Consider the following 72,089-nt stretch of genomic DNA (forward strand, 5'->3'; position numbering starts at 1 on the left):
TTTGGATGAAGCATGTACTGGAAGGCTTCAAAATCCCTGTATCTAAACTGGTAAGTATATTCTGTGATAACACAAGTGCTATCAATATTTCAAGGAATCCGGTTTTACATTCTAGAACCAAGCATTTTGAGCTTAAGTATCATTTCTTGAGGGAAAAGGTTCAGAATAAAGAGATTGCACTGGAACATGTTTCCAATAAGGAGCAGTTAGCAGACATATTCACCAAGCCTCCTCCAAAGACTACATTTGTGCATTTAAGAGGTGTATTGGGGGTACTGCCCCTTCAGGAGGTGAACTAAAAGTATTTGTTCCACATCAGTCAGGTATTGTATAGTCAAATTTTTATTGATTGATGTGTTGAAGGATGCTACTCCTCAGGGGGAGCAGCATAATGTCATAGGGTTGCTTGTGCCTCCACTTTTGCATTGTTGTCAAAGGGGGAGAAGGAGTGAAGCGGAAAAGATATCTGCAGCAAATGGGGGAGAAGATGTGAAGCGGAGAGATATCTTTGTATATTGCCATCAATGCCAAATGGGGAGATTGTTGGCAACATAATGATATTGTATGTTGTCATTGATGTCAATATGTGATATGAAGTGAACCAGCATATGTGATATGTGAGAAGAGAGAACCGACATATGTGTGAACCAGTATATATGCCAAAGTGAAGTGGTATATTTGTTCAAGCTGAACCGGCACATGGAAGCATCATGTGACTACCGATTGATAGATAGTTTCCACTTCAGGATTTCCAGTTGGAGTACCTCAAGCCTGTGTGACTCAATTGGTGATCTATGTGTGATAAGTTACCAGTATAATGAAGAACAGGTCGTGTTTCCACGTAAGCTCTGTGCGCATGAAGGATCTTGCATGAAGAAGACTATTCCTATCTACCTCGGGAATGTGCAAAGTTTGTCAAACGGTGATAACGCGTGAAGGGGTTATCAACTGCCATGAAATCGGTGGATAATGGACGATGGAGAATGTCTTGAGATTTGTTGTATTTAATGCAGTATGATTCAACGGTCAGGATTGAACCTCTTGAATTGCTTAACCTAACAAGTTTAGGGTTTAGGGTTTTTGCTACCAACCTGTATGTTTCCTATAAGGTCGGTGTTGTGTTTCTTTCTAAGGTTGTTGGAAAAAGTTGTGAGTGTGTATCCAAGGGAAGTGATACGTGATTCTTGCCAGACCAAAGGAGAGAAAGAGATACCTGCAAAGTGAATGTGCAGAAGGTGAAGAGGAGCCAAAATGGATCTACATTAGCATTGAGTGCTGTTACCAAATCATTGTAATTCCTGTTGATCTCTAACCACTTGGACAGTTGTGAAATCCCTTAACAGGGTAGCCTTAACTGGCTTGATACAAATCCCTTAACAGGGTAGCTTTAACCGGCTTGATTCAAACCCCTTAACCGAGTAACTTGAAGTTAATGAGTTTTGGGAAGCTATAGAGCTCTGGAGATCCTTTAGCTATTGAGTTCTTGAAATCCTCTAACCGGGTTTAACCCTTAACCGGGTATTGTAGCCATCCCTTAACTGAGTGATCCCTAGCAGGATCGGTTCCTAGCAGAACATATTGTAATGTCTTTAACCGGACAAGGTTCCTAACAGAGCGGACTTCAAAAGAGTTCAAAAGCAGATTGTGGGTATTCATCCCCACCGTGGTTTTTCCCAGTTGGGTTTCCACGTGAAAAATATGTGTGTCATGTGTGATGTTTTTGTCTTGTGATGTTTTGTTATTACCTGTTGAGCATATGATTGTTCTGTGTTTTATGCCTGTCCATAAAACATATTGAATTAACAGTTGTGAAGATCAGATGATAGTTTACCTATTCATGCATGAGGGTGTAATGGTACTATAGTATTAGGCTAAGAGGAAAGCTTAGTGAGTGACCGGTTTATGATTGTTTTAGTTACTCTGGGTCTTACTAGTTGCCCTTTGTTTCATCTAGTATCACTACTTGCTAGTCATTTGGAGTATTTGCTGTCAAACCGGTTTTGGACTGTATTTTTGTTTGTACTAATTCACTCCCCCCCCCCTCTCAGTACCAGTTTGGTACTATTGGTTCATAATTGAGTTATCATAAAGAACTATCATATCCATTTGTCAAGCCACTAAGAGTTGATTGCAATGAATTATGAGGTTATAGACTTTTTGATGTAGTTGTTTCCCCTTGCTTAAGTGATGATTCTAAGCATTCAAAATTATCTTATGTATAATCCTAAGCACATTTGATCTTCATATTGATAGAAATTCTCTGAAGACTCCCTTGAATCCCTAAAGAGACATGAAAATATACCACATATCATAAAAAAATGTGCAATTAAAACTAAAATAATTTTCTATCTCTATCTCTTAAAATCAAATTGGACACACCTATCCTTTTCTTAAAATATCCTGTTGTGTCTCAAACCTCAATTGATGGGAGTCAATCTACATCTATCCAAGGGAAACTCTAAGTTCATTAGACCAATGGATTTGAAATTTAAGAACATCCACATGCTAAAGCAACAACCAAAATAACCTTAAAATTTTGAATAAAATGTAAAGCTTACAAGAAATAGACATAACGAACTCAAGAATGTACCTTAGATAACTTAGCTGAAAATGCACAAATAGATTCTTGAAAATATTGTGAAGAGTTCAGAAAAATACATAATTTTCTTTTTAAATCAGTAAAAAAAAGACCTTGATTTACACAAGTTATAGCTTTTGAAAACTCACCTCCAAGAAGTGAATTGAGAGCAATGGTTAATATTTTAGGGGAGGACCATGCAACTAGTTTCTGCACATAACAAGCCACTAACCTGAAACTAGCATATATACCTTAAATTTTAATTTTATCTATATAAAATACGCCACGAGATATCCTTCTTGAGGTGCCTATTTTAACTTTAGGGTGTAAAATTCATTAAAAATAGGCGCCTCAAGAAGGATATCTCTCAGCGTATTTTATATAGATTAAATTAAAATTTAAGGTATACATGCTAGTGGCAGTCGCGTGGAGCAACATGGAAAACATAAAATAAATCAACATATAATTATATAATATCTTTTTTATTAAAATAAAATATATTATAATAATTTATTATACTATTACGCAGAGATATATGAAATTATTTGTATCTATTATGACTATTTTTTATAATATATATGTGTTGAATGTTCAAAGCAAATACTAAAATTTACAGTTAGGGTTATGATGATATAAAACTTTAATTAATTGCAAGTATTATGGTTATGGTTAGCATTAGGGTTAAGGTTAGTGTTATGGTCAGGGTTAAGGTTTGCATATTGTTTGAGTTAGGTTTATGATTAGGGTTAGGGTTTATGGTTAGGGTTATGATAATGGCTAGGGTTTATATAATGGTTAGGGTTAGCATCAACATTAGGGTTTGGTTTTGGTTCAAGATTATGGTTAGGGTTTAGTTTTAGAATTAGGATTCTAGTTAGGGTTAGGGTTAGGGTTATAGTTTAATATTAGTATTAACTTTATGGTTAGGGTTAGGGTTTATTGTCAAGGTTACAATTATGTTTAGCGTTTACATCAAAGTTAGGGTTAGGGTAAGCATAATTACAGTCAGGGTTAGGGTTAGAATTATAATTGGGGGTATGGTTAGGATTATGATTTGGTTTATGGTTATGTTTTAGATTAGGGTTAAAGTTAGTATTATGGTCAGGGTTAAGGTTCATATCATGGTTAGGGTTATGATTAGGGTTAGGGTTATGGTCATGGTTAGGGTGTATATCATGGTTAGGGTTAGCATGAAGGTTAGAGTTTTCTTTTGGTTTAGGATTATGGTGAGGGTTAGGGTTTATGCTTACGATTAGGATTATGGTTAGGGTTAAGGTTTAGTGTTAAGGTTAAGTTTATGGTTAGGTTTTAGTGTCGGGTTTACAATTACGTTTAGGGTTTACATCAAAATTAAGGTTAGAATTGGAGTTATGGTCCAATTACATTAAGATTAGGATTAAATTAGTATTAAAGTTCAATTAGGATTAGGATTTGGGTCAAATTAAGGTTAGGAATGGATGAGGATTAAAGTTCAATTTGGGTTAGGGTTAAGTTTAGGGTAGGATTATTATTAGGGTTAGGGTTTAGGATTAGGGTTAGATTAGCAATATAATTAGGGTTAGGGTTGGGATTATGATTAGGGTTATGGTTTGGGGTTATGGTTTCGCTTATTGTCTATATCATGGTTGGGTTAAGGTTAGGTTTAGGATTATATTTAGGCTTAGGGTCATCCACACAAGTCGGTGCATGTTCGACAATATAAAGGTAGGGCTCTAAACTCAACATAGGGTCATAGTTAGGATAATGGCCAAGGTTAGGGTTTACATCATAGCTAGGGTTAGGGTTAGGGTTATGGTCATGATTAACATCATGGTTAGGGTTAGGTTTAGGCTTAGGATTATGATTTACATCATGATTAGGGTTAGGGTGAGGATTATAGTTAGGGTCAAGGTTTAAGATTAAGGATAGGGTTAGGGTTATGGCTTGAGTTAGGGTTATGGTTAGGATTAGTTTTTAGGGTTAAGAATAAGGATTATTGTTAGGGTTAGGTTCTAGGGTTAGGGTAATGGTTTACATCATGGTTGGGGTTGGAGTTAGGGTTAGGTTACAGTTAGGCTTAGGGTTATAGTTATGGTTAGGACTACATATGGATAGGGTTAAAGTTTACATCATGGTTAGGGTTAGGGTTAAGGGTTAGTTTTAGAACTAATGTTAGTGTTTATATCATGTTTAGGATCAGGGTTAGGATTATTGCTTGGGTTAGGGTTTAAGGTTTAGGTTATAGTTAGGTTTAGGGTTATAATTATGGTTATGGTTAGGGTTAGCATACACATCATGGTTAGGATTATGGATACGATTAGTTGTAGGGTTATTTTAAGGGAAATGGCTATCCAACCCTTAGGATGCACCAAGATATCAATACCCTTCATATATCATTAATACAGTGTAATAGATGTTTGTTGCATCGTAAGGGTTGTATAGCCAAATGTTCCCTATTTTTAGGGTTAGGGTTTAAGGTTATGATTAGGTTACGTTAGGGTTGGGATTAGGTGATGGGGTTCACCTAGCTTGCTCACACTTCACCTAGTTGGTGTTGCTCAATTCCACCAGCTCTCTAGGCCTAGCTATGCTCTAAGACCTCCAAGTCCTTCTCAATCTCTTCTAGGGCTTGCTTCTTGTCAATTTCAAGGTGTTTGCTTCAAGTGTTTTCACTAGGAACCCTACCAATTCACAATGTTTCCCATGTGCTCATTAAGGTTGTCTTGGCTTCAACTTGTCAATTTCACCTCCTACTGTTGTGAGTTGATGCAGAGGTGTGGAGGTGGCTTATAACATGTTTTGAATACCTTTTGGGTCCTTTTGAGGTTTGCAACAATTAGCTTTCTTACTGATTTCAATATTTTTCCTAGAAAAGGGCTACAAGGAATGAGCCCCAATTAGGCCTCCAAAATATAGTTTTCTAGGGCTTGGGGGAAAACAGTCCAAAAGACCTTGCAACCTTCAAAGATACACCTAAAATAAATTGATTTTTGTGGTTTTGGTTCCTTATCCCACCGTACAATGCCCTAACCCAAAAATGAGGCCTTCTAACCGGCAATGACTGGTCAAGTTTGTGTTTGAGAAACAAATTGTCTTGTCAAGGCTTCCCCTTGCATTGGAAACTTTGTACTAACTTCATGGCCCCTCCAAAAGGTTAGATCGTGATTTGGAATTCACCCTTGCACTTTGCACACCAAATTCACCCTGTCTTCTCTGGTTGGGTTGCTCTCGGACTCGCCTAGAACAAGGTGACAGTCATATTAAATCTCATCTCCATCACTTGTCCCTACATATGTACACTATACAAGTGATTTCCTTCCATTTCCTAATAGGCTGTGATGGTAGCACAGAGGGAATTCATGGGGAAACCATTTTACACAAAAGAGCTATTTACAAGCCAAAACTGGTTGTTTGTAAACAAATAAGAAAACACCAACACACACTACCTAGAAAGCTTGAAATGAAACTAACAACTCTAAAACACACCAAAGAAACTCAATCCATTACTAGATCAATGGATACAATCCATTTGTATACAAAATATGAGCAAAATAAGCCAAAATGATGTCAAACAGTTTGAAAATGAGTAGTTTCAGATTGTTGAACTTACAAAAACAATATGGTTCTTATAGTATTTCCCATGTGTGGAGGCATTCTAGGGCATTGGGATATCCCTAACTCCATCGCTGAGCAATTTAGGACAAAAATTGTCATGAAAACTTTTTGCAACTTTGCACTTTTTGCACTTCTTGATTTTCTAAACCATGAAACCTATTCTAAGTCATTACTCATGAATTTTAAAACATTCCTAAGACCATTTTAACCCTCCCTAATTCTTATACCAAGTTTTACCACTTTTGACCATCAAGAAGGTCAATTTCCTACTCAAACTACTACCTATGCACAAAATGCAAACCTAAGAAGAACTAACTCATTATAGGCCTACATTTTACTTACCACACTCACTCTTGGACCCTACTAGAGTCCTTATTGAGCATCTAACTTGGCTAAGGTCAGTACAAGCCAAAATTGAGAAAAGACTAATAGCCTAGGTCCTAGGTGCTCTTGCACCATTAGGATTATGATTAGGGTAATGGTTTAGAATTATAGTTAGGAGTATAGTAAAGGTTTTGGTTTACATCATGGTTGGAGTTAGGGTTAGGTTCAATGTTAGGATTATAGTTAGGGTTATGGTTTACATCATGATTAGGGTTAGGGTTAAGGGCTAGTGTTAGGATTAATGTTAGTGTTTACATCACAGTTAGGCTTAGGGTTATGGTTAAGATTTACATCATGATTAGGGCTATTGATAGGATTATGGATAGGGTTAAGATCTAGGAGTATGGTTAGGTTTAAGGTTCAAATCATGGTTAGGGTTAGCATTATGGTTTGGGATAGGGTTTAGGATTAGGAATACAATCATAGTTAGGGTTTACATCATTGTTGGGATTGTTAGGATTCCCACAGATACTGAGAGGGGGGGGCTGAATCAGTATCTGACCGGTTAATAGATTTTCTTGATTTAAAACATGTAGAGCATATTAATACTGTATACCGCTAAACAGAAAATAATGTAATAAACAGAGATAAAAGCAACCACATAAAAAACACACCATAACACAATAGTTTAATGAGGAAACCCGGTGTGGGAAAAACCTCGGTGGGATTTGTGACCCACAATATTCACTTACTGGCCAATAAGAGAATATTACTGCTACAAGAGGGGCCTGCACATGCAAGAAGGCCAAGTGCCTAGAGCTCATTGCTCAATTACAAAATGGGAAGTCTCATTGACTTACAAAATGGATTATATAAATCCAACATCTTGTACTGCTTCAAAATAGCATCTACTATGCCAGATCCAATACCGGTTTATAGCTCTGCTTCTTACATAAACCCTTATCCTATAATTCGCATAATAGGTCTGCCTTATTTCACCTAATTACATTACTCCATGCATACATAATTGTTCTACAATGATCTCTTATATATATGAGTCATTTTACAATTTTCCAAGTTAGCTTACAATGATTTTACAATAATAAACAAAATAAATTACAATCAAAGTTCCTATCAGCTTCTGTGCCAATATGCTTCCTTTCACTGCCGGTGCCGGTGGTCTATGTGCCGGTGTAGAATCTGACTTTGCTGGTGCCGGTGGATTGCCTTGTCGGTGTCATAGGATTGTAAGATTGCCATCAATGACAAAACCTTCAATCACCTACAATGTCTCATTGGAGTGTGCATTTGCCAACAATCTCCCCCTTTGGCATTGATGGTAACACTCATGAGAAAAATTCAAAAGTGTAACCAAAAATTGAAGTTCCGAAAATTGTTACCAAAAATGTGTACCAAAAGAATATGTGAACTCCCCTTGAGCAGATGAGTCTTTGCTGATTATTTTTCTCATACCACTACTCCCCCTTTGGTATCAATGACAAAGGTTGTCAAAGTGTCAATAAAGTGTGGTTTCCTGCTTCACCCTTGTAACCGGTTGGTTACAATCTAAAAAAGATCCACCAAAACTAAATTCAGGCTTCCAAGAAACTTTTTTCTATCTTTTATTGTTGCCTCTGTCCTCTGAACTATACCGATGAGGTGTTGCATTTGCTCTGCCGGTGTTTTTTGTCCTTGAACCAAAGCATCAGATATCTCTTTCCTTAGAGTGGCGAGGTAGTCTAGTTTTGGACTTATTCTCCATTTAAGATCCTTAGCCTTACCCTTTATTCTTTCCTTTTCTCTTTCCAGCTTTAATAGTTCTTCCTCAAAACCTATTATCTTCTGCTCAAAAATTGATAATGAATCAGATGAATTAATAAAATTGTTAGCTAGTTGATTTATTTCCTCCTGTATCTTGTTGATCTTTTTGTCTATGTCAACTGTCAAAAAGTTAGAGTTACAAGTATCTCTGTATAAAGTTTTGAATTCCTTTAATGTGCTACATAATTTTGGTAGAAGTGTGTCAAACTGCCTTGTACACTTCTTTATTTGTTCCTCAAAGAATTTGTATTTTTCTTTTTCTAACCTCTCCTTGAATGCTTCCTCTTTTATTTGTTCAACTGTCACAGTGTTGTCAGTAATATACTTAGACAAAGTGTCAAGTTGACTCAAAGAATCTTTATTGTCTACATTACATTTTGGAGCTATCATCTTCAAAATTGGAATTGTGTCATCTATAAGCTTATATGCTTGTGAGCTACAATCTGTTATTTTCTTTATAGAATCCAAAAGAACTTCTGTTACATTAGTTGATTTGAATCCTGCAGTTGAAGTGCCAACACTCTGAATTCCGTCGGTGGGAGCAATATCCTTGCTTATGGTGAACTTTGGTAGGTTAGTCTATGTTTCCATTTCTTTAAGCAAAGGTTTGTCTTGCTCAGCTGATGCCGGTGGTACTGACTCTGTGTGAACCTGTTGCTCAGCCTGTTGTTCTTCTTGTTGCTTAGTGTTACGAACTGTCGGTTTACCTTCTGTGTTATCAGTTACCGGTGGCTCACTAGCCATATCTATCTTACCAGTTGTGTCCTTATCTACCACAATGTTAACTTTCTGAGTATCAATGTCTACTATGTATAATACCTCAAAATTTAGATTTGTGTCCTCTTGTGGTACATCCATACTCTCATTTGTTGGTTGATCTTCAGTAGTTACTACCGATGGAGTATCTTGAGATGGTGGGGAAAGATTATCTGTTATTTTAATGCTCGGAGGTCCACCAACTTTGCCTTTTCCTTTATCCTTGTCTTTCTGATACACTTTGATAGGTTTAGGATTTCTATACTCTTCTTGTTTTTCTTTCTCTACAAGGAATATATCCCATCCATTTGCAGTTTCCTCTGCAACCTCATTCACTCTACCAACCATTAGTGCTACATGCCGATGTGCAGTTGAGAATATTGTCTGGTTAGCCTCTAAGATCATATCATCTATCTCCTTTGGTGAGTTAACAGGATAAACAACAAGTAGTTTCTCAATTTTTATTTTCTTGCCAAGCTCTACAACAGCTTGCCTTCTAGCTTCAAGTCTCTTAAACGGTTCTGCTGGTAATTCATCTACAACTTGCATCAAAAATTTCTTATAGATATCCAAGTGTAGAATTACACTGTTTTCAACTTTCTCCTTGTCATCAACTAATAATGAATCATATAATTTGTTGATGTTTTTCAACTGTCCATCCTCTGTTATTTCATCTAAGAGTCTGTCAATTGGAGCAATATTTTGTTGAGTCCTTTTCTTTGGTGTTAACTTTTTCTTTTTAGGAGTTATCTTCTTAGCCGGGGGCCTTACTGCCAGTTTCTTTTGTCTGGTTCTTTTAGGCAAGAGTGTAGATATCGGTGAAGGTTGTCTTTTCCTCACAACTCTTTTAAATGCAACTGGCATATCACTTTTCGAAGAAGTTGCTACCGGTGAAAGGTGAGTTTCTGGCTGGAGTGCTTCTAACTCATCTTTAGTGATACCGGTTTGTTTAAGTACATCTTCTTTGATAGCCTTAGCCTGCCTTGATCCTCTTCTCACTATTGCTTCTACCTTCTTTACTCTTTTCTTTGATTGAATTTGATTCTCAATGGTCTCAGCACTACCAAATACCTCTTCCTTAGGTTCGTTGGGTGCTTCCAGAAGGGCTTTTGCATATGTTTCAATTATATGATCATCAGTTTCATAACCCATCTCAGTAACCTAAATTGTTCTTGGGATAACTACTTCCATCCAAATCTCATCCTTCTTAATAACAAAGCATATTTCATCCTTATACTTATCTACAATTGTTTGTGATAATCTGACTCTAGTGTTCATCTGGGCCTTCAATGCTTGAAAGTATTCATTAATATTCTTTTCTCTGTTTTCACCCATGTTGTTTAGTAAATCAGATAGTTGTTTGCCTACCGGTATGTCAAAACCAAGATTCTTGTTACCTATACCGGGCACCTGTTTTGTTATATGTAGCATTAAATAGACAAGTAGATTACCAAATCTAAATGTCCCCTTTTTGTCCTTCTTGATCTTTCCAATATTGTCAATTAGTTCATCCTTCAGCCATTCACACACATCAATTTTTGCATTATCATTGATCATGTCATAAGCACTCTTTATGCATAAACTAGAAACTGAATTTAGCCTGTTTGTATGTGTTGTTTTGTAGCCTAGAATCATGCTGATGAATCTGACATTGATGTTGGTTACATCATTCACTCTTAAAGACCTCTTGTCGGATGTTGCACCTGTCAGGTTAGTCACTAGGTCATTTGAGACCTTCTTGGTCTTATCAGGTCTGTTATTGGTGGAGGGTAACCCTGTCACAGCCTTTACTACCTCTTTAGTTATTTTGTGAACTGAGTCCAACCAGAAAAATTCACCATGAACCATGCTTAAAACTATCCTTATAACATCCTTAGGGAATTCCGGAATACTGAGGATTTCAGTGAATCCTAGGGTTTCGACTATTTTGTGTTCAGGTTTCACATTATCGGAATCGTCACAAATTACAGTCTTATACATGTTCTTAATTTCCTCACCACCTAATTCTTCTATGTGACAATGAATGTACATTCTAGTGTCTTCTGCAAAAACTACTCCTTTGGGGATTTGAGAAAATGCACCAAAATTATCATCCTTCTTAGCTATTTCAAGAACTAACTGAAATATGGGCCTAGGGCATTTGATTACTTCAACTACGGTAGGGTTTGCTATGAATTCAGGTACAGAAGAAGATGCCATGATTATAAATACCTTTCTCTGTCTTAGGAATGATTGATTGTTGAATTGATTTGCTACTTTTCTCAAAATGTCTTTGCTTAGAATTCTCGTGCTCTTCGAATGTTTGAATACTCAGTGAAGTAGAATGGAGCCAAAAACACTGATTTATAATGTTAATTTCGCCAACCACCACATTTAATGCTTGTCGGTTAAGTAATTACTTAACTTATCTGCTAGTATAGAAGTAATTTCAACTTCTCACCATCAACCGAGGGAATAATAGCATGTTTCTCATTTGATTTACCAAACCCTCAAAGAAATTTTCCTTTTGTGCCGGTATGCTTCCTTTCACTGCCGGTGCCGGTGGTCTGTGTGTCGGTGTAGAATCTGACTTTGCTGGTGCCAGTGAATTGCCTTGCCAGTGTCATAGGATTGTAAGGTTGCCATCAATGACAAAACCTTCAATCACCTACAATGTCTCATTGGAGTGTGCATTTGCCAACAGGGATTAGGTTTAGTTTTATGGTCTAGGTTACAGTTAGGTTTAGGGTTATAATTATAGTTATTGTTATGGTTTAGATTTACATCTTGATTAGGGTTAGGATTAGTTGTAGGATTTGGGTTATAGTTAGGTTTAGGGTAATAATTATGGTTATTGTTAGGGTTTGGATTTACATCTTGATTAGAGTTAGGGTTAGCATGTTGGGGTTTTATAACAATTAGGGTTATGGGTTACATTAGCATAATGATTCAATTATGGTTGGGGTTCAATTAAGTTTAGATTAGGGATATGGTCAAGGTTAGGTTTGGTTTAGGGTTAAGATTAGTATATGATTAGGGTCTAGATTCAAGGTAGGGTTTATCTTAAAAAGGGTTAATTTTAGGTTTAGGTTATCATAAGGGTAAAATTATAGTTATGGGTATAGTTCAATTAGGATTATAACTAGGGTTGTAATTCAATGACATCAAGGTTAGAGTTAAATTGTATTAATGTTCAATTAATATTAGGATTTGGGATAGATTAGGGTTAGGATTAGATTAGGATTAGAGTTCAATTAGGTTTGGAGTTCAATTGGGGTTTGGGTTAAGTTTAACCATATTGTTTAATTATGATTATAACTCAATTAGGGTTAAGGTTAATTTTAGAGATAAGGTTCAAGTTTTATTTAGGGTTTAAATCCAAGGTTAGAATTAAGTTTAGGGTTAGGTTATGGTAGGTTTCAATATGGTAAGATTAGGTTTAGGGTAAAGGATATGCTACAATTATGGTTACTAATATAGGATAATGCTTGGGGTAAGGGTTGGGGTTCAATTAGAACTAGTGTTAGGTTTAGGGCTATGGTTCAATAAGGAATAAAGTTAGTATTATAATTTATTTAGGGTTTAATTAGGGTTAGTGTTAGTGTTAGGATTTAAAAAGGGTTAGGGTTTGAGAATAAAGCTTGGTGCCAAGGTTAGGATTATATAATAAAGCTCGATTTTAAGGTAGGGTTATTGTTTAATTAGGGTTCTATTAGCATAAATTTTAAATTAGGCTTAGGCTTCAATTAGGTCTAAATTAGCAATATTGTCAAGGTTATAAGTTGGATTATGGTAAGTTTTTAACTATAGTTAGAGCTAGTATTAGAGTTCAATTAGGGTTAGAATTAGGATTGAAATTCAATTAGGGTTAGGGTTTGGGCTAGAATTTAATTAGGATTAGGGTTTATTTAAGGTTAGGGTTCATATTAGGGTTGGGATTCAATTAGTGTTACATGAAGGTTTAAGTTTTATGTAGGTTTTAATTCTATGGTTAGAGCTATGCACATGTTTAGATTAAGGTTGGCATTTAATTAGAGATATTAGGGTTAAGGGTTAAAAGGTTATAGTTAATTAAAGTTATGATTCAATTAGATTAAGATTTGATTATGGAAAGGGTTTAATTATAATTATGGTTAGGATTAGAGTTAAATTAGGGCTATTATTGAATTACATTAAGGTTAGGGCTAAATTAGGTTTAGAGCTCAAATAAAGGTTTTATTATAGTTGGGGTTAGTATTAGATTTCAATTAGGGTTATAATTAGGCTTATGATTCAATTATATGAGGGGTAGGGTTAAGTGAGAATTAAAATTTAATTAGGCTTAGGGTTTGGGTTTCAATTGAATTAAGATTAGGGTTTATTTTAGGGTTTTCAAATGTTGGCAATGTTTAATTCCAAGGTTATAGTCAAGTTTCGGGTTAGGTTATGGTCAATTTTCAACTAATATGGTAAGATTAGGTTTAGGGTTAAGGTTACGCTACAATAAGGGTTAGTATTGTAGTATAATTCTTTGTGTAAGGATAAGGGTTCAATTAGAATTAGTCAGGGTTAGGAATAGGGTTTAATGAAGTCAGATTCAGTTTTAGGGTTCAAGTAGGGTTAGGGTTCAATTTAGGATCAAGACTCAATTTTGTTAGATTAGTGTACAAGTTGTAGGTAGGGTTTAATTTTAGGGTTAGGGTTAAGCTTAAATTATGATAAGATTAGGTTTATGTTTAAGGTTATGTTACAATTAGGTTTACTATTGTTGGATAATGCATTCATAAAACTTATTATTATTTTCTTATGTAATATTAAAAAAAATCTTCATTATTATGTACTTATGATTTTTTTCAATATTTCATATTGTTGGCAAATGCACACTCCAATGAGAAATTGTTGGTGATTGAAGGTATTATTATTGATGGCAACCTTGCAATCCTATGGAACTGACACTGGTAGACTCTACACCGACAGATAGCTTACCAACAACGACAAAGATGATTACTGACACCCCAGCTGACATGATTTTGTTTATTGCATTTTGTATTTAATTGTAATATCTTTTTCTAAGCCAACAAGGTGAATTGTAATAGGAGTCATATAAGTATGAGATCTTATAGATCATTTGTGAAAGGGAAGTAAGTAAGATTAGGCAGATGCAAACATGCGAATATTAAGGCAGATTTTGGAGTAAGGTTTATGGTTATTTTGTGAGCTTAAACCGGTACTGAACCTGGCATAGAAGATGCTGAATCAAAGCAGTACATTATATTGGATTTGCATAATCCATTTTGTAAGTCAGTGAGACTTCCTTTTTGTAATTAAGCAGTGAGCTTCAGGCAGTTGGCCTTCCTGCATGTGCAGGCCCCTATTGTAAGTAATATTCATTTATTGGCCAGTGAGTGAATATTGTGGGTCACAAATCCCACCGAGGTTTTTCCCACATTGGGTTTCCTCATTAAAAATATTGTGTTATGGTGTGCTTATTGTTCTTATTTACTGCATTAATTCTGGTTTATCGGTACACTATTTTGGAATGCAATTTATTTAATAAGATAAGAAAATTTGTAAACTAGTTAGATATTGATTCACCCCACCCTCTTAGTATCTTTGGGAATCCTAACAATTGGTATCAGATCCCGGTCCTCTTTTTTCAAAAGCCTAACAACTTGAGGGAGATTCTGACACCGGTACAAATGGATAACTTGAGAAAGTAATTGGAAACAGCTCTTGCAGATTATGATGCAAAAAAGTTGAAGAATATCAAACTTGAAAATGATCTGAAGGCTGCACAGGAAATCATTCAAGGACTTCAAGGAAATCTTACTATTGCTAGAAGCAAAAGAAGAGAACTTCATGAGGAGATACAAAATGATGATGATGAAAAAGAAACTCTTAATGATCTTGTAAGCAAGTTGAAACAAGAGAATATGACCTTGAGGAATGAGATGCAAGATATGACTATGAGATTTTGTAAAGACATTGAAGACAAAAAGAAGAATGAAGATGACTTGGCTAGGAGAATCAATGATGCTAGAAAATAAAATCTAAGACTCGGTAATGAAAATGATATGTTGAAGATAGATCTGATTCACTTGGAACATGATAAAATTGAACTCATGAGACAGAAAGATTTCTTGGAAAATGAGTTGGCTACTGCAAATCAACATAAGGAGAAATTCAAGAAAAGTTCAAAAGAACTTGATGATATGCTGAAAAATTAGAAACCTAATGGAGACACTAATGGACTTGGCTTTGAAGTTGGTGAAAGCTCCGATACTGCAAACAATCATGATCACAGTAAACCGGTAAGACAACCTAATGCCTACAAATTTAATGGGAAATGCTTTAACTGTAACAAGTATGGTCATAGAGCAAATCAATGTAGATCTAGAAATTATTAGAACACTAATGCACCCACCGGTCAATGTTCTAAATGCAACAAAATTGGTCACAATTAAGAAAATTATAGAATGAATGTAAGATGCTATGTTTGTGGAAGATTTGGACACTTATCTAATCAATGCAGAATACATACCGGCATAGGATATGGAAAAGTTATTCAGAAAAATAATGTGACTTGTTATGCTTGTAACAAGATTGGACATATTGCAAAATTTTGTAGAAGTAAGGCATCACCGACAAATAACAAAGGACCCAGTTTGAAAGGTAAAGAGAAGGTTGATGAGGTAAAGCAAGAATTTTCAAAACAATGGATTAGAAAGACAGATCAGAATGTTGATGAGGCTATTCCTTCACTGGTAGAATAGAGTATCACTCCATCGGCAGGATATTCTTCATCTAACTGAAAAGAAATCCCTTGGGGGTATGACAACAAATTGAAAACATGCTAGTTTACCCTCAATTGATGGTAAGAAGATGAAATACTTCTTTATCGATAGATGAGTTAAGTTTTCACTTAACCGACAAGCATTTATTATGGTAGTTGAAGGAAATGACATTATAAAGCAAGTGTTTTTCACTCTTTTTCATTCACTGAGCATTCAAACTTCCTTAGAGCGCGAAAAACCCGAGCGAAGGCATCCACAACGAGAAGTGAAGCATATCATTCAAGCATTCAAACCTAAAGGTAGATTAAGGTATTTATACAATGGCTTCCTCCTCTGCACCTAAATTCATTGCAAACCCTACTATAATTGAAGTGGTTAAACGCCCTAGGCCCTATTTAAGATAATACCCAAAGTTGCGAAGCAGGATGATACCCTAGGAGCGTTTTCTAAAATACCCAAAGGAGTTGCTTATGCTGAAGACCCTAGGATATACATACATTGTCATATTGAGGAACTTGGTGCTGATGAGATTATGAACATGTATAGGACTGTAATTTGTGATGAAAATGGTAATGTGAAACCGGAACACAAGATAATTGAAACCCTAGGTTTTGTGGAAATACTTAGCATTCCTGATTTTCCCAAGGAAGTTATAAGAATTGTACTTAGAAGAGTTCATGGGGAATTCTTTTGGCTAGATTCCATCCATAAGATTACAAAATAAGTAGTTAGGGCAGTGACTGGCTTACCTTCCACCGGTGGCAGACCAGAAAAAGGAAAGAAGGTCTCTAATGACACTGTGATGACCCTAACTAGTGCAACCCATGATAGCAGATCCTTGAGAGTCAATGATGTGAAGGATATTAAAGTCAGATTCATTAGCATGATTCTAGGATACAAGACCACACATGCTAATAGATTAAACTCTGTTTCCAGTTTATGTATCAAGAGTGCTTATGACATGGTGAATAGTAATGCAAAAATTGACATATGTGAATGGCTAAAGGATGAACTAATTGACAATCTGAAGAAAATTAAAGGAGAAAATGAATAAAGAGAAAGAAAAATTATTTGATGAGACAATAAAGAAGTGCATGGAACACATTGACACCCTCCTATCAACACTGAACAAACATTAATGGAATTTAAGGAGTTGTGCAGAGACACATGTAAGACCAATATTTTGATAGTGGATATAGACAAGGAGATCAGCACGGTACAGACATAAATAAATGATATAGCTAACAATCTCATCGGTTCATCAAAACCCATATTAGTTATAGAGCTGGAGATAGCAAGTTTTGAGGAAAAACTTGAAAAATTGGAAAAGAAAAAGGGAAGAATACAATACAAGGCTAAGGAACTAAAATGTGGACTTGGTCTGAAACTTGATATCCACATCTCTTTGAGAAAAGAGATATCAGAGGCACTTGTTCCAAGACTGAAGACACAGGAAGAGAAAATGCACATCCTCACCAGTACAATACAAAGGACAAAGGCAGCATTAAAAGATAGTGAAAAGTTCACTAACAACTTAAATTTTGTACTGGCAGATCTATTTTAGATTGTAACCAACCAGTTACAGGGATCCAGCTGAGAACTACACTCAATCGACATTTTTGACAACCTTTGTCATTGATGCCAAAGGGGGAGTAGTAGGAATGAGAAAAATAATGGACAGAAGAGATCATCTGCTCAAGGGGAGCACACAATTTTTGGACTTCAAATTTTGGATACACTTTTGACTTTTTCTCATGAGTGTTGCCATCAATGCCAAAGGGGGAGATTGCTAGCAAATGCACACTCCAATGAGAAATTGTAGATGATTGAAGGTATTGTCATTGATGGCAACCTTACAATCCTATGGCACCGACACCAGCAGATAGCTTACCGGCAATGACAAAGATGATTACCGCTACCCCAGTTGATAGGATTTTGTATTTAATTGTAATATCTTTTTGTAAGCCGACAAGGCAAATTGTAATAGGACTCATATAAGTATGAGATCTTATAGATCATTTGTGAAAGGGAAGTAAGTAAGAATAGGTAGATGCGAACATGCGAATATTAAGGCAAAATTTGGAGTAAGGTTTATGGTTATTTTGTGAGCTTAAATTGGTACTGAACCCGATATAGAAAATGTTGAATCGAAGTAGTACATTATATTGGATTTGCATAATCCATTTTGTAAGTCAGTGAGACTTCCTTTTTGTAATTAAGCAGTGAGCTTTAGGCAGTTGGCCTTCCTGCATGTGCAAGCCCCTACTGTAAGTAATATTCATTTATTGGCTAGTGAGTGAATATTGTGGGTCACAAATCCCACCGAGGTTTTTCCCACACCGGGTTTCTTCGTTAAAAATATTGTGTTATGGTGTGCTTTCTATGTTGTGCTTATTGCTCTTATTTACTGCATTAATTCTAGTTTACTGGTACACTGTTTTGGAATGCAATTTGTTTAATAAGATAAGAAAATCTGTAAACCAGTTAGATACTGATTCACACCCCCCCCCCCCCCCAACCCCCCTGCCTCTCAGTATCTTTGGGAATCCTAACACATATTTTTATGAAATGAAATTCAAAAAAATAAAGACATTATAAAACATATTAAACTTTCTTATAATAAAAATAACCTTATAATGTAAATAATAACCTTATAGTATAAATTTAAAATATACACATTTTTCAAAACTTTAAATTTTCTTCATTGTAACATTTATTCTAGCCCTAAGCTTAATAAAATTAAACACTAACCCTAACTATAATTATACCAAAATCTTACTTAAATGCTATCAAACCCTAACCTAATTAAACCAAAATTTTAATTGAGGGTTTAACCTTTTCCAAAATAATTTGAAATATTTAATTAAATTTAAAAATAATATCTAAATAATAATAAAAAAATATATTATACGTTATTAATATTTGAACCTTTTAAAATTCTAAGTGTTTTACTTAAAAATTTGTAGAAAACTATTTAAATGGAACCAATTTTTTTAATTTAATACAAATAAATTTATTCAAACTCAATTAAGGGATAAATAAGATATAAATCATTTTGTTGATCTTTATAAATAAGATAAATAATATATGGTTAAAATTTAGAAACATAAAAAATCTTTTTGATGATGTTTCAAACTTGAAAACTAAAATGTAATTTTGATTGTTTTAATTTAGAAACATTATATTTTTAATATGAAACATATAAAATCATTTTGATATTTTGTAGATTGAAAATTAAGATTTTTTCCTTATTTTTTTTATCAAAATATTGCTTTTATTTTTAATATTAAAATTCTTTTCTTCATTTTCTATCAAAATATTAATTTTACTTTTATTATTCTCTCAAAAAAAATTCAAAGTATTTTATGAAACTAAGATGAATCTAGTAACAATTTACATAGATTATCTATATTTCATTCCCTAATCACTCAACTAACATTGAAAAAAAAATATGATCTAAATAAAGACATAAATAATTTGTTGATGATATCCCTAACAAGTTTTGATCTTCCTATATAACTATCATTGGCATATCTCAAATAAATTTTAAAGAACAAACAATAAAAAAAAATGCATAAATCAATCAAATTTATAAAAAGATTAATTTCTCATTCTGCACATGAAATTTTGGGGGAACTTCATATTAAATTTGCCATTACCCTCAGAATTCTTTAAACACCTTATTGACTACAAAAAAGAAATGAATAATCAATAATTACAAACATTACAAAAAGATATCACAAAATCTAAGAACTCCACAAAATATATATATATATATATATATATATATATATATATATATATATATATATATATATATATATATAACAAAATGGCAAAATCCTAACACTGTGAAAGGACAAAAATCACATATGAATAAATGGCTAAATTTTTCTTCTCTTTGTGCAGATCTTCCTACATGTATAATACTTATTCTAGTTATTCTTTCCTGTTGATCATAAATAAGATCCAGATTTTTCTATCTTACTAATTAATAAAATCTAAACATGGTTGCTCACAGTCTACATGCAACACTCATACAGGATATCAGAAATCAATGAAATAGACAGATAAAAGAGAATTTAAAATATAGACAGATTTGTCCAGTAAGGTAGAAGCCAAAATATTAAGTAACAATCGATTTAAAATAAACAAACTGCAAAAACCACAAATCTTAAAAAGAACAATGTTTAATAATAAAAACATAATTTAAAAATAAATAAAGAAACAACTGACTCAACTCAACTACTAATTGCATCAACATTTGTATTTTCTTAATTGCAATATCTAAATAGATATGAAAGGACTCAAATTATTCTCAGTGATGTAATAAGATAGGCTGCAATAGAATCCAATCCAATTGATGAAGATCTTGCAGTAAAGCACCATATCCCAATTGTATATTGCCATGAGTATCCATAGGTGCATATACATACTAGGAACATCATTTTAGGACCGTGAATTTATCATTCATAGTCCATTAAGTTGAATAAAAACTTTTAAAAAATTTAATAACATGTAAGGATTACAATCCACAATCTATCGCAGTTTTTCTAGAAGCTAATATACCCTGCTACAAATATACCCATAAGCAAGTCAGGTTTAAAGTCGATGAGTTTTGTTTGAACAATCCCCACACTAAGCATTTTTTGTCGTATAAACCGAACCATCCTCTGTTGAAACCTTTCACACCCGGTTGTGTATTTGATATCTCTAACAACTTGCACCATGTTCGTTTATATAACGAATTAAAAAATCATTGCTTGCATTTTCAAAAGGTAAGGAAGAGGCCAAACCTTGTTGAGCTTCAGATGTGGGTCAGAAAGAGATCCATTAGCAAAGTGGAGAAATTCCCGAGCTTTTGATTTGTTCTTGTGTGAATCTTTTGTCAGTAAAATTGTCACAAAAAACTAACAAAAAATGAGCAGATCTTGTTGGAAAAATATTACGAAATCTACCAGAGAAAATGTTTTTTAAAACAGAGATGAACTTCGTTTTAGATCGCAACATGCATCTTTTCCAATCCCATGCATTTTTAACTACCGCACTTTGCAAAGCACAAAAAAATCTCTCTCAAATGTGCTAATCTCCTCCATTGCTGCTATTCAAATGAGAAATACCGAAACCCACCATTTCTTTAAACACGTCGCATGAATCTCCACTTTCTATTGTTATATTTTGGGTTATGGGCACGAGCTGAAAGTAATTAAAATATAACAGTTGCAGAGTCCTCATTTATCAAATGTCAGTCTCTTTGAATTCTATGAAGGTTGTCGAATTCATGTGCTTGGTTTCTATGACTCTCTACAGTTACGAATGAAATCGCTGGCCTTTCACTACCATTTCAATTAATGGACGAAATTGTTATCATTATTGACACAAGATGACAAGACTCTTCGAATTCCATATGCTGCGAGCGTAACTGCCCTTTCTTTTTTGTTTCACGGATGTGTTGACATTGTATAGGATGCCTCTTGGCATAATCATATATGTTTATACATGCATGCAAAGATGAATATGTGAAATCACTTTCATTGAAAATATTGCACCAGGTGCATTGAAATAATTGCTCTAATAGTGCCAAAAAATTGATAGTGAACAAATTATCTTTGACACCTTAAACTAGATCTAAAAGAACACAGTTCATCCAAGTGAGAATGAAAACTGCACACGTAGTCAACAAACTACTAGATCTGAAACAAGAAATGGGCAAACTTCAATTGCAACTATGATTTTCAGATAAAAGAGCCTCACCGGCACTTCACCACATATGTGTCAAATGGCTAAAAATTTGGGATGCAGCTATTCTGGCTCCAAAATGTTATATTCGTACGTCGCGTTATATGATATTCGTGAAAATCACAATCGTTAATCGTGTTATCGATGATCAATAACACACGAATGTCATATAACACGACGTACAAATATAACATTTTAGAGACAAAATAGCTATAGCCAAAAACTTGCATCCATCTCAATACTTTGCCCAAAAAAACAACATAAATGTAGACTCTACTTATATATGTATAAAAAAACATAAATGTGAATTATATTTTTAGAATATTTAAAAGATATAAATCATTACATAATGTTGTTGAAAGATATGATATATAATAGAAACACAAATTTTAAATAATTGTGTTACGTACTTTTACTTTAACGATTACAAATTTGATAAATTTGATTTATGTTGTACTACTTTTTTGATATTATGTTATTGAACTAGTTACCTATAAAATACAATACATGTGAAATCAATCCATGTACTTAAATGTTATCTCATTATATTATTACAACATGAAGTGATATATGTGGAAAAAAATTCAAAATACATCAACACTATGATAGCTTTCCTTTAATTTTATTTTTGATATAATCATGTTGATTCTTCAGTAAATTTTTTTGGAGACTGCAAAGTATAATTTTGTTTTAGAAACTTACTTAATGATGGATGAACATATTTTAGCAAGATTAACAATGTGCAAGATTTTAATTTATTTATAAATAAAAAAATTTCTAGATGTAATAGGTGATAGTTCTTCATGATTTAGTATTAACCATGCCAATTGAAAAACTAATCATGATCAAATGTTACAAGTATTTATGGTTAGGCAATAAATCATGATGTTTAATGGATATTGAATGCGACAAATAAAATTAATAGTAGGCAATAGGTGATTTGGTAGGCCCAACTTCGTACATCAATCAACACATAAGAAAGTGTGTGCTATCACATGGTTCTACTATTCTCTCTCTCCATTATGATAGTCTTCATTGAACACATTTGTAAAGGGTAGGATCCCATCTCTAATGAGTCAGGGCATGGGGAAGCCCATTGGGCTTTGACCTTGGAAATAAAACACATGTATGATATCAATTTTTTGGGGGTCATTAGGGGCTTCACCAAAAGAAGACCTTTTATGAAAATGTAACTCAATCCATGTTCATGTGATTACTTGAACAATCAATTTACAAGTATGTATTAATTTTACACATTTTCAACACTACTTAAAATAATAATAATAAGTGGTAGATTTATTTGATGATAGATTGTATATATAGATAAATTAAATATATTGTGAACCAAAATTTATTTCATATTGAAATAAATATTACTTTTATTATTTAATCTTAATTGAGAAAGGAAAAAATATAATACAAAAAATTAATTGAATGTGATATATAGTCCTTCTATATGTTCATTTTGTAAACAGGTGTAGCAAATTCCTTATAAAATTAACATTTGAAAAAAACTAAAACTCAACTTAAACCAAAACTAAATGGCAATTATAGTACAAAAACCAGCTACCTAACTTGTCGTATAACTTACATTCAACTTCCCTATCATAGATTCATAGATAGTTGAATGATACTTGTGTCATTAAAATTTAAAAAATCATTATCAAAATTAGGACAAACTATGTAGTGGTAGTAGTTATTCTCTATACAAATTTGCATGTATAGTCATCAAATGTACATATATAATCATAATATGCATTCATATCATGTAGGATTGATCGAAAAAGTAAAAATATCATTTATTTTCAAATAAATATGAGTCACTACAAGTACATGCATTATTGATTTGTAGCATAATTTATTAATACATGTGCTAATTTAAAGTAGGTCATAGATTCAAATCATATTTAATTACATAATCATATATCAAAATATATACATTTTTTAACAAATAATTAAAATACACAATATATATTTCAACAATTCAAAAATATTTTAAATATTTGTCTAACAAGATAGACATACATATAATTTAACAATCAAAATCCAAATTTATATAATGAATAACTACCACCCTATCTAACTTCTCATTCATATATAAAGGATAGTAAAACACATGTGCATCCATCCTTGTCATAGTTATTTTTTAGATGCATCTACAATTTGCAAAGTACAAGTCTCCCAACTTATCTCTACCTTGTCAACATTTTAATCACTTTGGTGTAAAAGATAGAGAGATTTTTTTTCAAAACTCATAATTATCTGAATATTATGTGTTCTTATATTAAGGATAAGTTAATCAAATATAAAAATGAACAATATGCAATATATATATATATATATATATATATATATATATATATATATATATATATATTTCAATACTATTACAAAAGTATTTTTAAATATTTGTCTAACAAGGTAAACATACATATAATTTACAAATGATAATACAAATTTATATAGAATAACTACCATCCTTTCAAACTTTATATCCATCTCCCATATCTAAGAGATATTAAAATGCATGTGCATCCATCCTTATCAAGATTATTTTTTAAATGGATGTACAATTTGCAAAGTGCAAGTCTCCAAACTTATGTCTACATTGTTAAGATTTTACTCTCTTTGATGTGAAAGATAGTGAGCGCTTTTGTTTTAAATTCACAATTAATTAAATATTATGTGATTCTATAGAGGGAATTTTAGGAATCATATCAAAGAACAAGAGTGGAAACAATATTATAAAAATAATAGCAGCTCGTGACCAAATAGATAGTAAATGCATTATCTATTGTAATGGGGCTCTCATATATTCCTCTCCATTTTTCTTCGTATGGTACACTATGATCAGATTTCTAAGTCGTCTAGCCTTTTTATAGTGTGGTAGTGGTGAAATAATGAAGACAGTGATGGAAAGAGATGGAATAGAGTCTTAATCATAAACAAATGCAAGTCATAAGGAGTTAATGGTAGGGATTTGGAGTTTTTCCATCATATATGTAGAATTATGAAACATTTTCATATCTAATTTTGTTTTATAATTGCTTATATTTGTAAGATTTATATGACAATTAATCTAACACATTATTTTTTATTTATAATACAAAAATAAATTTAAAAATTATAACTCTTACACAAAATTAGATTTACTAAAAATCTTGATCAACTAGTAAGTTCTAACTCTTCATTTATTAGATGAGAGTCGCTTATGTTTGTTTGTTTCCTTAGTTCTAGTGTTAAAATAAATCTTTCATAACCACATAGAGATGCTTATAGTGCAAATATTGGGAGCTGCAAAAACTCAATGCAATTAACTCTCATGCTTACTCAAACCATGGGATGTCTACAGATTGTTTATAGTTGTTCAGGGAACACTGCACAAAAACATTTTTTATTACTAAATTTATACTTATTCACTTAGAGGAATGAGGACCGGATGGCCCCATCTCCTTACATAGTCTAGGACAGCAGAGAAGATCTTAAAACCCATGTTTGAGCCTTTGCCTCCATTAAGCTGATCTGCCTCCACCATGTTGTTGCCGTCGTGGAGGCAGAATTAAGAACTCATGTTCTCTATTCCACCTTAAATCCTGAGCTTCCCCACAGCTGATGTTATATGCCGTCATTACAACTTCTTGAGGCATTGCCTTGAGCACAGAGTCTTTTCCAACAAAGCTCGATCGAATTGGACTGCAGGAGAATCAAAATGATCAATAAAACTGATCCCACAATACTTTTTTCAGATCAAAACCATAGTACGATAAGAATCGAGCTCACCTGTGACTTGTTGTGAAGGTAATCCAGTCGAAGCCTTGGTCACCTGCTCTCTTCACAACTGCATAAAACTGAGGAATGACCATGAATTCACCTTCTCTTACGGTTGCATCGAACACTCTTCTTCCTCTGTTGTCCACCACCTGAACACGAGCATCTCCTCTTGTCACGTACATTATTGCATGGCATGCAAGCCATGACGGTGCAAACATTGCTCCCTGCATGCAACCCACCACGTACATGATTTCAATGGCTACAGACACCCATTTATAAACATCAATCAGTTCAAAAAGTAAAGTTTTGAGCTAGCTCTTACCGGGTGAAGAACGCCTCTCTCTGCAGCCAAGTTTAAGTGTGTGAGAGCATTGAGCTTAAAACGGTTCACTGTGTTCAGCCTCCCTCCATCTCTAATGAAGATTTCTGCATCATCTTGGTTGTCAGCATTGTGGCGCAGACGCATGTTGCAGAACAACTGTTGAAATCCACCGGGATTGAATCCCTCTCTTTCTTCTTCTTCGTGGAAGAATAGATTGGATTCCCAGAAGGAAATCGGAGGAGTCGCAGGATCTCTTCGTTGCCGACGCGGTTCATTCACCCTGACGATTAGGCCTCGTCCCTGGTTATTCTCTTGAATCCTCCTCACTGTTTCTCGTTCCACTCCCCATGCTTCTGCCAACGTGTTTTGATCAAACCCTGCAAGCATATTACCTCCCAATTTCTTTCCCTCTCCTAGTCTCTCTCTTCTCTCCCGTATTGCAGGTGATCCAGCCAAATAGAAGGGCTGTCTTCATCAATTCAAAAGTCAATATATCTATTCTTTCCAAAATTACAGAAAGTAAAGAACAGAGAACAAAGTGAATTGGGTAGGCAAGTTTGAGCAGAACATTTCTTGAGCTTTCAATAATTTGTTAGAATGATTTCAGATAAACCAATAAATCTTTAAGACTCATCTATGATCTGATTTCAGATGAATCCATTTATTTAGGTGATTCATCTGAAATCATACAATGTGATTTGTTTAGATGATTTGTTTAAAATTACATTAGTTTTTTTTTCAGTGAGACTCATCTATTAGTATGATTTCAGATTAATCAATTAAGCTTTGAAATCCATGTATAGTCTGATTTTAGATGAACCAACTTATTTGAGTGGCTCATCTGAAATCACACTAGTTTTTTTCAGTAAGATCGGTTTATTAGTATAATTTCAAATTAATCAACCAAACTTTGAAATCCGTGTCTACAGTGCCATTTCAGATGAACCAACTTGTTTAGGTGGTTCATTTAAAATCACACTAATTTTTTCCATAAAACCCATCTATTAATGTGATTTCAGATGAACCAAACTTTGAGACCCACCTATAATGTAGTTTTAGATTAACAAAACTAAACATATCAAAAAAAATTAGAATATGTTATTTAAGCCAAAATCTTACACGATAGCGCTTGTCAAGCTGGTTTTGATAGTTGGATGTATCAGCAATGGCTACAAGTCGAAGGGGTCTGTCACCATCATTGTACCACCAAAATGATGCTCCTGCAAAAATGGCTACCACATCTCCTCTCCTCACTCGCCTCACCTTCTGAGAGCTTTCGTCCCGGGCACATTCCTGCTCACGCCTGCTCCTCTCTTCTTCACTTCCCCTTTCTTCTTCCTCTCCTTCTCCTTCCTGTCCTGATCCTCTCCTCCTTCGTTGGCATTCATCTTGTCCTGCTCCAAAAGGAGGCCGCCTGAAAGTCTCAGGACACCCGGGGAAAACCACCCCCAGCCTACCCTCACCTGACCAATGAGCAGAAATAGGTGAGCAAATTAATCTATTTGACTACAATAATCATAAGAGAAAAGAATACTTTATTATATTGCTAATAGAAGGTCTAAACAGAAATATTTGATGAGCTAGAGTCTAAATATAGGGTCTTAATATAAATAAATAGCGGTTGGGTTTAAACATCATTTTCTAAATTTTGATTTTTTATTTGTTTATGTGGGTCGTTGAATATCATACAAACTTTTCTAATAAGATTCATATTAGAATGATCGTCCAAAATCCCACTAACTTTTCTAATAAGATTCATATTAGACTGATTTCAAACCGTCTAAATAGATCAAAACTTAAAATATACGGTTAAAATCAAAATATAAAGAACCAGTCTTGAAACTGAGCGTACCATATAAACACACAGACAATTAACTGTCAAGCACAGCTAACTTACCCTCTACTACATAAAACAGTCCAGGGGTATTATAGAATCTGGGCATGGAGAGACCATCGCTTTCAATTGTCTCCCTAATGAACTCAACACCAGCACAGTCCAATTGTTCATTGTCTTGTCTGGTGGAGAGCTCGAGAGTACCAGCCTCTGATCTGATCATTTCAGATGGCTGCTGAGCTCTTAAATGCCTCACTCTGCATGTCTGTTGCTGCTGCAGCTGCCTTCCATACTCTTCCCCTTGCTGTTGTTGCCCACTAATGACAACATTAGAAAATGACCAACTGCATGGAAGGCACAAAAGAAATAATAACAAGAAAGCTCTCATCTTTTCTTCTTCCTAGACTATGCTATGCTGAGTGAATGAATTTTAGCTCAGTGCTTTGGTGATTTATAGCATGGTGGAGGCGATAGAATTAAGAGTGTGGGTCATCTCCATGGACAAGTGGAGTCCAGTTTTAAGCTAAAACAAATCTGAGCCATGCACTGTGAATGGCAGGAAAATTGTAAAAGCAAGGTATGTGAGATGCGGCCACCTGCTCATGTTTGTCTTTGTCTTTGTCTTTTGCTTAAAGTTCAGGTATGAGAATTTGCCTTAGCTCCCCTCCGGTTTCTCTATTCCTTTGTCTTACAAGACAATAAAACATTAACACTAGTCACAATTTAAATAAATACCCTTAATTGACTAAATAGTGAATTTCCAAATCTTTAAACATGAACACACATAATGTGGGGAAGGGAAATCAAGTGTTCTCCTAAAAATTTCATGCCTTGTTTAGTTAATTGGGAGTGGACATGGTTTTTATTTAATTAAAGAAGTTAGAAGGTTACAATTAAATTTTTTTATTAGTTTTAATATTAGGAGGTATTTGAATTATGATAATTTATCGTTATATTGTATGTATATGTGTGAGTAGATATAGTTAATGTTTATTTTAAATATATCAAAACAATTTGTTATTATCGATTTCAATAAAGAGTTTAGGTTTTGTTAAGATTTGATCATTTTTTTGTGTTTATCATGTATATGCATTTAGAGTACACAACCTTGTTCTTTAGGCTATGTTATTGCTCATTTGATAGCCATATCAACTTCGTAAGCATTTGTTGATGCAATTGCAATATTAGAGTTATTCTAGATCATGGTTCCTATTATGCCTTACGCACACACCCCATTTTACTTTTTGCAAAGTGTGGACCCTCCTTTTTGTTTATGCTTTTGGTTTGGCTTTTGTTCTTCTAGTTTTCTTTTTCCTTCCCTTGGTCTTAGAGAGCATGCTTCAAAATGAAATGATGGCTTTGCTTCAAGTGCTCCAAGTTGAGGTTATAGGTTGTTTGTATCAATTAATTAGAGATAATTTTAAGTTTTTAGTATTTTGTGGACTTATTATAGACTACCAAACATCTAAACTTGTTGTCCCAATCTCTAGATGCCTTAGCGTTTCTTACAAAACCTTCCCTCTATTGGTCAAAATATTTGCATCCTTGAAAAAATGTTCATGTTACCTCTTGATGGACTACAAAATATTTTCCTTAATGATATTACCTGTGTACTCCTTCATTAATTTCTCATAGAGTTATATGGGTCTAAGGTAGAAAGTTTTTGTACACTTTTAATGAATTGTTGGACATCTAACATGTGTTGCCTATAGATTTGCTATCCACCTCCGCATACTTCCTCATTATCAATGTTAAATGGGTAAGCCCTTGATATTATGAACTTTAGTTGTGTGGAATTATGGAGTTCAAAGAGAGTAGCTTCTTTTCTCTTAGGACCTCATAATGTCTTGCTTTTTCACAAATTTTCCTCACTACTACTTATTTGTTAAGGTATGCTTGTAACATCAATTTTATAAGATCTCAATGTGTATCAACACTTTTCTTATCATGATATTATCTCCTAACATTTTATCTACTCCCACAAAGTCTTTAAGTCTATGAAATAAATTATTTTTTGTGTTTTTATGTGTAGTTTGGAAGGACTAGTTCCATTATCCAAATATCCTAATGTTTCTTGATTATTATTATTCTACAAATGACTCAAATTTCTAAACTAACCTTTTGAGACAAAATGAAAAATGTGGGATTTCAATCAAGAAGTGGAGATAAGTTTTTTATGGTGCAATGTCTAAACCTTGAGGGAACTTTCACATCATCCTCTCAAAATTGCTAAAAGTTAAAAATGATCAAAATATAAAAGTTTCCAAAATTATAGCGTTAAGTGGTTTGTCTTAAAATCCTAATGTTCACTTCTCCATCAAATTCTTGCAAGAGGAATTTCCATCATAAAAATTGAAATTGTGAACTAATACTATGGTTTCTTACATTGATAACTAATACTATGGTGTGTTCTCAAATAACATAAATAATTATAACATTAATGACCTAAGTGATTACCTTAATGCCCAAATCTAATTAATTTTATAATAACTCAAGTAATAATGTTTACCTCTCGATATTATTATTCCTATGCTCATTAGTATTTGTTAGTATTATGGATATGTTGCATTGGTTTTGTCATTGACGTCAACACTTATCAACACTTATCCTTCTGGAGATCTTTGGTTATGTTCACCGGCAAGTTCAGTGACTTATGCACAGTCATCGGTATTTGGTTCACCGGCACTGAGGATGACTTGTTATCATCTGGAGATCACTTGGTTATGTCGAAGACATGGTTTGGCCACTTGGTTTTGGAGATTTGGTTATTGGTCTAATCGGGTTTACATCTTTATTGTCAGCGGCAAATTGGTCTAGGTTATGGACTGACACGCGTTATCTAATCTAGATTAGCACGACATGTTATGGAGATGGTTCAATCAATTAATATAGTTGTTGAGCCGACATGATGCATCGCATCTTGACTTACTTGTAATATATTTTATTGTATTATTCTTAGTAAGCCGGCCTACACATTTGGTCTTAGGTTTTGGTATATATGTAAGATCTCAACTATGAGATTAACGTGGTGATATGTAATAAGGTATTATAAGGTTGTGATATTCAGTATATGCGAATATAAGCAGAGCTACTCACGCAAACATCATTTGAAGATTCAAGAAAGGTTTGAAGAAGACAATCAGAGCTTAATTGGTACTGAATTTAGCATTCGAGATGCTACTTTGAGCAGTACATTATCATTGGATTTAATCATCCAATTGTAGTCAGTGTGACTCCTATTTTGTGATTGAGCAGGGAGCTCTAGGCAACTGGATTTTTTGCATGTGCAAACCCCATTTTTAAACACTTACTATCTGCAGTAGTATCATCTGATTGTGGGTAAGGTTTCCCACTGTGGTTTTTCCCCTTACAAGGTTTCCACATACAAATCTTTGTGTTATGTGTTGTGGATGTTGTTTCTCTTTCTGTTTCATGCATTAAGTTTCACTAGTATTAATATTAACTGTTAATCTGCTTATCGACATCAAGTTTGGTTTATCGGTATTAAGTATCAAGTTTGGTTAAGTTGTATTTGGGTTGAAATTATTAGACAACTGATTCACCCCCCCCCCCCCCCTCTCAGTTGCCTCTGGGTCCTAACAATTGGTATCAGAGCCAAGTCCTCTTTTTTGCAGAAGTTTAACAACTTGAGGAGATTCTATGGAAACTAACTATTTCAGGAAGGACAGTCTGAAACTTGATGGAACTAACTATGGTATATGGAAGATTAGAATGGAGACATGTCTGAATTGCATTGGAAGAGACATATGAGATGTTACACAGAATGGTTATGTTGGTCCTACACCAGGTCAACCTAATCTACCTACTGTTATCACTGTTTAAAAAATGGGTATTCTTGTCCCATAATTGGCTAAGTCTATGAAAATTTTGAGTCCGGTATGGCCTTGTTACCTCTAATTGCTTTAGGTCCAAAGAGGGTTTAGGGTTTAAGTCTTAATCGCTCCAGGGTTTGAGAAAAACTCTCTCTTTCTAATTTTGTGTTACTTTATTCACTTAAAGAAGGGTCCATTTGTCGTGAGAAGTGTCCCCCCCCTTCTTATTTCTTCCTAGGTGGGTCTAGCAACGCATTATTTTTCTAAACTTTTCCTAAAGTTCTTAATTTTTAATCGGGTTTCCTAACCAGTGAGCAGGTTCCTTTTAATCTAAAGGCGTGCATGATTTCACAGCCCTAAGATGCCCGTGAGTTACCGTTCGCGAAGTGGTGAAAGGCGGAAGTGGGTCTAGCATCTAGGTTTTCACTAAAGATAAAGACCGATCAAGTTCTATTTGATCGGACGACTTGCACAATTTCACAAGATAAAGGTGACTGAGATTTAACCTTCACGAAATGGCGAAATGACATGGCAGCCACTTGGTCGATGTCATGGCAGAACGGATGGATTAGACCACTGATGAAAAGGCAAGTTGTCAGATACACGTGGTGGACCTGAAGTGGATCCCGTGGAAGTTGTTCAACGAATAAAATATTGACACGTTGGTTTCCTTTGCCAGTAGGTTGCCAAGTCAGATGGTGCTGAGTCAAAGGGCCCACTTCTACCAGTTAAGTTTGTTAAAGGGTAGGTATCTCAAGAAGGATCCTATGGTGGGCGCTATTTCGTAGCCCAAAGATGCAAGGTAGTTACCGTTCATGAAACAGCAAAAACCGCTAGCCTTAAATGCTTGGTGCACAGTTAGTGGGGTTAACCGCCAGTCACAGGATAGAATAAAGACTGATCAAGTTCCTTTTGATCAGATGACCCGTGCGGTTTCGCTGGGTGAATGTGCATGAAGTTTAGCTTTCATGAAATGGCGATAGACATCTAAGCCTGTCGCCTGATGAAAAATAGTCAATAAAGTAAAAGTTGTGCAAGTTTCGCTGGATCTAACGGTTGGCGTGATTTTGCTTGATGAAGAAGCACGGATTTTAGGCTTTGCAAAATGGCAAAACAAGAAAGTGATAGAAACACAGACATTTTGTGATCTGTTGGAGCGAAATTTTTGAATTCATTCGTGAATTCAATTCTAAGGTGATGGCCGAAGTATGTGGTGTTAATGCCGTAGTTAAGAACCCAATTACCGTATATACACTCACATCAATTGAATGTAGGCATCTTTTCGAAGATTTGTTGCGGAAAAGCTGGTGCAGAGCAGAGTTCTTCAGGCCGAAAACAAGTTTTCTTGTATCTTGCTTACCAGTTACTTGAAAGTTTGATTAAATTGTGGTTTTGTTCTATTAAAGAATTGCTGTGATTAGTAAATGAATTACTTGCATATCATTGAGATGGCACCCAGAAGGAACTTCACAGGGAAAGTTAATTACCAGGAGAGATAAATTTCTGATGATTTCCTGGAACAATTGTCTATGTCCACAAACGTAGCAGCTAAGGTTAAAGAATTAGTGCCCAAGGCTCCTCGCTTGAGAATAGGAGAAGGATTGTATGACAAGGGTAATTGGTTGAGAGACCCACAGATAGGGTTGTCTGGTTTGGGTTTATTCAAGGTTGGATTTGGCATGAGATACTCCCCAGCCCTAATGAACAGTATTTGGGAGTTGGATGTAGGTAAATTGGTGGTCTGTAGAGTGTTCATGGATGTGGATCTCCTAACTCAGATTGCACACAACTATGACCCAATTACCAAAAGTGTTAGGGATATAAATGGAGAAACGCTCATTGAAATAAATGATGATGAGTTCAGAAATGTGTTTGGGCTCAGTGAGGTGTCCAATTATTTGGAGCCCATTAATTTTAAATCATTGGCTCAGGTCTACAATGCACAGAGGAATCATCTTAGAAATGGGCCTCTTAAAGAATTATTTGTTAAAATAGGTGGATTGATTATTGTAGGACCTATTACCATGGAGCCTTTCTCCTTAAATTTGTTCACTCTTAGAGCCAAAGGATTATACTAGTCACTCTGCCAGATTTTTGGAGAGGATGCTAAAGTGAACATGCCAACTCATTACATGTTAATGATAGCTCAAATTTTAAATCCTCCTTTGGTAGTCACATTTGATTATGCCCCCTATATTACTGATGCAATCTATGTAGGCTTGATAGGGATAAAGAGTGGTAAGGTGGATAGGCCTTTTGGATGGTACTCCCTTCTCATCCATATGTTTCTATTCAAGGGTGGTGACTACTTTGCCAATGAAATGGATCTGGTGAAAGAAAAGGATGGGGAGAAAATGCCAGTTCAATTATGGAGCACAGTGATGTCATGGGACAAGGAAGATGCTAGCTACCTAAAGTTTAATAAGTGCTTTGCATCCAAGATCAAAATTCTTTTATGCTCAGAGAATCCAAGGATCCCTAAAGCTCTTTTGGATTTTCTTAGGCCAAAGGAGTTTGCTGAAGAAATCAAGATTGTCCACAATTGGGGTGACATGTATTTGTACCCTATTTCCATAGTTTTTAGAGTGTATGGTTTCAGAGGCACTCCATTTTTGTTGCCATATCAGGTCCCATTGAAAGTAGGAAATGCAGAAATCCTTAGACAGATTGGGAGTGTGCAAGAGGTAGAGCTATCCAATAGAGGAAAAGGGACAATTTTCCCTACAGTAACAATATCACATCAATTTGTGATTACTAAGGGTGGATGGAAGTGCTTTGAGGAATCCTTTCAACAATACCATTTGTCCACTACAGTGTCAAGGTTTTCTGACCCTGAAGATTTCTTTAATGGTATGTTTAGGAAAAGGGCAGTATGCAAAGGCAGACCTCACCAATTCCAATTCCCTGAAGACCTCATCAAAAATGAGTTTGATTTGGATGAGTAGGAGCTAAGGAAAGAAAAATGGGTGGCCTACAAGAAGGCTCTAGATTTTGTGCACCAATTTGACACCAGCTTTGAACCTTTGTCCAGTTTTCACCCCTTTGAGGAAAAAGCAAAATTCCTAATTCTTTGCTTTGAAGATGTAATGCAAACATTGAAGGAGAAGAGGGAAGCAATGATTAAAAACAACCCTGAGAAGGCAAGACTAGTTCTAGCTAGGTCTACATCTACTAAAGCAATCCCTCTTGGTGACTATGTATTGCATAGAAAATCCAAGTACAGTGTGTTAGTGCCAACAACAGGGGAGCCTTCTACTTCAAGAGGGAAGAGGAAAATACAAGATTTAATTGACATTCAGGACTCCCCAAAGAAGCAAAGGGTGGGAAAGGAAGTGCAATCTAATGAGCCCTTGTATTCCCCATCTCAATCCCCTATTCATATAGGAGATGAGAAGGTAGCAGCTGAGCAATTGTTGCAGTTAGGGAGTCTTGGGGAGATAGCCTATACCTATGATGAAATTAAGATGGAATGCCTCAAGAGCCAGAAGATGCTGAGATGAACATAACCACCAATGAGTTCAAAGGCCAGGAACTCGATCATGCCATTAAACAAGCTAGTGAGGAATTCTTAGCTGATAGCAACTTTGTTACCACAGGAGCTTTCATGCAATTTGTGTGGAAGCAGAATATTGATAAGTTTAATGCCAGATGTAGAAGAGAAAGAGTGAGTAGCCTCACAAGGATGCAACTGTGGTGGAGGAAGAAATAAAGCAAGAAATGGTCACTGAGTTTAAGACCATCACTCTTGAGCAAGGAATGGAGATGGTAGCAAAGGCTGGTGTAATCATCCTCCCTGAATGGGATATAGCAGATGCCTTGGTTTTAGAGGCAGTCAGGAAAGAGACAAAGCCTATGGGAGGAGTAACCTTCAGCAAGGACAATGTTGCCCTGGTCATGTGGTCTCTAAAGAGATGAAAATAAAAAGAAAAAGGATACCCCAAAGTCAAGCTACCTTGGAGGTATGATAGTGAAGAGAGTACAAAATACTGGAGTGGTGGAGGCTGCTAGCACAGTCTTAGAGACTGCAAAATTTAGTGTTGCAGTGGCAGAAAAGGAAGCAAAGGAAAGGGCAAATCTCCAAGCTAAGTTGGAGACAGTGTTAAAAGCTTACAATGATGCCTAAGGAGAGGTAATGAGCCAAGATAGCATCATTGCTGATTTGAAAAGCCAATTGGCAGGACAATACCATCGGGGTGAGTCCTCAACCTTGATGATTGCTTCTTCTCCTGCACAACCTCCATCTACTAGCCCTATCATTGAATTCCCACCTTCTCCTACACCTTCTAGTTCCCAATTAGTTGAGATCACTCCTCAGGAGTTGGAGAAGCTAAAATAGGCTCAAACCCTATTTGCAAATAAATATAGAGAGAGAGTGAGGGCCACAATTTTGAGTTTTGCTGACACTGTAGGATCATCATTGGTGTATAATAATATGAGTAAATTTTTGGATATGTGGAATGAGATCAATGGAGACAAGGTTGTTCTAATGCCTATTTTGGATAAGTGGAAGCCTAGGGAGGAGGACCTTGAACTTATATGTGTATCTTATGATGAGGCAGGGGCTGACCCCATTATCAAATCCACTTGTGACATGACAAAGGATTTGGCAAATTTAATAGAAGGAGTAGATAATGCAGAGAGGAAGATCAACTTGCATAAGAAAGAGTACACTGAGCAAGTATTTGAATTATTCTCAGGGGGTTTTGCTAGTCCAACTCAATTGAAGGACAAAAAAATATGGCTTAATGAATTAGGAGCCAACCTATCATTAAGGATAAAGGGAATCATTAATATAGATGATACTTCCCTATTTGTCAAAATGGTTGAGGAGATAGAGAAAATTAAATCACACCATGGTTTCCTAAATTCAGAGGTCAATAAAATTAGGAACTCTTGGAAGAGATTATCCAAGACAAAAGGGAAAGTTTTTAACTTCTCATGACCTGCTGATGACGTGTACCAGGAGTGGACAAGAAAGTATGTTGTGTTGGATGCAGAGGTTCAGGAAGAAGCCGCAGAATGACAACTGCGGGAAAGGGGTTGTTAGAAAGTGGAAAAGATTTGCTACTTCTTGTTCAAACAAGAAGTTTGTTGTAACAAACCTTTTGAAAAGGTTTGAAGCTTGTATGCATCCATACTATTATAAATGGATACCAGGACTAATTAGAAAGGATCACAAGAATTTGTAAAGAAACTCTGCATAAATCTATCTAGGTTTTTTCTAAGTTTACAGAGAATATTCTGAGTTTTGTAAGATTTTTTCAAAATGAATATCAATATACAGACCATAAATTTTCGAGCCTAGAATTTGTGTTGTCTTCTAGTGTGCTTTTAATAATTTACTAGTTTCATTTGGGTAATCTAGGGTTATTCAATTGAACATGGATTGTAATGCAGTCTTTATAGATATGTTTCTTAGCTTTCTTCTTTAGGAGAGGAATTAAATACGAAAGGAATATCTCTGTCAGTATGTTATTTTGTTGAAGACTTTGAATCTAATGAACATTGTCTAGTCTAATTAGGAAAGACTCTTATATATGTCAGGCATGTATGGGGTTGATAGAAGCCAAAGTGATGATATGTATGGAGATATTTGATTTGTGAAATCCTTGTTTAACTTAGATGACTTTGTAGCCCGAATAAGGCACTAGTATCAGTTGTAGCTCTCTTTCTACATTTCTTGAAGATCAACACTGAACATGAGCATAAGCTTTCTTTTATTATTTCAGTTTGTTTTTTAGGCGATAAGATTCACTAGTTTTGGACTGGTTTACTATGGATCTATTTTAAAAGTGTGAAATTATTCACAAAAGGTATACCCGCTTGAACTTTGGATAAGTTCAAAGTATAGAAGGTTCTTGAAACCTTGTCATATGTTACTTTGAGGTTCTTTTTCTTTGATCTCTCTATTTGCAGACAGAGTTATTATATTTCTTATAAGGGATAAGAGGGGAATCAGAATTTGAGAACAACACCTACATTGGCTAAGGATCAAGAGAATGATTGCAAAGCAAGATAAGCACTCTTGAGCACCTTGTCAGATCAACAAATCATGGGATTATTAGACCGATCTACTGCTAAAGCTATTTGGGATAAATTGGAAACATTGAATGAAGGAGATACCACTGTCAGAATTGCAAAACTGGAATGCTTCCGGGTCAGGTATGAAAATTTGAAAATGGAAGAAGATGAAAGAATTTTTGCTTTTATGGAAAGGGTTAATGAAATTATTTTGGGAATACAATGTTGTGGAAGTTCCCTGAGTGAAGATGAAATTTTTTCTAAAGTTTTAAGAGCATTTCCACCGGCATACAAAATGAAAGTAATTGCTATTAATGAGTTAAGAACCATGTCTAATACATCAGTGTCTAGAGATACCTTGGTTGGAAAACTTTCAACATTTGAACTTGAGGAATTTGGTCTTGTTGCTACAATTAAGACAGACTTAGCTTTCAAAGCATCATCATCTGCAACATCTTCATCATTAGCTGATAAATCTGATTGGAAAGCACTTTATGCAAGAGAACTTGAAGACATCAGGAGGGAAAATGAAGAACTTGAAGAGCTTGAAGCACTATTTGCAAGGAAAATGCCTAAAGGTCCTATTGGAAGTAAGTATGAAGGTAAAGCACCTTTTAAATGTTTTAACTATAATAAAATTGGTCATATGGCATCTATATATCCAGATAGACATGCAAGATTGAGAGAAGAAGCTAAAAGAACATATAAGCCTAACCCTGAATATCAGAGATACAGATTTAAGAAGAATAGAGACAAATCTTATTACTATGCTGATGAAGGAGTTACTGATGATTCTGATGAAGAAACAAGAGATAATGGATGGGCTTTTGTTGCAATAACAAAAGATCAACTGGCACCTACTCTTCCACTGGTAGAACAGGCCCTGGCAGCTAAAATTGAAGAAATGATGAATGGATTATAGATTCTGGATGTTCATATCATATGACTGGTGATAAAAGTAAATTCTTATCTTTTCAAGAAGACAATGGAGGTCTAGTAAGATTTGGAGATGACAAAGCTTGTTTGATCATAGGAAAAGGCACTATATCTTTTGATGGTAAGCACAATACTGACAATGTTTATTATGTTGAAGGTTTGAAGCATAATCTTTTGAGTGTTGGTCAATTAGTTGAAAAAGGATTTCAGTTACAATTCAAGAATGGTAAATGCAAAATTACGAATAGAACTAGTTTGGAAATTGCAACCGGTAATCAGACTAGAGGTAATATCTTTCATTTGAATAACAATGAAAAGACTTGCTTGATTGCACATATTGATGAAAGTTGGTTATGGCATAAAAGACTCTATCATGTAAGTTTTGATTGCATTGTGAAGATTAGTTCATCTAAGGCAGTAAGGGATTTACCTAAGATTGTAAAACCTCATAATCTGGTATATAAGGAACAAATGGGAACGCAAGTTAGAACAACTTTTAAGAGTATTTCTGAGAAAACCAATGATGTTCTTGATTTAATTCATACTGACTTATGTGGTCCGGCAAGAACAAGAAGTCTACAGAGAGATAGATACTTTATGCTAATCATTTATGATTATTCTAGAATGTGTTGGATTACCTTTCTCAGGGAGAAATCAGAAGCTTTTGGGAAATTCAAATTATTCAAAGCACTTGTAGAGAATTAAACCGGCAATAAAATCAAATGTTTAAGATCAGATCAAGGAGGTGAATTTACATCTAAGGAGTTCAATACATTTTGTGAAGTGAATGGAATCAGAAGACAACTATCAGCACCCCGAACACCTCAGCAAAATGAAGTTGTGGAAAGGAAGAATAGAACTATTCTAGATGTAGCTAGAAGTATGATATCCGAAGGAAATCTACCTCATGTGTATTGGAGAGAAGCAATGAATATAGTGGTTTACACTTTCAATAGAGTTCACATCAAAGGTGAAACCGGTAAGACATCCTATGAATTATGGTTTGGTAATATTCTTACTCTTAAGTACTTCAAAATATTTGGAAGCAAATGTTACATTAGGAGAGATGAGTATATTGGTAAATTCGATCCTAGAAGTGATGAAGGAATATTTCTTGGGTATTCATCTAAACGAAAAGCATATAGATGTTTTAATAAGAGATTGCAGAAAATCATTGAGAGTGCAAATGTGAAGATTGATGAACACTTCAGAAAAAATTCAAGGTCTATGGATTCTGAACCGACAGTTGAGATAATCACAAATGAACCTATACAGAGTGCACCGATACAGAATGTTGATTCAGTCACACCAACATCATCAGAGAACTCCACAATGACTAAAGAACAACAGCAAGTGAACACACCCAGGTATGTAAGATTGAATCACTTTGAAAGTTAGATAATTGGGAATAAGTATCAAGGAGTTATGACAAGAGGAAGACTAGCAAATGAAGAGGTATGTTTAATTTCTCAAATTGAACTGGCATCTGTCATTGAGGCATGTGAAATAAACATTGGATTAAGGCTATGGAAGATGAATTGGAACAAATTGAAAAGAACAATACATGGACATTAGTTCCCCAACCTATTAAAAAAATGTAATTGGAACTAAATGGGTATTCAAAAATAAACTTAATGAAGATGGTAAGGTAATCAGAAACAAAGCAAGATTAGTGTGTAAGGGATATTCACAGAAAGAGGGAATTGATTACAATGAAACCTTTGCACCGGTAGCTAGAATTGAGGTAGTTAGATTATTTCTTGCATTTGCAGCACACAGAAACTATGAAGTATATCAAATGGATGTTAAATGTGCATTTATGAATGGTGATCTTGAAGAGGAAGTTTATGATAGTTCTGATACTTAATATAAGTACAGATCCAATAGCCAACAAGATGAGAGGGGGGGGGTGAATCATACAAACTTAATCATCCATAAAAACATCAAATTCAACCTCAGTAACATATATCAATCATATAATCAAAAACTGTCAAACATGCAAATTCAAAAGCATATGAACAATATAAACCTCATAACACCAGATTTAATGTGGAAACCTAAATAGGGGAAAACCACTGTGGTATTTTGGACCCACTAAGAAATATACTCTTCTAGAGTATGCTCGATTAAAAGCAAGTCCTGTTAAAGATTACAAACACATTGCTAGATGTGACCCGGTTAAGGGATTTCTCTCAGATCTATTAGGATCTTCACTTTGTTAGAAGTGACCTTGTCAAAGGATTTCAAACACTCAATCAGAATGTCACCTTGTTAGAGGATTTACATATAAGACTGTTAAGTCCACTCGGTTAAGAGATTTCCTGTCACTTTCACAAAATAATAGTAATACAATCTATCTGCAACTTCACATCTAAAATGCTAAAGCAGATTCCTATTTGTTCAATACAATCTAGACATAGAACTAATCTTGTCTATCAGTTGGGCATCATTACTCTATTATTCTAATAGGTCTTCAAGCTTCTATGCTTGGTAATCACTATGTAGCATCCCTATGCATACACTTGCCCGCATACATTGTTTATCAATAGTTCCTTATTTATAAACAATCTTCTAACCGCTTAATCTCCTTGGTCACATTTCTCATGATCAATCATAGCCATCAGATCTTCAATCTTGTCCAGGTTCATTGTATCTTTCAATCTAAAAATGTTTACCCTACCTTGGAACTTGCACAATCACCTTGGAACTTGTGTTAGGGTAATGCGGTTCAATCTGAGCTGTAGATCTTCTTGCCGACTTTCCATTGCCTTAGATTCGTTTAACAAACTTCTTTTATGGCTTGCCAATCATTGATCCGCTCCAGCTCATCAACATCTTTCATTAAATATCACATGTAAACATTTAATGCATTCTGTTATAGCTCGGTTACAACTCGATGAATACTAAACTTCACTTGGTAGACATTCTGTCTTCATTAACTGACTATGATAACCTTAGGGTTTACCGACTAGGTTCCTTAGGGTTTACCGACTAGGTTCCTTAGGGTTTACCGACTAGGTTCTTTGCTTGATAACATAGTATAGTATTAACCTTTACATTTTACAACATATGTATGATGTTAAAACAATCTAAAACATCAAGATCTCATCATTGTCTGACTCGGTAGAGTTACCCATTGAATAACTTATCCCCTTATTCATCATATTCTTTCCTGTGTCTTTACCGACTTCTTTATAATCTTCATATCATATTTCTTAAGATATGGCAACATCATACTGAATTAGAAAATCAATTTCTTGACATCAATGACAAAATAATAATATCAAGATAGTAAAACATCTTTAATCAGTTATGTCCATAATCATCAACAACCTTCTCAATATCCTTGTAATATTGCCAACAGTTTACATTGAACAACCTGATGGATTTTCATTGACAAATGATAAAGATATGATTTGCAAATTAAGGAAAGCTTTATATGGATTGAAGCAAGCTCCTAGAGCTTGGTATGCTAGATTGGAAAAATGTCTTATGAAGCTTGGCTACACTAAAGGTAATGCTGATAGGAACTTATATTTCAAAGTGACTAATGAAGACATTTTGGTTATTGAAGTTTTTGTTGATGACATCATTTTTGGAGGAGAAGATGGATTGTGTAAAGACTTCTCTAACAAGATGTAGGAAGAATTTGAAATGTCTATGATTGGGGAGATAAAATTCTTTTTAGAATTGCAGATTTCACTAATAAAGGTATATTCTTATGTCAATCAAAGTATTTGAAGGAATTACTGAAGAAATTTGGTATGGAAAACTCTAAATCGGTAAGTACTCCTATGACTACAACTGATAAACTATCATTGAAGGATGATTCAGCTCCTGTTAATCCGACAAGATACAAATCTATGATTGGAGGTTTACTATATTTGACACAAACAAGACCTGATATAATGAATGCAGTATGTATTGTTTCAATATTTCAGAGTAATCCTAGAGAAAATCATGAATCAATAGTAAAAAGGATTTTCCAGTATTTACAAGGCACAACAAATCTTGGTTTATGGTATCCTAAAGATGAAAATTTTGAGTTATGTGCATACATCGATGCTAATTGGGCAGGAGATGTAGATGACAGAAAGAGTACCACCAACGAGGCATTCTTTCTTGGTAGCAAATTGATTTCACGGTTGAGCAAGAAACAGAGTTGTACATCATTATCAATAGCAGAATCAAAATGTGTTGCAGCTGCAACCAATTGTACTCAGGTATTATGGATTAAGCAAATGTTGAAGGACATAAAGGTAAAATGCAAAGAACCCATAATCAATACAATTTTCTGAAAGAGAATGCTGAAGAAAAAGAAGTGAGATTGGTTTATGTGAATACTAAAGAGCGGATTGTAGACATTCTTACTAAGCCTTTGCCTAAGGAAACTTTTGAATATCTCAGAGAGCAACTTGGGGTCATACCCTCACTGGTAGAGACTTAGATAGTTGATGCTTGGCATCAAAATGACAGAATTTATAGAGAAACCTTTTTTTGGCTTTGATGGAGGAGAGCTACTTCAAAGGGGGAGTAATTGGATAAGTTGGTATTTTGGTTCTATGAACTGGTTTTATCTGGTATTTGTATTGCTTTGGCATTTGATGTCAAAGGGGGAGAGATATCTATGGAAAAACATTAAAACATTATCCATTGGTGAAAGATTATTCATTGGGGGAGAGATTGTTACTCTCTACATTTGTATTTTAATTTCTAGTATTGATCTATTCTGGAGATTGTTGGTTTTTGGTTTATTGGCATTTTTGCTTTGGCACTTAGATGGTTTTTCCATCTTGTGTTGCCATCAATGCCAAAGGGGGAGATTGTTGGTATTATGGATATGCTACATTGGTTTTGTCATTGATGTCAACACTTATCAACACTTATCCTTCTGGAGATCTTTGGTTATGTTCACCGGCAAGTTCAGTGACTTATGCACAGTCACCGGTATTTGGTTCACCAGTAGGTTATATTGTTCACCGGCACTGAGGATGACTTGTTATCATCTAGAGATCACTTGGTTATGTCGAAGACATGGTTTGGACACTTGGTTTTGGAGATTTGGTTATTGGTCTAATCAAGTTGACATATTTGTTGTTACCAGCAAATTGGTCTAGGTTATGGACCGGCATGCGTTATCTATTCCAGATCAGCATGACACATTATGGAGATGTTTCAATCAATTAATATAGTTGTTGAGCTGACATGATGCATCACATCTTCACTTACTTGTAATAGATTTTATTGTATTATTCTTAGTAAGCCGGCCTACACATTTGGTCTTAGGTTTTGGTATATATGTAAGATCTCAACTATGAGATTAACATGGTGATATGTAATAAGGTATTATAAGGTTGTGATATTCGGTATATGTGAATATAAGTAGAGCTACTCATGCAGACATCATTTGAAGATTCAAGAAAGGTTTGAAGAAGACAATCGGAGCTTAACCGGTACTGAATCCAGCATTGGAGATGCTACTTTGAGCAGTACATTATCATTGGATTTAATCATCCAATTGTAGTCAGTGTGACTCCTATTTTGTGATTGAGCAGTGAGCTCTAGGCAGCTGGCTTTTCTGCATGTGCAAACCCCATTTGTAAACACTTACTATCTGCAGTCGTATCATCTGATTGTGGGTAAGGTTTCCCACTATGGTTTTTCCCCTTATAGGGTTTCCATGTATAAATCTCCATGTTATGTGTTGTGGATGTTGTTTCTCTTTTTGTTTCATGCATTAAGTTTCACCAGTATTAATATTAATTGTTAATCTGCTTACCGGCATCAAGTTTGGTTTACCGGTATTAAGTGTCAAGTTTGGTTAAGTTGTATTTGGGTTGAAATTATTAGACAACTGATTCAGCCCCCCCCCTCTCAGTTGCCTCTGGGTCCTAACAATATTATTAATGTTGGGTCTCTAATGCTGATGAATCATCTTATTTTAAGTCATCTGTCCATATAAAATCATGTATTCTTGTTGTAAGGTTGATCAAAATGAGCTATTGATGTATTGTCTTTGATGTCAACAAGCTTTGGTTGTCATTAGTAATTGGTTGTTGTACAATTGATGTTGACTTCACTATGCAATTGTGCTAAGAGATTAGCTACGCAAATATTCTATATTGTACATATATTCATGTAGTTTGGATATGTTGTTAAGTAGTGTTTAGAGCTGTTATATTATGGATTTGGAGCTCCGGATTTATGTGCTAAGGAAGTTACATTTACCATTATATTTGATAGTGTTTCCGTATGACATGTGCTCCACAATTCAATCCGCATAATGGTTTTTGGTATTGTGGTTTTGGAGCTAAGTTGTTAATGTCCTTAGCTTCATTCTATTTAGTTGGCACCTATTCTTAGGCTTTGGAAACATGGTTTCAAGGTTCAATGGTGTTTACTCTAGGTTTGGCCAACCTCGGGTGTTTACACTTCATATTTTTCCTTCGATGATTAGAATTGTTGTATAACTTGTTTGATGTTTATTTTGGTCTCAGTTAAGATACGTTGTGGTCCACTTTACATTCTTTTCCACCATGGGAATGTTTAGTGCCAACATAATTTGAGCTCTATTCAATTAAGATGCTTAGCCATTTTGGGGAGATTTTGCAAATGTGAGGATGATATAAATAAAGGACAATTTGATGAGGATTATAATAAAGAGGTATATGTGAAGAGAAAACAAATGTATGTTGTGAAAGAAAGTTAAATGTGATGGAGATGTGTGAAAGGGGATCTATCTCCCTAATTGTTTGATGAGTGTTGTTTGAGTTGGTGAAAAGTATTGAGCAATGTGAACTTTCATGTGTTAGCTACCTGAAGCGATGAGCCGAAGGTATCTACGGATCTTAAAATTGTAGAAGTTTATCAATGGTGGATTCTTTCTCTTCTTTTTTTTCTTCACTTCGACAATGAGCCCTTCATTAGTGAGCCTTTCTTTCCTTCTTTCTCTCAGGCAGTGACCTCTAGTAGTGAGCCTTTCTTTGTAAAAATCACCTTAACCGATGTCACCCTAATAGGTGTTCATGTATTGAGAATAGCATTCTTCATGGTTTTTCCCCTAATAGGGTTTTCCACATAGAATCTGGCATTTCATTGTGTATGGTGTGCTTTGGTTGTCATGTTCTTTCATGCTCATATCTTTCTGTGGATTAAGTGTTAAATTTAAGTTGTTGTGAGGGTATGTGCAAGATCATGAGGGGCCAAAAAGTGGTGATATGAAAAAAATTGTCTTCTCCACTCGCCTATAAATGCGAAAAATCCGTGTTGACTTTTTTCTTGGCTTGGATGTCAGTACATCTGGCCATGGCAAAAACCAACCAAATCGAAAATCTGATACTAATAAAATATTATATTATATATGATATAATATATAATATAATATATATAATATATTATATATGAATAATATATAATATAATATAATATAATATATTGTATTATATATTATATATTTTATATTATATAATATATATAATATATAATATATTATAATATACATTATATATTATATATTATATATACATATATATTCTATTATATATTATATATAATATATTCTGGGTAAGTGCACAAAGATGGTGGTCAAAAAGGGGGGTATAAGTGGACACTTTTTTTTTCTGAAATCAGGTGAACTTGAACTTGGAGACAAAAGTTGAAAGTCATCCACTCAAGATATGAAGATAATCAAAAAACAAATATTGTAGTAATCTGAATCTAGTTTCTAAACTACTAAACTTTTTCAAAATTGGATAAGATTAAGGGGGTCAAATCCTTCGTGTACGAAAAAAATAGACCCTGATTTTTTCTGAAAAACATAACATAGTGTCTAACGTGTGCATCAAAAAAGTCATAGTTAGATTTTGTATTTTGACAAATCCTTTGGCAGAAAAATATTTAAGAGTGAGCACTAAAAGATGTGTATTTTTTTTATATTTTTTATTAAGTATTGTTTTCTTTATGATTTTTCCAATCGAGCACATCCTGAAAAATTAGGTACCTATTTGTGCGCAAAGCATAAGTTGCACTAAACAAATCGAAAATATGGTTTTATTTTTTTAAAATTGTAAAGAATCAAGTGCACTACAATTATATATAAAGTTTTTTAAATTTGGATAAGTATATCAAAATTTATTAAAAAAATGGTGCACCTATGTCTGTGAGAACCATGGAGACACTAGTAAAAGAAATTCAATAATAATATGTTATTGTTGTTCAAATTTTTTTAAAATTATATGGTTAGAAAGCTCAAAAGATGGGTGAAAATATGGTGGCAATTTTAGAAATACCCACTTGATGAAGTGTAAACCTGATGATGACAAAGTCGATAAACCAAGTTGATAAAATAAAACACATCAAAAATGAGGGAAGTGGAGGGAAATCAAACTTCCAAACCATAGCTTTGTTATCTAGGCCTATTTCCAAGCCTAAACAGTCAAAAGCGCGTATGGGGTACTTATGGTATAAAATGCGCGTACGGGGTACTTATGGTGTAAGAAGCTCATATGCCTTATGTTTACTATAAACAGTGCGTACGCACTATGTTTACTATAAATAGCATGTACGTGCTACGTTTGTTTAAATTTTGTGTGTGTGTATAATATGATAATGTATATATAATATGTGTATTAACATATAATATATAATTTTTATATATAATATATAATATTTATATATATGTGTGTGTGTGTGTATATAATAATGTATATATATGTATATAATATTGTTACTCTAGTTGGTGGCACTGTGAAGAGGACTAGGGCTAGTGTCAAGAAAGTTGTGGCTGCTTCTGCAAAGGATCTCCCTAATATATATATGTATATATATGTATATATATATGTATATAATATTGTTACTCCAGTTGGTGGCGCTGCGAAGAGGACCAAGGCCAGTGTCAAGAAAGTTGTGGCTGCTTCTGCAAAGGATCTCCCTAATATCAGGAATAACATCAAAGAGCTTCATGAAATTAGCAACACCCTGGCAAATACCCTGGAAAAAATCAACTAGTTTCTCTCTTGGAGTCCGCCTGGCTTGCTGGATTTTTGGGGCTTTTTCTGGTTTTCTTTGGTTTTTTGTTGGCTTCTCGATGGTCTATTCCTTTTTGTATCTCTTTTCTTTTGCTAGTTAAGTTCTACTTGTAAAGGGTTTCGGGGCCCCTTCAAAACCTGCTTTTACCTGAATCAAAAATATATAATATATATTATTATATTAAGTATATATATACACATATAAGTGTATTGTCTCGCCCTCTCAAGCGCATACAAGGTGCGTCTCTCTCTCTCTCTCTCTCTCTCTCACCTTCTCCCTTCCACCATACCCCATCCCTCTCTCTCTTCTTCTCTCCCTCCCTCCCTCCATACCCCATTGCAACTGTGTCTGCACTTCTATAGAAGTAAGTGAATTTATTTCTTGTCTACAACTTCCTCTTTGATTTTCATCATGTATGCTCTCCTAAGAAAATTGACTGATGGATTTGTGTGTATATTGAATAGGAGGAAGAAGGGTCTAAAATTGAACCACAGGTGCATTACCGTGACAAACAAGGAAACCTGCAGCAATATTCTTCTCGAATGTGTTTTTAATGAGCAGGGTAGATGTGGAAAATAGTGTCAACAAAGCAAAATGATGAGTCAAACTACCTGCAATATGTTTTTCAGAAAGAAACAACTGATAGGAAGAGAAAGAGGGAGAGTAACACATATGATGTCATAGAGAATGATAGTGGTGGGTATGCGAGAGTTCCCATGCTGTTACACAATGCCTGTCACCTAAAGAAATTAAAGTTTGTTGTAAGCATGGCAGTGGTAGTATATGATGATCATCACTTGTCAAAAGGCTTGGAAGGGTATATACGCATGAAAGAAATTAAGTGTGTAATTCTTATAGTCACAATCGAGATCAGTCCTATAACCTTGCAAATTTAATAGCATCATATGTTTTAGAAAGGTAGTACTCTTAGGGTTACATCAAGCTCTTACACTTGCTTTTTAGCGAAGCCTCGTTGTTTGTTCGCTTGGAGTCTCTCTTATGCTGACAATGGTATAACTTAGCTATATCAAAACTAAACTACTGATGTTCTATTGTATGATGTTCTATTCATAACTTTAAATAATATATCATTTTATTAGCCCACCATATGACCCCTTAGGTGTCATTGTTGGCGTAAATAATTATTCATCTTGGATATTATTACACCTTACTTAAGTTTACTTAGGGAATGCATTTCATAGTTGTTTGGGTATGAGACACTTGGGTGTTTGTGCCACATTGGGATAGTGTGTGTAGGAGAATTTCCACCTTTTGTGGACTTATCTTGTTGTTACATTCCACATTCAATGGGTGATCCACCTCATGTGAAATATTATATTGTTTCTCCTACCTACCCACACCTATTTCCTACCTACCCTTGTTTCTTATTGAGCCACATGTCATGTTTGTGTGCTCACATATCCATATAGTCTTGTCTATATAAGCAGGCTCATATTCATTGTATGTAACACTTGATGATCCAGTTGATTAGTATTTTCATCTTGATAGAATACAATTTATTTCTATCATCTATTTTGTCTCTCTATTGTATTTTTCATCGAGCCCTTGATCTTGGAAAAATCTCACATGGTATCAAAGCCTATAGGGCTTCATTGATTTGTCTTGGAGAGGCATTTTTGGAGGCTTCAATTTTTGGATTTGGGGATCTTCATCTTTGGGGGGCATCATAGAGCGATTTGGACATCACGGTTGAATCCGGGAGGTTGTTTCCATGAATTTTGGCTATAAAGTTAGCCTATTTTGGTGAGAGAAAAAATTTCGCCAATTTTGTTATATTTGTATGGATTTCGAAAAAAAATTTAAAAATTATTTTCTGAAAAAAAAATTTGATTTTCTGCGAAAATCAATTTTCGGATATTTTTGAAAAAAATAAAAAATAAAAAATTTCGAAAAAGGCATAAGGGGATTTTTTTTTTTTAAATTAAAAAAAAAAGTTTTTGGGGGGTCCACAGACCCCCCCGTGTCCTGTCATACTGCAGGTTCTCTACTGCAGTTGCCATCGTGCATCGTCTCCCGCTGCCACTGTCCGGTCGGGGCCCCCAACTGCGTCCTTCTGGCAACTCCCTCAGCGTTTGCACCGGCCCCCTCGGCGTTGGCACCACCATCCGGCTGCTCTACCCGACCCTCCACCGCTGGCAGCCAGACTCCCTGCTGCTAGCACCGACATCTCCCACCGGAAGCCACCTCCCTACCCAGCAACGCGGACCACCAACCGACTCGTACACCACTGACAACAACCTCCCTTCCTAGCGGACTCCCTACCTCTGCCACATCAGCCACCGACACGGGTCCCATGGCCAACCAGACAAGTCAGCAACCTGTGCCACATCATCCGTATGACCTGTTTGTCAGCCTGCACAGTCACCAGTCATATCGCCACATGAGCAGTCTGTACTGTAAGAACGCCCAGTCAGCAGGGGATGCAAAAAAAATTTGACGGATAGACGTGCGTCATTTTTAAGCTCGTCATTTGCTGACGTCAGCGCCACATCAGTAGTATTTTGAAAAAAAATTTAACCCCCTCTCATTGAGCTTTTCAGTTTTGCAGTTCATCTTTGGAAGACCATATCTTGCTCATTTTTGCTCCTTTTTTGGTGCAATTTATTTTGAGATGGGCTATAATTTGGTGCTCTTCGCAGTGGTGGAAGAATTTTCTGATTTTTATGGACTGATTTTTCAGAAATTGCAGATCTTCATGATTGTACCTGTCTAATCCCCGATTTTGCAACTTTAGAGGCTTCGTTTGGGGTCATACGACCTCCTTTTCAGGTGTCATTTTTTTTTAAAGTGCATAATTTTTTGTCTACTTTCATAATCTGCCATTTGTTTGTAATGATTTTGAGTAGAAATTTTACTTTCAGTATTTGGCCTTTTTTGGCCTATTTGGTACTTGCATTTTGCTTGGATCTCAGTTTACATCACTAGCAGTATTTTTTGAAGTCTCTTATATATCATTTTGAGAAGTTGTAAATTGAAATCATAAGTCCACTTTTCCTTGTTTTGCAAGTGGCCCATTGTATATGCACTAAGTATAAAGTGCCAAATCACCATTTTTTATTTTTTTTTGGGCGGGGGGGGTTCTTGATTGAGTATTTTGGGGGGGTATCTTGTGTGATTGTGCCTCTCTCTATCTTGTGTTTTTTCATTTTGGTGCTATGGGTTCTCCTAAATTTCCACTTTTAACTCCTCATAATTATGCATCATGGAAGATTAAGGCATGGAGTAAACTAAAGGAAAAATGACTCATTCATTATGTAAATGGAACTATTACAACACCACCTAATCCTAAGACTGATCCTAATGCTCAAATTGAATGGCTTACTAAGAATTCTATGGCACTTGGAACTCTTAGAAAGTATGTATCAGATGACCTCATTTTTCCCATTGATAAGTGTACAACAATTAAAGAGGCTTGGGATTTTTTTTAGAAATTGTATGGTCAAGTTGATGAGATTAAGGGCTACAAGCTTGATAGTGAACTCACAACTTTGGATCCCAAGGATTTTGATACAATCCAAGATTATGTCACAAAATCAAATGAGCTAAGAGAAAAGCTAAAGGATTGTGGAATTGACAAAAAGGATGCTCAATTGGTTTACAACTTGTTGGACAAGCTTCCTTCAGAGTATGTAGCCTTTGTATCTATCTTTCACACCCATAGGTTAGTTCTAGGTTCCTCATACACTTCTCCCTCATTTGATTCATTCACAGAGATGTTGATACTTGAGCAATCTAAGTTGACCAAGATGGGGATTCTCAAAATCTTCAAAGTCACAAACTTTGGTGGCTAATAAAGGGAATCAAAGCAATCAAGGAAAAGGCAAGAATCAAAAGCAACCTAAGTCAAAACCACAACAAGATGGAGCACAATCTTCCTCTCCACAACAAGGTGATTCACCATTCTCACCTAAGAGGAAATCATATAAGGACAATCTTTTTTGTGGATATTGCAAGAAGTCAGGACATTATGAACATCATTGTCATAAGAAGGATATTGATGAGTTGAAGAATCTTCTTCAGAAGAACAAAATCAACCTACCTTCTAGAATGTCTACATCGGCTTCTTCCAAGGATAAAGGAAAGGACCACTCTTTTGGGACAGATAAAGGAAAGGGACAAGCTCTTTGTGCTACTACAAGTCATGATTCAGGGAGATGGCTTCTAGATTCAAGGGCTTCTCATCATATGACATCTTTGTAGTCTATGTTTTCTACATTTGAGCCTTGCCACATGCCACAAATTTTGATGGGCAATCATACATACATGGACGTAATTGGGAAAGGATCTATTGCCATTGGGGATGACTCCTTCAATGATGTGTTGTGTGTACCCCACTTGAGAAATAATCTTCTTTCCATCTTTCAAATCACACATGGGGCAACTAGGAAAACTGTGGAGTTCACACCTAATTCAGTTATCATTAGAGACTTGTAGAGTAGAGCCATCATTGTGACTAGGGTGGTTGATCATGCATCTTGGTTGTACTCTTTTTCACATTTTGGTCCTATTGATGAGGTTGATTCTTCCTATGTTGATGATTCAGATTTTGAGGAGAACTTTGGGTACTTGAACTTGGGGATTCTCACATGTGACCCTGTTCTTAAGCCTTCCATTTCATATCCTCCTCTTGATATCACACCACCTATTACACCTGATGATGCAACTAGTGCGATAGTTTTGCCTTCTTGTGATTCAATGCAGCAGGATATTCCATGTCTTCTAGCTTCAGTTGATTGGGATGCCTACTTGACAGACATTGCAAGTTTGTTTGTGGAGTCCTACATTGCAGATTTGGGAGACATCATTGATGGCATTCATCTTCTCTTTGATGAAGATGATCCTTCTTCGATTGTTGTGAGGGATTACTCTAACCATCTTGTGCATTCTCTACATGATCAATCTTTAGAGGTTGACATGATTGTGGATACTTTTGTCCAGCAGATGGAGGAGGTCTCTTTATCTTTTGAGGAGACATGTGAATCTTTGGATATTGTTCTACATTTTTGTCCACCAGATCTTGGAGTTCCCTTTTCAGCAGTGTGGCACGATTTACCACCTTTGGAGGGGGTAACTTTCAACATCGACATGGGGACACTTGAGCAATTTTCAGAGATTCCTTTCATCATGAGTATTTTTCCTGCATCTTCCTTTCATGATTGGGGAGACTTCATGGATAAACCTTTGGTTTTGTTTCTTCCTAAGGGGAGGAACATGGTTCGACGTTCATGGAGAAGTTTCTTCATTCATCATCGAGCTTCTATCATTGGTGCAAATTCCACATTGGGGGGGGGCTTCTTTGTCTCTCTTCTTCTTCTCTCATATGGGGGGGACTTTTTCCTCACATGGGGTTTTGTCCTTCACATACTTCTATGAGAGTTCTTTGTATCTAGTTTTCATCTCTCTTTTGGGGGAGGGTTTTTTCCCATTGGGTTTTTCTCTCTTTCCCCACTTTGTGAGAGATTTCATTACATTGGTTTGCATGCATTTTCATCTAACATGGGTATCTAACATGGCCTAGTAGTCGGGACCCATCTTACATTGCTTAGTTGCATTGTAGACTTAAGTGCATTCCCCTAAGTTACACTTAAGGGGGGGTGTTGGTGTAAATAAATATTCATCTTGGATATTATTACACCTTACTTAAGTTTACTTAGGAAATGTATTTCATAGTAGTTTGGGTATGAGACACTTGGGTGCTTGTGCCACATTGGGATAGTGTGTGTAGGATAATTTCCACCTTTTGTGGACTTATCTTGTTGTTACATTCCACATTCAGTGGGTGATCCACCTCATGTTGAATATTATATTGTTTCTCCTACCTACCCACACCTATTTCCTACCTACCCTTGTTTCTTATTGAGCCACATGTCATGTTTGTGTGCTCACATATCCATATAGCCTTGCCTATATAAGTAGGCTCATATTAATTGTATGTAATGCTTGATGATCTAGTTGATCAGTATTTTCATCTTGATAGAATACAGTTTATTTTTATCATCTATTTTGTCTCTTTATTGTATTTTTCATTGAGCCCTTGATCTTGGCAAAATCTCATAGTCATTAGAGGCCATATTATATCCTAAGAGGTCATATGGTGTCCTATGACCCCTTAGGACACCATATGACCCCTTAAAACACCATACGACCCATAACAACACCATATGGTGTCCTAAGGGGTCATAGGATACCATATGACCCCTCAGGACACCATACGACCCATAACAACACCATATGGTGTTCTAAAGGGTCATATGGTGTTATATGACCCCTTAGGACACTATTTGGTGTCGTTATAGGTCCTATGGTGTGCTAAGGGATCATATAGTGTCATATGACCCCTTAGGACACCCTATGACCCCTTAGATGTTGTTAGGGGTCATATTGTGTTTTAAGGGTCATATGGTGTCCTATGACCCCTTACGACACCATATGGTGTTGTGAAGTGTCTTATGGTGTCCTATGACCCCTAGAACACCTTATGACCCCTTAGGACACCATATGGTGTTGTTGGGGTCATATGGTGTCCTAAGGGGTCATATGGTCTCCAATGACCCCTTAGGACTCCATATGGTGTTGTTATGGGTTGTATGGTGTCCTAAAAGGTCATATAGTGTTCTATGACCCCTTTGGACATCATTTGGTGTCATTATGGGTCATATGGTGTGCTAAGGGGTCATAAGGTTTCCTATAACCCCTTAGGACTCCATATAACCTCTTATGTGTTGTTATGGGTCATATGGTGTCCTAAGGAGTCATATGGTGTCCTATGACCCCTAACGACATATGCATGGATCCCTAGGATACCATATGACCCCTAAGATACCATATGACCCCTAAGAATACCATATGACCCTAGAGAGGGAGAGAGGGGGAGGAGAGGGATGGAATGGGAGAGAGATGCACCTAAGAGAGGAGGAGAGTGAGATAGATAGATAGAGATTGAGAGGGAGAGACAAGAGATAAATGAGAGAAAGAGAAATGGAGAGAGAGTGAGGGGGGGGAGATAGAGATAGAGAAAGGGAAAGGGAGGGGGAAATAGAGATGGAGAGAGAGAGGGAAATAGAGGGAGAGATAGATATAGAGAGAGACACAAAGAAGGGGACTCAAAGAGAGAGGGAGGGAGAGAGTGGGATAGAGATACCTAAGAGAATGTGTGAGATAGATATGGAGTGGGGGAGATATAGAGAGATCTAAGAGGTGGATAGAGGGATTGGGAGAGAAAGAGAGACCTAAGAGGTGGAGGGAGGGAAGGAGAGAGAGGATGAGAGATAGAGAGAGTCTGAGTGAGAGGGAGGAAGGGATAGAATGAGAGTACAAGAGACTAGAGAGAGAGAGGTGTGAAGAGAGGGAGAGAGGGAAAGAGGAATAGAGACTTGATTCTCTCCCATTCTCTCTTCCTCATACCCCTTATTCTATCCCTCCTTCCCTCCCTCCCCCCTCCTTATCTCTCTCTCTCTCTCTCTCTCTCTCTCTCTCTCTCTCTCTCTCCCTCTCTACCTCTCCCTCCTTCCTTACCTCCCTCCCCCGCCCTCTCTCTCTCTCTCTCTCTCTCTCTGTCTCTCTCTCTGTCTCCCTCTCCCTCCTTCCCTCCCTCCCTCCCTCTCTGCCTCTCCCTCATTCCCTCTCTCTCTCTCTCTCTCTCTCTCTCTCTCTCTCTCTCTCTCTCTCTCTCTCTCTCCTCTCCCTCCCCCTCCTTCTTCTCTCCCTCCCTCCCTTCCACCCCCCTCCTCTCTCTCTCTCTCTCTCTCTCTCTCTCTCTCTCTCTCTCTCTCTCTCTCTCTCTCTCTCCTCCCTCCCTTCCTTTTCCTTCACATTTTTTCTACTACAAATAGCATGTACGAGGTACTAAACCTATTAGTTCACTACCCTGCCATAACATTTTTAAGGCATAGGAGTGTGTACGCAATACTTATTACTTATAAGTGCATATGAGGTACTGAGCCTATTAGTTCACTCCCCTTCCATAACATTTTTAAGGCTTAGGAGCGCGTACATGCTACTTATTAGTACAGAGTGAAAAAAAATGTTGTTGCGCTTGCCAACATTTTATGGACTAACAACGTGTACACGAATATTAATATAGCATGTACGGGGTACTTAGACATAGTTTTATTTGTCCAAGACCCTCAACAGCCTCAAAATAAGTTTTTGAGGTTGTTGAAGGCCCCATTGCAACTGTGTCTGCACTTCTATCACTGTTTTATACATAGAAGTAAGTGAATTTTTTGTTTTTGCATAATTTCAAATGATTGAATTGTTGTTCTTATTAGTTTTGTCAATATTATTGTGATTGTTTCATAGTTTTGATTCAAAAAAATAATGATAAGATGCATATTTATGGTTATTTGTTTGTTTATGAATTTTTGTTTACATATATATGTAATATGATTCTATTTAGGACAACCGATATCAACCATGGGAGAGAACAAGCGAGGAATGATGGAACAATGAGAGGCTGAAAAGGAAAGATAAAGACAGTGTATGAAGAAATTACATGACATAAGAGCAATGGGAGAAGAAGGTATGTCATCCTCAACATCTCAATTCGATTTACCAAACAAACATAATGCACCTAATGCAATTTAAGAAGAGACATTTGATTTACCGTATGAACCTAATGCAATTGAAGAAGATACCACATTGACTAATCAATTAAATGATGAACATACACCTTCTCTATTTGATGAATTGAATGTACATAATACACCAATGTTAACACCTCCTAGAATCATTCATAGGAAACCAAAGTATCTGATTGACATTAATGAGAATATATTAAAGCCAATGCCCGATAAAATGAATGAACAAACTTCTAGGAGAATGGTTAAAAGAATATGGAAAAACTATTTTGAAAACTTAAATCAAACCGCAAGATGTCAGTTAATTGTTCAAATGATTAAAAATTTAAATTTTAGAGAGACAATGAAAATTCTAGGCCTAAGATCATCTGAAAGTAACAGTGAAAGAACTATTGTGAGAAATCTATTTGATGCATTTCAAGCTATTGGTTCAAAATTACATACTAAAGATTCTAATGCTACTCGACGTGTCATTACATCAACCATAATGAGCAAGAAAATTAAAAAAGATTGTTTGATATCAAAAAAGTAAGTCATTAAACATTAGTATAACAACATTAAGTAATGCATTAAAGAGGCATGATAAAATAGAGGAATCTAACAATAATTATCTTTGGTCATTCTCGGGTAGACTACCACGCAAAGACAAGGTTGTTGTTGATGCACTAAGAACATTAATTGAAAAAAATTGGCATGACAATGCAAGAGTTTTGCCCAACCAAAGAGATGTTGTTAGAAAGCGAATCGAGTCTACAAATCATGAGCCACATGCCAAACACTATTTGGATATGACTCAAACTAAATTTTATGAAAGATTCCTTCAAAAGTTTCCTCAAATAAGAATTTCTCAAAGATTTTTTGAAATGGAAAAACCTTTTTATATTAAGATTAATCATGTGCGCACCATGTGTCGTTGTAGGATGCATATTGAATTTTCCATGCACTATGATATTTTTCGTCATATTTGTTCTACTTTGCACACTAATGATGTTTTGCAGGAATGCAATATACAAGCACCTCCTAAGTCGGTAAGAGAATTTAGTTCAAGTGTGCTATGTAATAGACATGATGGTTGCATTTGTTATAAGATGCCTTGTTTGGAGGGTTTATGTGCTATATGTGGTGGCTCGCAACATTTACCAAGATGCGTACATTTGGAGAGAACACATGAAATTGGTAGGAAACTAGTTTCTTTTGGAAAATAAAAGACAGTCACATATGGAGTTAAAGATGGAAAATATTTGAAGAGATGTGAGATAGTGAAAAATGATATATGTGTAGCTAAATTTATGAAAATGTTTCAAGAGAGACTAGTTTATGAGTATATAATGCATACACATAGAGCTTGATGGTTAGATGAGCAAATCAAGTTATATAAGGACACATTTCCTCTTGGTACCATTGTCTCTATCATTGATTTTGCTGAAAATTATACACTACAACCTCAAAATGAAGTGCAATCTATGTATTATCATTCTACACAAGTTTCTATTTTTGTACACATAGCATTCATGCATGCAGATGATAGCATGGAGGAGGATAGAAAGGTTGTAAGAGATTATCACTTCTACATAAGTGATGATCATACACATTCATCAGAGTTTGTACAAGGATGATTTAAAGTTTTCTATGATAGTTTAAGGGGGAGGAACATACGATACAACCAACACTTAATATGGTCAAATAATTGCACCACACAATTCAAGAATGCAAGGATGCATATGACAAGCGATGTACAACATTTTTGGAATTTCTCTAAGGCTGGACATGGTAAGGGAGAGCACAATGATGCAGGAGCATATGTAAAAAGAGCCCTAGCTAGCGAAGAATTGAAGTACGAAGGTGGTGCTGAGTTGATAGATGCAGAAACAATTGTGCGATGGTGTAAGTCTATGATGGGTCAAGGTAATCGAGGTACGTCAATGGTTCATAGATATTTTTGGTTGATCACTGAATCTAACATTGAAAACTATCTAGATTGTTGTACAGTTGCAGGATCGAGTGAAATGCACTCATTTATGAGTTCAAATCCAAGTTCACTAGTAATTTATACGAGACAGATGGTATGTTTTTGCTCTTCATGCATGTATTTTTTGTGGGACGAATGTGAATCACAAGAGTGCGTTGACAAATGGTCTTGTAGACCATTGGTTCTTATTGATACATATCAAATTCCCAAAGCACTACAATTGAGCCAAATGGAGACATCATTGGATTTTGACAATGTATCCAACCTAGTGGATTCAAGAGATTTTTTGAGTCAATGTTTTTGCAAGTATTCTTTTTGGTTCATTTTGTTGTACATCATACTTTATTTTTGGTATTAATTAACACTTTATAAAATGTAGGTCATGTGTATGCAGTTGTTGTAGAAGAGAACAATGAAGAAGGAACAGATTACTATTTGTGTCGTTGTGTTGAGCCAAAAAGAAAATTGACAACCAGAATCATTGACGGAGAGGGTATTGAGTACCCAATAAGGTCTGTTGTCATAACAAAAACATGGCTTAGGAGATACCCTATCAAGAATTTTGATGATTGGTTGTTCGAGGACTTTGAAACACACAGACATATTATTCATTTCTCTAACCTTGTTGTTGCAACAAATATTCATTTGATGAAGTATTGTGGTAGACCTCATAACAAGATTTTATGGAAAGTTCGTGAATCTAACCATGAGGCAATACTTGACACAATATAGGTTAGAGTCGATCCTGAAGGCTTACTTGATTGATTCTATGGTTCAGAGTAGAATGATTTTGAGAATTTTGTATATATCATCGACGAATTTTTCTATATTCATTTTTTGTATATATAAATGCCCATGAGCTGATTTTTACATGTTTAGGGGCATAATTTTGTATATTTAAATGGCAATGAGCTGAATCGCACATATTGTAATGCCAAATTTTGTATAAAATCTCATGAGATTATTTGTTAGACATTTTTTTGTATATTCAAATAGCCAAGAGTTGATTTGACCATATTTAGAGGCAAATTTCTGAATAATATGTGACAATGTTTTGAGTTTATGTGATGTGATAAGGTCAATCATGAGCATTCTTGATTCTTATATAATTATGGAGAATTATTTGAGTCATTATCGGGTCATAGGGGTCATAGATTGACTAGAGATCACATCGGTAGGGTATGACTCTTGATGTTTCAGTTCTTTGGGATGCATGAGAGGAGCATGCCTAGCGTAAAACTGCCCACCCAGATGTGCTCGTGACGTCAGTTTTTGCACACAATGAACCGAATCAATTCTAGCCAATCCTACAACTTTGCATTGCATGCAACTAACAGTTTTTGTAGCAGGCAAAAAAATGCTACCAATTGAAAATGGCTCAAAGTCATAAAAAATGAGATAGTACATTGTAGAGGAGCCTCATGCGACCCCATAGGTTCAAACAAATCGATCATATGTGTCCTGGATTGGAAGAAACGGTCCGTCAAAGTTTGACAATTTTTTGGACTCAAGGCACTTGAGAGATCACATCGGTAGGGTATGACTCTCAACATTTCAGTGCTTTGGGATGCACGAGAGGAGCATACCTAGCATAAACCTTCCCACTAGGATGCGCTCATGATGAACTGAATCAATTCTAGCCAATCCCGCAACTTTGCATTGCATGCAACTAACAGTTTTTGCAGTAGGCAAAAAAATGCTACCAATTGAAAATGGCTCCGAGTCATCAAAAACTGAGATAGGCCATAGTAGAGGAGCCTCATGCAACCCCATGGGTTTAAATGGATCAATCATAGGTGTCTTGGATTGGAAGAAACAGTCTGTCAAAGTTTGATAATTTTTTGGACTCGGGGCACTTGAGAGATCGCACCGGTAGGGTATGACTCTCGACGTTCCGACGCTTTGGGATGCATGAGAGGAGCATGCCTAGAGTAAACCTGCCTACCTACATGCACTCATAATGTCAGTTTGTGCACATGACAACCAAAATTTGACCATTGCAAGCGCGAGGGTGCTCTCGCACCAAACACATATTGTTATTTATATTCATATCGTCGATTTTTGTTGTTTATATTCATATTGTTGATTACATAGGCAAATATTCATTTAAATTTATAAAAAGGCAGCCACCAAATACAGTGAATACACAATAATGAAATTAATACAAGGAGTTTTGTAGGGTTAATTCAATATTTTAGAAATTTTATTAAATTATATTCCATGATTGCAATGTTTTATATCATAATTTTTTGTTGTTTATATTCATATTGTTGATTACATAGGCAAATGATCAATTAACTTTATAAAAGAAAAACCATGAAATACAATGAATACAAAATAATGAACTCAATACACATTTATTGGATCGAATATCAACATTTATATATATCAAAAAAAGGCATGCCTGCTAAGTCAATACAAGTATTACAAAAATGTGGCATATGCCATGTCCAAACCGATATACAATAAAAATTTAAAATATATCTACATGTATTGGTCATTCTATGACCAAAACTAAGACTATATGATCCTAAACTTGTGGTGGATCATAAATATCAAGCCTCTTCGATGCAGTACATGGCTCTGTAGATGGCTGCAAAACGACAATTCAAAAGCCAAGTTAGAATTATTTTGTAGAAAATAGTTCACAATTAACAACATAACTATGCATTTAACTATAATTCCTTTGCAATTGAAATGTAGATTACATCATCGGCTGATCTAGGAGCTAATGTCTTCGCTCTCCTCTCCTTGTCACTCTTAGAAGTTTTCTTGAAGACATACTTAAAAGGATCCACGTTATGGATGTACCGCGAAGGGGTCTATTGTAGATTAAATGTACAATTAATAAAATGCACTAACATAAATATATTAAAAACACTTAAAAGCTATAATATAGAGAACAATGACATACCTGTGCCTGAGATGCTTCTCCAATGGACTGAGGATGGCTCACCATCGATGGAGAAAATGTCGCTATTACCTATACAAAAAATGATCAAATATTAAATACAATTAATATAATGATAAGTATTGTAGGTTAAAAATAGTTAATGTAATATATCAAACAAAAGTGTACCAGATCCTGAGATGCTTCTCTAGTGCACAAAGGAGGGCTGGCTATTGATGAAATAGTTATGGATATTTCTTGTAAGAAAAAATTATAAGATTATAATATATCACAAGTTCACATGTACGCGTGCATATAAACATGAAATCAAGAAAATAAATTAGAGATACATACCTCCACCCTCTCTTGATCCACGGGTGAATCAGGTGCATTCAACAAATCCACATAGCTCAGTGGTCGTTGTACATGTAAAATAGACAAAAAACACTAATCAATCTACAAACCCCAACTAATACTTGATTTCAACATTTTCAAACAATTGTACAACTAAAAATGTGTTTAATTACATTCTTCCCATGTTTTGGCTTCTTCAAGGAATTCTTTTTCTTAGGACGAGGCCTAGACATAGAGGGAGTACCCTAAAAAAACAAAATTAACATGAGATATTAGTACAGATAATATATTAAACATAATTTAAAAAATCTAAAATGAAATGACTTTCATATTCCATCAAAATAATACATAAAAATGGTTGTACAAAATATGATACCGTATAGCCTTGTAGGCCAAAATCGATCACTGAGAGTGTGATGTCATCAATATGGGACATTTGGTCCCTTGTCAACACCTACAAACTAAAAATTGGACCAAGCATTAAAGATAGTTAGTATATCTTGTAATATTTTTTAATTCAAAGTGTACTATTATATTTTAACATGTTACAAAATTTATACCTCAGGCATCGAAGTTGCAGCTTTAGTAACTGGGGGAGTATGGGATACCGCTGCTGCATCCTGAAATGCATATTGTTTGTCTCAATTTAAATCGATGTATAAATGAAAATTAAATTATGTAATTACAAATTTAAAGTGATTGATAAATAAAATGCTATGAATTTAAATCAACACACCTGTGTATGTCGTTGATGGGCAAATAGCATGTCAATCAACTCATCTGTCAGTGCAAAATCCTCAGTTGTGGAGGTCTAACATCTACTCCTCTAAATTGTGCATGGATGAGATGTGGATCCATTTGCATCAGCCGCATCATCTATCCCTAAGCATATCCCCAAGCAACTGACACACATATGTTGAATGGGCTCTCTGTCACCACCTGGAGCAACTAATGGCTCATCATCCAGTACAATAAGGTGTGATAGAGACATCCCATGTTGGATGATGGCCCCAGTAAATGATGTGGCTGCCTGAAGAGTCAGTAGCTCCATAAACTCTTTTAGCTCTACTGGGATAGCTTGATGCACCTTAGGTTTGGGTGCTAGGAGGCGGCGACTCTCCAGGGCTACTTTCCTACGGGCTCCAGGTCTATCTTGGGCAGAGCCGCCACCTCTATCATGGAACTCTCTCATGTCAAAATAGTTTGGCCGCACATTGAGCACAAGCTCACAGTATAATTTTCTCAAAAAATACAATGGCACGTCATAATTATTACAAGGTGGATCATCAAAGACCATCCACCACCTCTACCAAAATAGATTCTTCATTTGCACACTGGTACACCAATGTATGGGAAACCTCTTTGCATTAAGAGGTAATGACTAACTAGTTTTAGGATCAACAAAATGGATACATATTTGTTGTTTACTAATATTTTTGTTTTTGATTCCCTCGTATGATTTAAGCCATCAACATAGTATTGATGACACCTATCCCTAAGGTTTCCCCATTTTGTAATTTGTGTGGAAATGACTATGGCACCACTAGCTAATGTTTCTAGGCTAGTGGTGAGGGATTTATGATGCTCAAGTTCGAATGTTTTCAATTTATCAATCAGTCTTGATTTTAGACATATTTTCCCCTAATTGATTAATTAATTGCTCTTGTGTTTCAGGTGTGCGTTCAAAAGGAGGAATTGGGGGTGTATCTTGTGGGTTTTCAGGAGGTGCATTTTGTTGTTCTGGTTGTGGGTTATCAGAATCTGGTTTTTTAAACAAAAAATGAAAAAACCTAATCAAAATTAATGAAATTAAATTCAAAATGTAAAACAAATTGAACAAACAGAAAAGAAAGACAAAAATAAACAAAAACTAACCTTGATCCATAATGTCTGGAGGAGAAATGAGGCACCCTGTTCACGGTTTGGAGGAGAAATGAGGCACCCCATTCACAATTTGGTGGAGGAAATGGAGAAAAAACGTGACTATCACGGGAAAATAAGACCCAGTTTTTTTTTTAACTTTTTTTGACAGGCAGTGCGTACGCGGTCCTTTAGGGCTTATTAGCGCGTATGCGTTCATTTTCCTATAAGTAGCACGTATGCACTCATTTTCCTAAAGGTAGCGTGTACGCGCTACTTTTCCTAAAAGCAATGCATACGCGCTACCTTTTCTAGGCTCAGGAACAATGGACCTGAACGTGTACGCGGTGATTTCAAATTTTATGGCCGCGTACGCACTGCTTGTTTTTCCATGTTTTTTTTGGGTGTTGTCCACTTTTCTGACCACCGTCTTTGTGCACATACCCTTCTATTATATATTATATTTATATTATATATTTAACATGTGGCATAAAAATTTTTAGGAATCGGATATTTGATTCTTGTTGGTATTTTTATATCCATTGTGACAACCTGTGGGTCATTTTTTACCCATAGGCTACGTGAAAGGATTGAAATCCGATATCAGATTTTAGCAGATATCCAATTTGGGGGCAATTTTTTTGTAAATTTGTCATCTGAGGTATGATTTTATTGCACTTGTTGTTTTTTATCAATTCTTTCACATTTTTCATTTGTTTTTTTTATTTTTTTGATAGAAAGTAGGTTTTTTCATTTGAAATACATTGTTCTTTCAAATTCATTGGTTAAATTTAAATTTTTGAATTTAATCAGGTTAAATGGGGGATAACAATGATAATTGTAGGTGCAAAACAATGACTATAACACATTGCTAAGTACTTAGACTAGAGACACAAGTTTCCCTTGAGCAGCTATCTAAATTTCATTCTTCTGACTCATTTATTTATCAATCTGAGGACGTGTAACTTGAAACAGGACTGCAAAGTATATGCACTAAGAACATATAGGAACAAGTCTATCCTATTTTAGACAATGATTATACAATGGCTTTCAGAAAAGGAATTTACTTGAAATTGTGACTCTAAGGATAACATTAATTTCTGCTAACAAAATGTCAATTCTTCAGGTTGTACAAAAATAACTATACTTCCCTATTGTGGCTATAGGAAAAGTTATAGAGTTACAGACTGTGGCTGCAAGAACAGATAGTGAGCAAGTGAATAAAATAGAATCAAACAACTTAAGAAACAAAGTGCATAAAAGACAACCATACATAATTCTCACCAAGTGGGCCCCCTTAGATGAGTCTCCAGGAATAAGAACTATAACAGAAATTAACTGATTAAGCCCATGACCATATCATAAATGCCATATTAACTTGGAAAGTAGATGCTTTTCTTTTATTCAGAAATCAACTTGCACAGCATAAGATTACTCTAATATGAAATCAAGAACTAACTAGCATAGGAATGCGCAAAGGATTTATAACATTCATCCTTAACAACAATCTTGAACATACGCTCCACTTCCTACTATCTAGGTGGGAACTTTATTTAAAACTCATAAAATCTAGGAGACCTGAGACAATCAAGCCTCTTGTCCTTCTTTGAACATTTGTATATTTTCCCTATATCCTCTCTAATATCCCTCATGACAACTAACGATCTTTACTAATAGATCAAAATTAGTCTACAGACTCCTTATTGATCAGAGATAGTAGCGAACAAGTCTTCAACAGATTTTTGAACTCTTCCTACCTTGTTTTCCATCCTTTGTCCACGTTACCTTATTGCTATTAATCAGACCATGTTCCTTCATAAAGATTATTCCACATAGTTGTCACACAAATGTTAGAGAAAACATTCTATCCACACAAAGTAGAGCGTTTATTTTGAACATATTCATTAGTCACACATAAAAAATAATAATTACTTATAATTGCATTTATAAGGTTCATGGTTCTGTCAAAATAAAGGTTCCAGCTACAGATAATAAGACTTATCAAAAAAAGCATTTAAGGTTGATTAAACTATGTTTATGAAGTCCATCAATAAATACAAAAACCCTTGAAGATGACAAACTATCTATAAAAGAACCATAAAACTATGACTCGTCACACCCCCAAACTGAAGTTTTTGCTGGTCCACCAGCATATATTCCCTCAAAAGATGTCTTTTGATTTTCAATCCAAGTCAGTAGCCTGAAGTCAGTTGTAGAAGTCTCCCCTCATGTTTTAGCAATAGGCCACCATAACATAGGCGGTTGGAAGATCAAAGGAAATCTACTTTTCCTATTGTGACTGCCCCAAATGTATATAGGTGGTTGCTCTCTTCAGTGTTGCATAATAATTTCTCAAAGAATATGGCTCTATTTTCTTCAAGTCCTCAGGTAGACCATTACATCTATGAGCCAGATGTCTATACACTGTTCTTGCAGTTGTTTCAGCCATTTGTTCAAATTCAATGTGAACTTCTTCCCTTAATGATAAAATCCTTCTTTTAACCCCTGGATCAAAAATAAGTTGGTTCCATCTATAGTAAATTTCATCTGGGTCTCCCACTTCAACTCTTAGTGGTAATGGAACAACTTGTTCCATATCCATATATTCTCTAGCTTGTTCACCCCTCATATTTTCATTCTGAATATAGGACATAAATGCCCTGTGATGAACATCTTCAATAGAAAGAAGTGGGTTCCACTGAGGTGTGTATGTAATAGCATAGTTGTGGAGATAGAACTCACAAAGTAAATTATTTTTCTCAAAAGGAGAGGTTTTATAGGCATTGAAAAATTTATCGAGAGTCATTAATGATGAATTCAGTCCTAATAGCTCCCTACCTATCTTATAGGAAAGATGTAACTCTTTCAAATAAAGAGAATATACTCTTGGAGGAGGCCTACATTATATTACTTGAGGTATCAGAGTAGCTAAATTATCTATCCTATCTTCCAGCTTGTTTATCACTACATGTTTTTCTTGCAGTTTTCTTTCTAATGCCTCCTTTTCCTTTTCCTTTTTCTATTCTTCCTCCTTATTTTCTAATAATTGCAATAATCCAAAAGAAATCGATCCCTAAGAAAAATCAAGTGAAACATGCAAACTTACCTTATCTTTTGTTTGGTTTTCTTCCTAATTCACTTTCTCAGCAACCTCAGCCAAATTCGCTAACCTAGTTGCAAAAGTTCTTTCATTATCAGACTTATCCTGACCGGTTTGCTAAGGTCTAGAAGTGTTATCACCAATGTTTAAATCAACATTTAAATTGATTTCTCCAAAATGTATCGGCCCTTCTTCCTCATCTTCTGCTTCTTCCTCTTCTTATTCCATTTCTTCTTGTTCGTCTGCTGCTTCTTTTTTTTCCTCCTCCTCATTAGTCCAAGTCATGTTTTGAATTTCATGCTTTCTTTCATTCAATTTTTCTCCTCCCAACTCTTGACTGCTTCCTATGTTTGTATCCACTTCTTCTTCTGAGAATTTTTCTGAATAAGACATTTCATATTCTTGCTCTTCTTCTTCACTAGGAGAAGAGGATTCAGACAATATCTTAGGAGAGTTTTCTCAAGGAGATTTTTCCTCATCAGATTTTGAGCTCAGAATTTCAATTCTTTATCCTGCAGCTACTTTCCCTTTAAACTTATTTTTCAACCTATGACTAGTTCTTGTAGGCTTCTTTCCTACAAAAGATCTTTCCATTTTTTTCCTTTTTTTGCTAGATGATCCATCTTTTACTGCAGAGTTTCCCATTTCCTGAGTTTTTGCAGAGGTCATAGGTCTCTTTGCCTTCTGCTTTTTAGAAAAAAATTCTTCTTTCTTATTCTTCTGAACCCTAGTTCCTAGAACCAATTTTTCATTCGTCTTACTCCTAGATGAGGATTTCTATTTTTTTGGAACTTTCTGAGAAAATTTTTGAGTGGCATCCTCAAAAGAATTTTCACTATGATCCTTAATAGGTCTAGAGGATGAAGCCTCTGCAACTTTTCCTAAGTTGGAAATTTTCCTTAATGGACGAGCTTCTCTTATCACCAGAAAATCCACCCACTGCATCCGAGGGTTTCTTTATACTAGTGCTTGCTCAACCAATAGTTGAATTAAGCAATGGTCAGACACAAATTGAAGGTTACCTTTTTGTACTTGAGCTGCCATCTTCTTAAGTATATTGTAAAGGAAATTTGGAACATTCATCCGCCTACCATGTCTTAAATGACATAACAATTTGAAATGAACATAGTACAATTGATATTGTCTCCCCTCACAAGTAATGTACTTAATAGTATAAGTTACCCTATGAGCCCAAAGAGGTGGAAGAGACAACCTGTTAGTTCCTTTGTTAGTGACATTCAAAGGAGGCTCACCATGCTCTGTAAACATGCTTTGGCAGACCTAGCATCGTTGGTTTCTAGAAATGGTTTACCATCCCTAGTCAACACAGAAAATTGAGCAATATGCTCCTTTGTAGTAGGAATCCTCAACCCTTTCACCGCAGCCATATCATCCTCCAAAGATTGTGCAAATTCGAGGGCTACATTATCATCATAAATATGCAATTTTAAGAAATAATCTAACCACCCATATCCTTTATACAAAGGTTCACAATCCTCATCTTGTATATTAGAGTGTGGTCTATAGGATCTCTCTTAATAGGAGAACCTCCCATTACTGCAATTGTTACTTCCTTCAAGAAAATCCCTTTCTATTAAACCCGAAATATGAAGCTTTCTGCTTTCAGACAATAAAATGAAATAGTGTGTACTAGGCAGGCTTCCAAGTAGAACAGGGTTTTACACACTCAACTTGAAAGGAAAAAGTTTAAAATTTGCCAAATTAGGAATAAACTAGACTTTAACAATGGCAGGTAAAACTAACTCATTTCTTTAACCTGAGTTAACATGCTTATTCAAATTTGTACAGGTCTAATAATGGCAATACCTTATCTCACAATCAATTCCTCCCCCAAAATAAAGATAGATGCAATTTCCACACATGCGTAAGGGTTGGAAATTGGAATGCAATCATAATTATTTAAAATTTCAATGAAATAACAAAAAATATGAAGCAAAAAGTGATAATCATGAAAGTTTAAATATACTTACGTGCTTTGTGACTGGTGTTGGCATGTGTGATACAAGAGTAAATTATTGTTGAAATGTTCATAGAATAATTATGGTGGTGGAAGTGAAGTGAAAGAAAAGAAAGTGGAATGAGATGGAGATGACGTGGAATGAAATAGTGAAAGAAACTCCATGTGGACATGGAGTGTTTATTATGATTTTTGACAACTGTCATCAAGTAAATGGTGGACTTGGAGGTTCACCTTTAGTGGCTACAAGAAGAGTTGGATTTTGTTGAAACTGTTGGAGAAACTCTTCCTTAGTGCTTGGTTTATAATATAAGTGGAGTCGATGGCCATTGACAAGCAGTTTGAACTGTGCATTATCAATAGTGGCCAACTTGACTACGCCATTATCAAACACTTTTTTCAATTTGATAAGGGCCTAGCCACCATGTTTGTAACTTCCCCATATTATCCTTAAATCTTGAATCATACAATAAAGCCTAGTCCCTAGTATGAAAATTTTTAGGTTTGATTTATTTATCATGCCACTTCATGTGATGTTGTTGGACTAAAAGTGTATTTGGCAATGCTGATTTCCTCAATTCATCCAACTGATTTAGATGCAATATTCTTTCTTGTTGTGCCTCTGACAATTACATACCCAATTGTATTGTTGTACTCATAGTTTTATGCTCAAATTCAATGGGCATGACAACATGTTTACCATAAACCAGTTCAAAGGGTGTAAACCTTATTCTTTTTCTAGAAGTTCGGTAGGCCTAGACTACTTCTAGGAGGCAACTTGCCCAATCTTTCCTTTGCAGTGAAACTATTTTGGTGAGAATGGCCTCAATTTCTCTGTTAGTCACTTTAGCTTGACCATTTTCCCGAGGATGATATGGTGTAGACTTTTTATGTCTAATATTATACCCCTCTATCATAGCAACAATCGGGTTAGATGTGAATTGTGCACCTTGATCAGTTACAAGTTCTCGAGGTACTCGATATATGTGTAAAGCGGAAAATCGCGATCGAACCCTAGTTGTTCTCCCCTCTTCCAACTCCGAGGAGAGAGAAGGGAGGTTCGCTAGGATTCGATGGTTTTCACTTAGGGGAGAGACTTTACATTCAAAAGAGGGGTTGAAACCCACAAGATCCAATCCCACGCAATGCAAGATTGGATGCTAAATGTGTTTCAAGGGTTAGGACAGCAAGGCTACCCTCTTTCGTAAAGAATGTTGATAGGAGAATTAAGCTAAGCATGCATAGAAAGTGCTAAAGATTCTCTTATAAACTGAGATAGGAATATAGTATGAAGCTGCGGACCTAGAATTAGCAGTAAAATGTCGATACGGCGCTGTCCTGCAAATTTGAGCAAAAGTTGTCAGGACGATGGCACCCGGCGCCACGGTCCTCCGAAAAATCCGCGAAACGAAGGGGGATCTGTTCGTCTCTGCACAAGGATTCCAGATCTTCAATTTCAGCCGCGTACCTGCAACCTACACATAGAAAAACGAAGACGATTGGGGGGTTAGGGATTAGGGGTTTGCCTTTAGGTCAAACCCCGGTTTTGGAATTAACCAAGAAATGAGCAAGTGCTGTAAATGTAAATGTATGTAAAACAAGTACTAATACCTTGTTCTAAGGATGTTTGTATCCTTATGTGCGAAGGTTTAGATGTTGTATGTTGTATGTTGTAGCATGTAGTATGTGATCTCCTCTTCAATGGTTGAATCCTTGTCTTGAATGCAACACTTAGCCTTGAATGGAGACTTGAAATGATCAATTACTTGAAAGAATGCTTGAATGCTTGAATGCTTGAGTATGATTTCCACGCTTTGTACACATATCCTCTTCATGCCAAATGAGAGAGAAAAATGTAGTTTATATACTTGTCATTTAGGGCTGATAGACTGATTTTCCCGACCTTAGGCCGACCAGGAAAGTTAATTTCCAAATTGCAAACAAAAAGACCTGAGACCCCTTAGGAGACCGGGCCCAAAATAGGACCCAGGGACCAGGGCGCTGGGCGCCCTGGTCCTGAAGGACCAGGGCGCTGGACGCTCTGGTCCCACCTCCCGAGACAGTAGGGTGCAAGGGGGTTCAGGCCAGGGTGCTTGAAAAATGCAGTTTTCAGTGTCGTGAGCAAGTTTCAGGGTCTCCATTCAGGTTGCGTGTTGCGTCACCATCGTGAAGACCGAAATGTAGTCAAAATTGCAAGTGTCGCAATTTTAGGACGCTACAATATGGTAAATATATCCTCGTACAAGAAATCTCCAACTTTATTGTCCCTGGCATTTTTCATTGCTTTGACTTCAACCCATTTAGTTAGGTAGTCAATATAGACTAGAAGATGTAGGATTTTTCATTAGATGGAGGATCAATTGGACCAATGAATTCCATACCCCATTTATCAAATGGGGTAACAACTACCTATGGATACAATGGCATCTCATATAACTTCCTTGGGTGCTCCATCCTCTCGCATCTATCACATTTCCTAGTATAGTTGGTTGTATCCTTATGTAGAGTAGGCCAATAATACCCTATGTTAAGTATCTTGATGATTGTTCTTTTGGCTGCAAAATGACCACCACAAGGTTCATCATGGCATGCATGAAGGATGTCAAATATTCCATCTTCTCTAATGCATCTTCTAATAACATTGTTTGATCTAGTATAGAATAAACATCCATTTACCCATGTGTATGGAAATCTCTTTTCAATCAAAATTCTTTTGTCCTCTAGGGAAAAGGAGTTAGGTACCTTACCCATAACTAAGTAATTAGCTTTATCAGCATACCATGGTATGTGCACTGTGATTGCACATAAATGCTCATCTGGAAAAGAGTCATCTATTTTAGGATAATAAATCAACAACAACATTTGTCTTTTTTGGTTTGTTAATGATGGTAATATCAAATACTTGCATCAAGAGAAGCCATCTTGCCAACCTTCTTGAAATAACCGGTTTGTTCATGAGGCATCGTATGACTATATGATCAGTATAAACAAATACTAGGTATTTTGTAATGTAATATTTGAACTTATTGAGAGCATATATGACTCCTAACATCTCCTTTTATATCACAGTGTAGTTGATTTCATCTCCTTTCAATTTTTTTCTAATGAAATAGACTACATTTTCTAATGCTCCTTCTTTTTGAGCAAGAATTGCTCCCACTGCATGGTCAAAGGCATATATATATATATACATATATATATATATATATATATATATATATATACATATATATATATATATATATATACATATATATATATATATATATATATATATATATATATATAAAGGTAGGTTGCACTTGGGGCCTTGTAGGATTGGTGCATGTGTGAGTATTGTTTTGAGCTCTTGAAATTCTTTGTCACACAATGGTGTCCATTGAAAGTCAACATCTTTTAACAAAAGACCATACAAAGGGCTGGCAATGGTACTAAATTTTTTGATAAATCTCCTATAGTAACCAGCATGCCCCCAAAAATTGTGTTGGTAGGGATTGGAAGAGTTTGAATTACCTCAATTTTAGCAGGATTCACTTGAATTCCTTTGGTTGAAATGTAATGCCCTGGGACTACTCCCTCTTGCATCATAAGAAAGCATTTATCACTATTAAGGGATAAATTATGATCTTGGCACCTCTGCAGCACCTTAGATAGATTATCAAATGCTTCTTGAAACTCATCACCATATGTGGTAAAATCATCCATATAGATCTCCATACAATTGTATGAGATATCTGAAAAATAATTAGAACTGTTCTTTGAAATGTTGCTAGAGCATTACATAACCAAAACGGAAGGATAGAGTAAGCATAAGTTCCCTAGAGACAAGTGAAAGTTGTCTTGTCCTGGTCCTCTAGTGCAATTTGTATCTTATTATAACCACTAAACTCATCAAGAAATGAGAAATGTTTCTTACCTGCCAGAGAGTCAAGTACCTGATCAATGAAAGGTAGTGGAAAGTGATCTTTTTTGGTAGCTTTGTTCAATTCTCTATAATATACACACACTCTCCATTTACCATTATTTTTAG

The 72,089-nt window shown here is 35.5% G+C and overlaps 1 protein-coding gene across 1 annotated transcript; it reads right to left on the bottom strand.

The window, feature by feature from the left end:
• Positions 1–24,868: 24,868 nt before the first annotated feature.
• On the bottom strand, positions 24,869–27,932 carry LOC131065418 (11S globulin seed storage protein 2). The gene is made up of 5 exons (XM_057999920.2): positions 27,555–27,932; positions 26,777–27,120; positions 25,658–26,122; positions 25,345–25,559; positions 24,869–25,257 (listed from the first exon to the last, which is right to left on the bottom strand). The coding sequence occupies exons 1-5, from the start codon at positions 27,877–27,879 to the stop codon at positions 25,077–25,079; spliced, it is 1,530 nt and encodes a 509-aa protein (XP_057855903.1). The 5' UTR covers positions 27,880–27,932; the 3' UTR covers positions 24,869–25,076.
• Between the last annotated feature and the right edge of the window lie 44,157 nt (positions 27,933–72,089).

Source organism: Cryptomeria japonica, chromosome 10 (assembly GCF_030272615.1).
Source record: "Cryptomeria japonica chromosome 10, Sugi_1.0, whole genome shotgun sequence".
Classification (NCBI taxonomy): Eukaryota; Viridiplantae; Streptophyta; class Pinopsida; order Cupressales; family Cupressaceae; genus Cryptomeria; species Cryptomeria japonica.

Excerpts from the sequence above, each read along its gene's own strand:
- LOC131065418 (XM_057999920.2), bottom strand. The coding sequence starts at position 27,879 with ATGAGAGCTTTCTTGTTATTATTTCTTTTGTGCCTTCCATGCAGTTGG. Across the intron at positions 27,121-27,554 it reads ACTGTTTTATGTAGTAGAGG|GTGAGGGTAGGCTGGGGGTG; the intron begins GTAAGTTAGCTG and ends CTCATTGGTCAG. Across the intron at positions 25,258-25,344 it reads ACCTTCACAACAAGTCACAG|TCCAATTCGATCGAGCTTTG; the intron begins GTGAGCTCGATT and ends ATTCTCCTGCAG.